This window comes from Salvelinus alpinus, chromosome 28, assembly GCF_045679555.1.
Source record: "Salvelinus alpinus chromosome 28, SLU_Salpinus.1, whole genome shotgun sequence".
Classification (NCBI taxonomy): domain Eukaryota; kingdom Metazoa; phylum Chordata; class Actinopteri; order Salmoniformes; family Salmonidae; genus Salvelinus; species Salvelinus alpinus.
Genome location: NC_092113.1, coordinates 34,074,526 through 34,135,473, shown reverse-complemented (window position 1 = coordinate 34,135,473; position 60,948 = coordinate 34,074,526). Strand labels below are relative to the sequence as shown.

The following is a 60,948-nucleotide window of genomic DNA, read 5'->3' as shown; positions in this document are numbered from 1 at the left end:
TGAGTGCATGTAAACTTCTGACCCACTGGGAATGTGATGAAAGAAATAAAACTTCCGACTTCAATTGTACATCAAACATGAGCATAAATCTGATCAGCTGATGGGAATATTTGCTCGACAATTACACAAAATACAAAGCGTTCGCCTCCCGGGTGGCACAGTGGTCTAAGGCACTGCATCGCAGTGCTAGCTGTGCCACCAGAGACTGGGTTCGAGGCCAGGCTCTGCCGCAGCCGGCCGCGACCGCGACATGGGGCGACGCACAATTCTCCTAGCGTCGTCCGGGTTAGGGAGGGTTTGGCCGGTAGGGATATCCTTGTCTCTTCGCGCACTAGCGACTCCTGTGGCGGGCCGGGCGCAGTGTGCGCTGACCAGGTCGCTAGGTGTACGGTGTTTCTACGGATTCCGGGTTGGATGTGCGCTGTGCTAAGAAGCAGTGCAGCTTGGTTGGGTTGTGTTTCGGAGGACGCATGGCTCTCGACCTTCGTCTCTCACGAGCCCGTACGGGAGTTGTAGCGATGAGACAAGACAGTAACTACTAACAATTGGATACCACGAAATTAGGGAGAAAAAGGGGATACATTTTTTTAAATAATTAAATTTAAAAAAAAATACAAAGCGTTCAGAAATATAAGTATTGATTATACTTCTTTGTAAAGACAACGTGGGTGTAAAGCAAATCTATGATTTCAACTAAGGCACAATATACTGAACATACCAGCCAACTTAAAGCCTGGCCTGCAGGTATAATTCCGTATGACGCTATTATAATGAATTGTAAGACTTGTTGTGAGCATGTTAAAAATGATTTTACCTGCAGGTTTTAGTAAGTAAAGTGTTAACTCAAGGTTCTTTCCAACCTTTTTAAGAAACAAAATGTGCCTCGATATGACCACCAACAACAAATATCACATTCAGGGAGAGTGTCAGCTACTATTGCTTAAACAATTGGAATAAGAAATGAAAGCTTGTGTTTTGTTTAATCAAAAAATGAAGTGGACTTAAAGAGAGAATTGCAGAGAGAGAGTAGAACTTCTCTCAGTATGCCTGACCATGTCTTCGAGCTTGGAGTAGAGGAAGAGGGGGGAACCAAGAGATAACTGGACAAACCAGGAAGGAGAGAGGGAAGAAAGAAGAGGGAGAGACCGAAACAGAGAGAGAGAGAGAGAGCAGTGTGTATCTTTTATTATTAATAGGGAGAATGAGAGTTGCTGTGCAACTCAATCTGTACACTGTCACTCTGGATCAGGCCTCCTAATCAGAGCCTAATGGAACTGCACAGCACCACCATGTTGTATACACACACACACTGTGCACTCAAGTGTATACCTTCACACAAATGGAGATGGGCTGCATTTAAAAATAAACGCCCTCAATTCCCTTTTCCTGTCTTACGAATTTGTTCTTTCTTTCTTTCTTTTGTCACCAACCATTTGTCAAATAGATGCCTCTCGTTCACTGTTTATCTCTCATCCCCGCTCCCACAATCGTTATATTGAGTAATAACTCTCTCCTGTCTGTCGTTTGGTGTACAGTATGTGTGGTGTGTGTGTGCGTCATTCTGGCCTGCCCCTAAACAACTCTGTTGAAGCCTGTGTATCTTCGAAATCCTAATGACCTCTACATTGATTTACATTGATTTATACATGGATATATATCCCCCTGACAGTGGATAGGGATTTGATAGTAGGATCTGTTATAGTGTGGGTCTAGCTGTGGGTAGCTGAGGAGTGGGACCACTGGGAGCAGCAGTGGTGGCCATCAGACATCATCAGACTGTGAACCTGCCTCTAGGGGATTCAGCAACCATCCTACCAATGTTATCCCTCCATCCTTCAGCATCTCTCCAACAATATTCGTACATCCCTCTGGCTGGAGCTCACAGTGATGCCTATCTTACGTCTTTATATATCAATGTTCTCACTAAAATCTACTTCATACTGTATCATCAAAGTCTATGTTTATTTGTCTAATGGAAGAACACGCAGGTATTAAAGACTACTGTATTCTTTGTCCTGATTCTTTGAGGTTCTGAAATCATCTTCAATTAAATCTTAAATGAGCCTTGAATTCTGACAATGGCTGAACACAAAGCGCAATGCAATAGCGTATACAACAAAGCACACACAGACAAATGCAATAAATATTCCATGAGTTACATGACCATAAATATGTACCTGTTCTTTCTCTTTTCACAGAGAGGAGAAAAACGACTGAGTCTGAATTAACGGCAAGAGAAAGAGAGAGACAGAGGAGATTTATCCTTGTTCCACCACGATATATGAGGCACCTTAAACAAACAATTCAAAATAAGTCTCCCGGCCCTAGCTACAGTAAATTGAATGTTCTGCTCACACCTCTGATATCTGAAGGGGCAATGGGAACATGGACGGACGCTGCTCAATAACACAAATAAAAGGAACCCTTTGCCCAATAGGAATAACGAACATCAGCTAACAAGGACAGGAGAGAGAGAGGGAGAGAAAGAGAGAGAGAGAAAAAGAGAGAGACAGACAGCTCAGAGACATGCACATATTTTAATATTAATCAGCTCAGTAATATTTTAACAGCCACTAAAAATCAAATTCGGACTATATTTCCTCTGGCTGCTGGCCCTGATGATCTGTCGTCCGGTCGAGGGTGAGGCTGCTTCTAGAGCTCTGATGAGTGTTCTGTTATGCTCTAATGTTCTAGTGTTCTAATAGTTTTCATGATACTGACAGACTGACCAAGCCACAAAGTGAGACTGACACACCATTTAAGACAAGACATGGACAGGATTTGTAAAGTCCTGAAAGAGAACCCCATGGGGCTCTAGTAGTCTAGTAGCCTACTCCAGCTCAGCCCCAAACCCAACCCTTTCCTTCTCTTCACGTTCCCCATAAACCTAGTCTCACGTTGTCATACTTCATAGACTTTGATATATTCACTAGGCTAAATGTGCAAAAGCTCAACCCTTGTTAGGCATCATCTGAGTTTTTTTCCTCTTTCTCTCTGGTGGACCATCTCCCCCGCTCCCTTGACAGTGGTCATATCTAAAGAGCGAGGGAGAAAGAGAGAGAAAGGGAGAGGTAGGAGAGGCGATTGATGACAAAGTCATCATCAATATGTATTCCCCTAAAGCCTCCCACCAGCTCCCACCTCAGCCATTAAACTTTAAACATGCAGATGTGTGATTAAGCCTGTCATGGAGAGAGATGACTCAACTCTCAGAGGATACGGAGCTAAATCCAGCATTTTAAACACCTTATTAGAATCATTGACGGCCATTATATATACTAAAACCTCAAAGATAATGCATACAAGTTAAAAAAAATATAATAATATGCCCCTACCGTTTTGACCACAACAGTAAATTAATTGGGCAATTAAGATGCATTTACTGTAAATTACTATAATTTCAATTATTTTAAGTTATTTATGTGTGTGTGTGTGTGTGAAAGAGAAAAATAACAGTTCTCTGGGTGGCTCAGTATCTCTTCCTAATGAGGCCCGATAGCGAGGGAAAGCGACTCACACAGACAGACGATAATCTACGCGTGTCTGTGTGTGCGTGTGTGTCATGCAGACAATAGTCTAGGGAACATTTTGTGTCTTCTCTCCATTCCTAACCCATACGTACTACAACAATTGTTCTTAGTCACCCTCGGCTTATTTCTCCATCCTTCCAACTCTTTAGATGGGTTGCCTGGCAACGTCACGAAAATAATGTGTGCACATCGATGTGAACGGTCAGATAGCTAGCAACAACGACAAGAAGCTGCCTTGTGGGGAATCGTAGGTGACTCGTTTCAACTCGTTGTATCTTGTCATTGATACCATGTCTTGTTTTCAGGTGTTTGACTGATGTCATGTCTATGCTAATATGGCTCAAATTCGCAAGCTTGCTAACCAACAACTGTAACAATGTATTTGAGAGACAACAAGTGCTCATTGTGCAAATGTCCCACTGGGCACAGATTCATCGTCTATTCCACGTTGGTTCAACGTCATTTCATTGAACTGATGTGGATTCAACCAGTGTGTGCCCAGTGGGGTATTTACGTTTTCAATAAACATTTTGCAACAAAATATAGTTTGCATGTTGTCAACAGTCTAGGTTAACCCTGTCTGTTTTGACCCATTAGTGTATTTTTTTGGTTTTTATTTAACAACTAATTGACCGAAGTTGGTTCAATTATTAGAATTTAATTTCGTTTTTTCTTCTTCATGTGCGCTCAATGCAGTTTCTCTAAAGATGAGTCAGAACTATTGAAAATAGGTGAAAATATAACCATTGCCATTCATACCATCTCTTTTGTGTACTTTTGAAAATATATTATTATTTTTATTTTCCCCCTGAACCCATTTAGGATCAGACCTATATTTTGTAACAAAATGACTGCTATCAAAAATCTTAGGACAGAGGTGTGAGAGAGTGCCTGCTACCAAAAACCTAAAGACAGAGAGAGAGGGGGGGAGGGGTGGAGAGATCTTACAGGTGTTGTAGCCTACATGCAGAGGGAGTGGGAGATTTTTGAAGAATGAAAAAATCAGTTCCTTAAAGTAATTAGGTTTTTACAAACCCGAGGCTACTCAACAGATACTTGGACTACAACAAGCTAACAAGGGAAAAACAAACAAAACGTTAGGCTACATTTCTAGCAAGTTCGGGTTGGTTATTTCCCTAATTTCTTGAAATCTATGTTGGACTTCATAGTTGCTTAGCTGGACTGACCTCAGTCGAAACAGGTCATCACTAGCTTCTATATCCACAAAGTCATAAACCCCGCCCATTTCTACAATTGATCTTCTTAAAATATGATTTTAAACCTAACTCTAAACTTAACCACACTGCTAAACGTATGCCTAACTCTAACCTTAAATAAAGACCAAGTTTGACTTTGTGGCTGTGGAGTTTGACTTTGTGGCTGTGGAATCTGACTTTGTGGCTATAGAAGCTAGTGGAAACCGTTGAAAGGGGATATTACCGTACAGGTGGTGGTGAGAAAAAGTGATTACTTATTCTGTCTCCTCGCTTCCCGGGCATCTCCTGCTTAAAAAGTGCGCGCGTCTCTTGGCTATTCATTTGGCACGCGAAGTTCCTCGTAGTGTCTGTTGGAGGATTCGTACCTGGATATAGTCGAGTCTAAGACGCCTGATGGAGAAATCTACTTGACTTTAGTTTCACTATAATAGGAAGACAGAGTGAGTAAAATAACTGTGCATGCTTTTCGTTTTTGTGTTTCGATTTCCCAGATTTATTTTGGAGAGAGAAATGTTTTAACAGTGATGGTAAAATGAATATAAATACTGTAGGCTATAAGCTAATAATAATAAGATACATAAGTATTTAATAAATATTATTACTTGACAATTGGAAATTAATTCAATTCCAATAGAAAATTGCACTTAATTAAATATTCAGGGATTCCTTGGGATGAATATAAAACTACATTTGTCAGATTATTGGATTTTGACCCAGTAAGACCTGATAAACATTTTAAATAATTGCCTAATTTGTGAATGTATCTTATCAAATCTGAAAAGAGGACATAAAAAATAAACCATGTCCTCCATGTAGAAATGACCAGTTTAAATTAGAGTTGTCAGTTTCAAGCCTCAATGAGCATTTGATTTGTAACTAGGTAGAGCATGATTAGGCATTGTGGTGCTCATGTGAATTTCCTTTCTTTTTCCGGCTTCAGACCAATCCCTGCTTCTCACTTATTTATTTTTTATTATCCTGTCCCATTAATATAACGGGACAGGATAATAAAAAAAGCGCAATCAAGAGATACAGTATATGAATGTATTTGTTTAATTCTTCATCTTTCCACAGACTTTGTGAGTCCATGAAGAGAGGAATACACCTTAGATCACAAAATAAAGATTTTATTGGTTTCTCGCCCCAGCACCCTCCATCTAGCTCTGGACGCCCTGTAATACTACTACCACCCTATAAACACACAGGACTAAAATGATTCTGACAGGAAGGCAACTCTGAACATATCGACTTTCTTTTCCCTTCTCTTCCTTCTGTTATTTGTTCTCTCAGTCATGCTGTATTCAGCGGAGAGACACCTCTGTTAGCTGAGTTTCTGTCATTCATAAGGCGAGCCCTTAGAAAAGCACAAGTGGTTTGTTGAAGAGACTGACAATTCTTTTTCTGCCGTCTACTGTACATAATTAGCTGAATTGGCAGTTGAAGTCGAATCAGCGATCTCTTGGTAAATTCTGATAACATAAGTTCACTATTGTACGTTCTCTTGGCCTGGGTTTGGTTGATGTTTGATGCGCAGAAAATAGGAGGAATTTGATCAAAGCGAAGACAAGAAGAACTCTGGAAGACAAGAGCAGGACAAAAGGTGAAAGAGGCTAAATGAAATGAACTATGTCAACTACAACATAGAGTTGTCTGAACACTGACTGCAGGTTTTAAACTACAACATAGAGTTGTCTGAACACTGACTCCAGGTTTTAAACTACAACATAGAGTTGTCTGAACACTGACTCCAGGTTTTAAACTACAACATAGAGTTGTCTGAACACTGACTCCAGGTTTTAAACTACAACATAGAGGTCTGAACACTGACTGCCGGTTTCAAACTACAACAAAGTGTTGTCTGAACACTGACTGCAGGTTTTAAACTACAACATAGAGTTGGCTGAACACTGACTGCAGGTTTAAAACTACAACATAGTGTTGTCTGAACACTGACTGCAGGTTTTAAAGAGTGAAATCCTGCTCCATCCCTTTCCCTTCATCATCCCCCTCTCTCCTGTTGTTCCTCTCTTCCCTTCTCTCCGTCTGCCATCTTCCTTTTCTCTCCCACATTCTACTCATGTTGTCTCAACGGACCCTTCTCTCTTGGCTGCTGACACCTGTTGGCCTAGTCTGAGAGCACCACAAACATACAGCAACCAGACCTCTCCATACCTTCCTTCCAGTCTTTCATATTCGGTCTATCTATAGTGCACCCTGGCACCCGGCACTATTCCGTCTAAGGGGGAGGAGGACTTTCTGACCCTGTCCGCTTCTCGGTTCAGCCGTCGGAAGCGTGCCATCGGAGCCGCCATGGGCGTGGCCATGGTTCTACTCCTCCTGATAGCCATCCCCCTATTGGTTCACACCATGAAAGGGGGAGGAGCTAGCCAAGGAAGTGGCGGCGGGGGGACCCATTATGAGATGCTGGGGAGCTGCAGAATGGTCTGTGACACTTATAGTACTGCCCAACCAGGCCAGGAGCTGACAGCCATGTCCCCTCAACCGGAATACCCCGGGAAGAAGAAGACGGGGTACCGCGGTGTCCCTGGGATCCCTGGTCCTCCAGGCGCCCGAGGACCCCCTGGGGAATCAGGCAAGCCAGGGCCACAGGGGCCTCCCGGCCCTGGACCTAATGGTTACCTCCCCTCCTACAGCCCCAAGATCGCCTTTTATGCAGGGCTAAGGAAACAGCACGAGGGCAGCGAGGTGTTGAAGTTTGATGATGTGGTAACCAATGTAGGGAACTACTATGAGCCTAGTACTGGGAAGTTCACCTGTCCTCTACCTGGTATCTACTTCTTCACCTACCATGTTCTGATGAGGGGCGGAGATGGGACCAGCATGTGGGCTGACTTGAAGAAGAACGGACAGGTAGGAGAGAGAGTGTGTGTGTGTGTGTGTGTGTGTGTATGTATATGTGTGTGCGTTTGTTCTTCATTGACCATCACCTCTGAGCAGTGGTGTAGTGGAGGGTACACACAGCCAGAGTTGGGTAAGTTACTTTCTAAATGCAATCCGTTACAGTTACTAGTTACCTGTCCAAAATTGTAATCAGTAATGTAATGTTTGGATTACCCAAACTCAGTAATGTAATCTGATTACTTTCCCCCTTAAGAGGCATTAGAAGAAGACAAAAAGGATCCATCAAATGCATTTGGTGTGTTATCCTAGTTGTCTCTGTCTTGTGACTCGCTCAGGTGGAACAAACTTGAACTTTATTCATTTAGAAAGCAGAAAGGTGTCATAATATATATTTTTTCTAAATTTCTGATTTTCTGATTACAAGATTTTGCTGGTAACGTAACTGATTACAGTTAACATTAAAAAAAAAATCTGATTACATTTAACTGATTACATGTAATCAATTACTCCCCAACCCTGTACGCAGGTATACACCATGTACCCGCTTATTTTTCAGTGGGCATTGCATATACTCCCCACAATGCATATCAAAGTTATGTAGTGGAGGTATACGCCGTATTAACTAATGAGGCTAATCAACTATTATTTCTTCACATTTTCTGTGCAGCAATGTGCACACAAATGTTCCAAAATACAATTTGCGGGAAAACACTGTTCTACTGCACATGCAAGCAGTTTCATGGACAGAGATGGAAATATCCATTAGAAATGTTGGTGATTCTGCTGGTGAGTCTCTGATCCACCTCTACGCAGACAACACCATTCTGTATACTTCTGGCCCTTCTTTGGACACTGTATTAACAAACCTCCAGACGAGCTTCAATGCCATACAACTCTCCTTCCGTGGCCTCCAACTGCTCTTAAATGCAAGTAAAACTAAATGCATGCTCTTCAACTGATCGCTGCCCGCCAGTCCAGCATCACTACTCTGGACGGTTCTGACTTAGAATATGTGGACAACTACAAATACCTAGGTGTATGGTTAGACTGTAAACTCTCCTTCCAGACTCACATTAAGCATCTCCAATCCAAAATTAAATCTAGAATCGGCTTCCTATTTCGCAACAAAGCATCCTTCACTCATGCTGCTAAACATACCCTCGTAAAACTGACTATTCTACCGATCCTTGACTTCGGCGATGTCATTTACAAAATAGCCTCCAACACTCTACTCAACAGATTGGATGCAGTCTATCACAGTGCCATCTGTTTTGTCACCAAAGCCCCATATACTACCCACCACTGCGACCTGTATGCTCTCGTTGGCTGGCCCTCGCTTCATATTCGTCGCCAAACCCACTGGCTCCAGGTATCTATACGTCTTTGCTATGTAAAGCCCCACCTTATCTCAGCTCACTAGTCACCATAGCAGCACCCACCCGTAGCACGCGCTCCAGCAGGTATATTTCACTGGTCACCCCCAAAGCCAATTCCTCCTTTGGCCGCCTTTCCTTCCAGTTTTCTGCTGCCAATGACTGGAACGAACTGCAAAAATCACTGAAGCTGGAGACTTATATCTCCCTCACTAACTTTAAGCACCAGCTGTCAGAGCAGCTCACAGATCACTGCACCTGTACATAGCCCTTCTGTAAATAGCCCATCCAACTACCTCATCCCCATACTGTTATTTATTTATTTATTGCTCCTTTGCACCCCAATATTTCTACTTGCACATTCATCTTCTGCACATCTATCACTCCAGTGTTTAATTGCTAAATTGTAATTATTTTGCCACTATGGCCTATTTATTGCCTTACCTCCCTTATCTTACCTCCTTTGCACACACTGTATATAGACTTTTTCTATTCTGTTATTGACTGTATGTTTGTTTATTCCATGTGTAACTCTGTGTTGTTGTTTGTGTCACACTGCTTTGCTTTATCTTGGCCAGGTTGCAGTTGTAAATGAGAACTTGTTCTCAACTAGCCTACCTGGTTAAATAAAGGTGAAATAAAATTTAAAAAAGAGGGGAGACCTAATGACTATCGTTGCTACAATAATACCTCTGGCTGCTCGACAGTGAAAGAAAAACAATAGAACAGGAGAACGCATGTAAGTCTTTAAAAAATGATTGCCTTCACATTTCTATGGTGGGATTTTGGCTATAGGCTACTTTGAAGCAAGGTAAGACTTGCCTCGTAATATGAAGTAAAGCATCCAGGTTTCAAACAATTAAGGAACAGGAAAAATATAGCAATGCTAATGATAGACCTAACCATATTCTGGTAGATGGAAAGACCTTCCCCAAAACTTTAATTACATGTTAATTAGCTACAAAGTAGTCTATGCTTAACTGGCAGAATTATATAATGATTATTTGCATTCATCCATTAATCTCATGTGCTACAGAAACACTGCTAACCAAACAAGAGTGCTAGGTGCCTGCACAACATTTCTTAGATTTTCCCAGACCTCAAAAGCTATTGGTTAGGATACGGCTCGCTCAACGCCCCGGCCCGTGTTCGATTCCCGGTCATGAAACTACTCTTTGGGGTGGCAGGTAGCTTAGTGGTTAGAGCGTTGGGCCAGTAACCGAAAGGTTGCTGGATTGAATCCCCAAGCTGACAAGGTAAATATCTGCCGTTCTGCCCCTGAACAAGGCAGTTAACCCACTGTTCCCCGGTCGGCTGTCATTGTAAATAAAATGTTGTTCTTAACTGTCTTGCCTAGTTAAATAAAGGTTTAAACATATTGTTGTGGACTTCGAAAATTCAGTTTTGTTGTTTTTCTACAAAAAAAGTGTGACTAATTTATCTGTTTCAATAGTAGGCCTACTGTTAGCCCACTTGCACAGTAGAGCTTGGGTTGGCTTGACTGTGAAAGACCAATACAGGCTTTATCATTCTAGTTCAACAGTGTATATCACTGTTTCTCATAGAATGTTTCACACAGGGAGCCTTTCCTTCGGGCCATTTGGAAAAATGTAAAAACCATTTCGAGTATGCCCACTTCTCCAGGCACCACTACACCACTGCCTCTGACTCTCACTTTCACCTTCGCTATGCAACATTTGTCACTTTTAATTCACATCACATTCCTCTGCATCTGTGGGCAGTAGCAACACGGTAGCAAAATATAGATCTAAGAAAATATTATCCATCATTAAAGAGAAGTGATGCTTCACACTTTAAAATCACAGCTACTAATATTTGCATTTCCACCAGTCATAGCCAAATGATGAGTGGCAGTATGCTGCCGTCGGTTGTCGCCAAAGGAAAGTCTAATTAGTAGATATTATACACCAGGGTTGTATCCCAAATGGCACCTTATTCCCTACATAGTGCACTACTTTTGACCAGAGCTCTATGAGCCCTAAAGTAGTGCACTATAAAGGGAATAGGGTGCCAATTGGGACACAGATTGTCACCTCAGATAGATACTGTAGATAAATAATGAAAGAGAAACTGACAGACCACTCATCCATCGGTCCCTCATTCTCTCTTTCCCCTGGTACTAATTAAAGACAGAGGGGCTGATTGGGGGGGAGAGGAAAAGAAGAGGCTTAGGATAAATCACTTTAATTTGAGGACTCTAACACAACTATGTTTTCATCTGAATTCATCAGTCACCACACTGACACGTTACCATTCAGTCCTCTGTGTGTCTTTTTCGGGCGCTGGGATAAAGTGGATGTCAAACTTCAGTTGGACATTGTGTACAATTGATTAATAAGGTGATCTAAATCTTATTCATCTTTAAATGTGTCCAAAGCCTGTATTTGTGTTTAGCAAACTCAGAAAGAGCTAACACGATATTTAAGATACCTACCTGGCTTCTGCTTTGTGTCATCCTATATTGTCATTCCAGTCATCTCATCATTCCATTAAATCATTCATAACTCTTAGATTAGATCCCCTGAAATAACTCTCCCCCCATATCCCCACTTCCCCCTCTACCTCCCTCTCATTCCTCTACCACCCTCTACTCCCAAATGCCCACATCCCTCTACCCCCCTTCTCTTCCACTCATACTCCCCTCTACCTCCTCTCCTTCTTGTCCATTGATTGTCCATTAATTAGAGTTTCACTCAATTAAATTATTTAACCTCACAGAGAGACCCAGGTCAATCTCACACACATCAGGTGGTCCCATTTAATTTAACAGTTTCTATAAAGACAGATCTTATATTCTGAAATTGGCTGAAAGGGACTCTTCACCACTTTTTGCCCTCATATTCAAAATCTGTCTCCAGCACCATATCATTGTCTATGTTCCACTCAAAATACATTAAAAAGAAAAGGCAAAGCCACACACTCAAGTAGCTCCGATGCTATAATGTATTCACTAACGTTACGACAGCAAACGTTCCACTCAAAATACCACATGAGATGATTTTTCCAGTTGACTGCAGCCTAGTTGATTCTCCAAGACAGTTGTTTTAGATTTATATTTCGCTTACTTAGGTATCAGAAACTAGTGGTGTCTGTATAGAAGTGTGGTGTCTGTTAATGTCAGATGCTCGATTAGATTCGAGCCGGACATTCGCGTATGCTTCTTTCCATCTCTTTTAAAATGTAGGTAAAAGATTAAAAGGAATGGGAGTCATATTCAGAACATTTAGTTATTGCTTGCTTTTCTAATGTCTACCGACTTTGTCAGCAGGCATGCCAGCTATATCATGACACAAGGTGAGACCCAGATGCAGATGGTTGGAGTCTTACAATGTTTATTATTAATCAAAAAGGCGTAGGCAAGAGAATGGTTGTGGACAGGCAAAAGGTCAAAACCAGATCAGAGTCCAGGAGGTACAGAGTGGCAGACAGGCTCGAGGTCAGGGCAGGCAGACTGGTCAGGCAGGCGGGTCCAGAGTCCAGAAACAGGCACGGGTCAAAACCGGGAGGACTAGAAAAAGGAGAATAGCAAAAAGCAGGAGAACGGGAAAAACGTTGGTTGACTTGGATAAACATACAAGATGAACTGGCACAGAGAGATAGGAAACACAAATATAAATCCACTGGGGAAAATCAGTGACACCTGGAGGGGGTGGAGACAATCACAAGGAAAGGTGAAACAGATCAGGGCGTGACAAGCTAAGATAGTTAGACAAGCTAGCTACTCTGACTAAATTGATAGCCTGAAATTGCTTCTTGGTACAGTGGCTAGTTATGAGGTAAATGAGATTCAGGTCACGGAGTCTACAGCCAGCCAGCCAGCCAGCCAGCCAGCCAGCCAGCCAGCCAGCCAGGGAGAGGTTCAGTTAATCCCTGTGTGGCTGTCCAGTGTCCACTCTAAGGTAGATTGATTAAGCGTGTGTGTGTGTGTGTGTGTGTGTGTGTGTGTGTGTGTGTGTGTGTGTGTGTGTGTGTGTGTGTGTGTGTGTGTGTGTGTGTGTGTGTGTGTGTGTGTGTGTGTGTGTGTGTGTGTGTGTGTGTGTGTGTGTGTGTGTGTGTGTGTGTGTGTGTGTGTGTGTGTGTGTGTGTGGAGGGGGGTTCTATGGAGCTATGGCTATGGTGCCCTTACAGTTTTTTGGTGCTATGGTGCCCTCAGAACAGCCTCAATTCATGAGGGCATGGACTCTACCATGTGCTGAAAGCGTTCCATGGGGATGCTGGTCCATGTTGACTTTAATGCTTCCCACAGTTGTGTCAAGTTGGCTGGATCTCCTTTGGGTGGTGGACCATTCTTAATACACAAAGGAAACTGCTGAGCGTGAAAAACCCAGCAGTGTTGCAGTTCTTGACACAAACGGATCTGCCCGGCATCTCCTACCAAACCCCGTTCAAAGGCTCTTCAATCTTCTGTCTTACCCATTCACCCTCTGAATGGCACACATTCACAATTCATGTCTCAATTGTCTCAAGGCTTAAAAATCCTTCTTTAACCTGTCTCCTCCCCTTCATCTACACTGATTGAAGTGGATTTAACAAGTGACATCAATAAGGGATCATAGCTTTCACTTGGATTCACCTGGTCAGTCACAGAAAGAGCAGGTGTTCCTAATGTTTTGTACATTCAGTTTTATGTGGCTGTTATAGTAGTGTTGTATATACTGCATGCTCTATGTGGTGGTTAACAGTTTAAAACATGATCTGATTAACTGATTGAGTTCATCTACTCCCCTGCTCCTTATGTGGTATTGTGTTTGTGTTACTATAGCATATCAGGTTTGACCAAGGTAATAATATAGACAAAAGTAATAAAGGCAATATATATATATATATATATACTCTTTAAAATGTGTTTTCTTATACAGTATATTTATATACTGTATAAGCAACAACAATAACAATAATTGATTGTCATCTCTAAAGGTTAGCTTGTCATTCTGCTAGACATCCTGTAGTGACGAGCCAATATCACATTAGCATCTCGTATTGCTGTGACTTCCCATTGACAGACAGCATATGTCATCCACCTCATTATTTTGGTCAGGGTGCTTTTCCCCTCAGGCATAGTCGGAGGGAGGCTGCAGTTAGAAACGTTGGCACTTGGCCACTTTTGATTTCCCCTAAAACACAAAGGAGTAGCCATCACTACTATATTATTTTATAAGGTATTTAACATTATGTATTATATAAAGTATGATTGTTGGGAGCAGGGGCTTTTATTGTAGCAATATCGCTCCAATATGTTGAAGGATTATTAATGTAAGTCTGCTATTTTTGCTCGTATTTGTCACGATCGTCTTTAGGTGAAAGAGAGGACCAAGGTGCAGCGTGATATAAATACATCTTCTATTTATTTGAAGATGAGACGAACACTAATACAAACTAGACAAAACAACAAACGACCGTGAAGCTAACAAACGAAAGTGCACACACAAGCTACTAACGTCAAACATAGACAATTACCCACAACCTACCTAATGCCTATGGCTGCCTAAATATGGCTCTCAACCAGAGACAACTAATGACAGCTGTCTCTAATTGAGAACCAATCCAGGCAACCATAGACATACATAAACACCTACACTGAACACAACCCCATGAAATCTACAAAAAAAAACTATACAATACAAACACCCTATACGAGACAAAAACACACAAACATCCCCCATGTCACACCCTGACCTAAAATAATAAAGAAAACAAAGATAACTAAGGCCAGGGCGTGACAGTATTGGTGAAACAGAGAGACAGAGATATGTGAGGGAGGCATGGTAGGATTATGAAGGAGATAAATGTGAAGGTGGGGACTGAGATGGAGCAATAGAAAGAGATTAGAACAACCCATGAAAGAGCTGGCCACTCCCCCAGAGAAGCCAGCAGAACAGCCCACACCAGATCCTGACCACAGCCTCAACACCACAGCAGAACAGCCCACACCAGATCCTGACCACAGCCTCAACACCACAGCAGAACAGCCCACACCAGATCCTGACCACAGCCTCAACACCACAGCAGAACAGCCCACACCAGATCCTGACCACAGCCTCAACACCACAGCAGAACAGCCCACACCAGATCCTGACCACAGCCTCAACACCACAGCAGAACAGCCCACACCAGATCCTGACCACAGCCTCAACACCACAGCAGAACAGCCCACACCAGATCCTGACCACAGCCTCAACACCACAGCAGAACAGCCCACACCAGATCCTGACCACAGCCTCAACACCACAGCAGAACAGCCCACACCAGATCCTGACCACAGCCTCAACACCACAGCAGAACAGCCCACACCAGATCCTGACCACAGCCTCAACACCACAGCAGAACAGCCCACACCAGATCCTGACCACAGCCTCAACACCACAGCAGAACAGCCCACACCAGATCCTGACCACAGCCTCAACACCACAGCAGAACAGCCCACACCAGACCCTGACCACAGCCTCAACACCACAGCAGAACAGCCCACACCAGACCCTGACCACAGCCTCAACACCACAGCAGAACAGCCCACACCAGATCCTGACCACAGCCTCAACACCACAGCAGAACAGCCCACACCAGATCCTGACCACAGCCTCAACACCACAGCAGAACAGCCCACACCATACCCTGACCACAGCCTCAACACCACAGCAGAACAGCCCACACCAGATCCTGACCACAGCCTCAACACCACAGCAGAACAGCCCACACCAGATCCTGACCACAGCCTCAACACCACAGCAGAACAGCCCACACCAGATCCTGACCACAGCCTCAACACCACAGCAGAACAGCCCACACCAGACCCTGACCACAGCCTCAACACCACAGCAGAACAGCCCACACCAGATCCTGACCACAGCCTCAACACCACAGCAGAACAGCCCACACCAGATCCTGACCACAGCCTCAACACCACAGCAGGACAGCCCACACCAGATCCTGACCACAGCCTCAACACCACAGCAGAACAGCCCACACCAGACCCTGACCACAGCCTCAACACCACAGCAGAACAGCCCACACCAGATCCTGACCACAGCCTCAACACCACAGCAGAACAGCCCACACCAGATCCTGACCACAGCCTCAACACCACAGCAGAACAGCCCACACCAGATCCTGACCACAGCCTCAACACCACAGCAGAACAGCCCACACCAGATCCTGACCACAGCCTCAACACCACAGCAGAACAGCCCACAGCAGATCCTGACCACAGCCTCAACACCACAGCAGAACAGCCCACACCAGATCCTGACCACAGCCTCAACACCACAGCAGAACAGCCCACACCAGATCCTGACCACAGCCTCAACACCACAGCAGAACAGACAAATGGCTCCCTCCTAGCAGCCCCCATGAAAACCCCTCGACACCCACTGAGGACACACAAAAGCCACAGATTGTACTCCTTATGGACTCGAATGGGAAATACATACAAGAAAATGAACTTTTCCACGAACACACAGCGGTGCCCAAATACTCAGCGTTCCCTCACCTGCTATCTGATGGTCAACTAGGGTCACCCAGCCACGTAATAGTTCACACAGGCACAAACGACCCGAGAGCACAGCAAGAAAGGGTGGCCACAGCACTCAAGGGAGTGGTTGAAAAGCTTTTTCCACTTTCCCCAATGCAAATCAAATGTCTACTGTTTGGTGCTTCTGTCCCCAACCAAGGAGGGCCTACAGTCCTACTGTCAGACTTGGGCCCTGACGGTGAATCTCAGTAAGACAAAAATAATGGTGTTCCAAAAAAGTTCCAATATGCAGTACAACAAATACAAGTTCAATCTAGACACTGTTGCCCAAATAACTATACCTACCTCGGCCTAAACATGAACACCACAGGTAACTTCCACAAGGCTGTGAACGATCTAAGAGACAAGACAAGTAGGGCCTTCTCAGACATCAAAAGGAACATAAAACTCACATCTCAAATAGGATCTGTGTAAAAATACTTCAATAAGTTATAGAACCCTTTGCCCTCTATTGTTATGAGGTCTGGAGTCCACTCACCAATCAAGAATTCACAAAATGGGACAAACACTCAATTGAAACTGCATGCAGAATTAAAAAAGATATACTTAGTGTAAAATCCCAAACAATACATTCAGAGCAGAATTAGGACTATACCAGATAGTTATCAACATCCAGAAAAGAGCTGTTACATTCTACAACCACCTAAAAGGAAGCGATGCCCACACATTCCACCACAAAGTCCTCACCTACAGAGAGACAAACCTAGAGAAAAGTCCCCTCAGCTAGCTGGTTCTGGGGCTCTGTTCACAAAGACAAACACAAACACAAACAGACCCCACAGAGCCCCAGGACAGCAACACAATTAGACCCAACCAAATTATGAGAAAGCAAAAATATAATTATTTGACACACTGGAAAGAATCAAACAAAAAACAGAGCAAACTAGAATGCTATTTGGCCCTAAACAGAGAGTACACAGTGGCAGAACACCTGACCACTGTGACTGACCCAAAACTAAGAAAATTCTTGACTATGTACAGACTCAGTAAGCATTGATTTGCCTTGCCGTAGGCAGACCTAGCTCTCAAGAGAAGACAGGCTATGTGCACACTGCCCACAAAATGAAGTGAAACTGAGCTGTACTTCCTAACCTTCTGCCAAATGTTTGACCACATTAGAGATACATATTTCCCACAGATCGCAGAGACCCACAAAGAATTTGAAAACAAATCAAACATTGCTAAACTCCCATATCTGTTAGGTGAAATACCACAGTGTGCAAACACTGCAGCAAGATTTGTGGCCCGTTGCCATGAGAAAAGGACAACCAGTGGAGCACAAACAACATTTAAATACCACCAATATTTCTCTGTTTATTCGTACTACAACTATTTGCACATCACTAAATTACTGTACATAGCTCATAATATAACACTTGAAATGTCTTTATCTTTTTGAAAACTTTTTGAGTACAATGTTTACTGTTAATTTTGACTAGTTTTCTATTGATGTTGTTTTGTGTCTTCACTTTTGTTCTTTGTTTATTTCACTTGCTTTGGCAACACGTTTCCCATGTCAATAAACCCTCTGAATTGAGAGAGAGAGAGAGAGAGAGAGAGAGAGAGAGAGAGAGACAAGAAAAATTGAGATCAACAGGGAGATGGAGATGGCCAGGGGAGGGGGAATGAGCTCCTCCATGTGTGGCCGCCACACTGAGCTGATCCTGGGGCTGTGAGGAGAAAGGAGGCCCCTGGGGGCCAGCATAGAGCCTGGGGCTGTCTCTCTTGTCTCTGGCTAGCCCTGGCCCTTTCATTACAGGGCTTCTGGTAAACGGGCCTGGGAGGGAGGGAGGGGGTAGCAGCTGCACTGTCATTTTATATACAACCCAAGATGTGTGAACAAATGTGTCGAAAGAGACAGACAAGGATAGATGAAATGAGAATCTGAAAAAAGAAGGGGCAGAGGGAATTTTTTAAATGTAACTTTTATTTAACTAGGCAAGTCAGTTAAGAGCAAATTCTTCTTTACAATGACAGCCTACCCCGGCGATGCTGGGCCAATTGTACACCGCCCTATGGGACTCCCGATCAGAACAGATGTGGTGCAGCCTGGATTTGAACCAGTGACTGCAGTGATGCCTCTTGCTCTGAGATGCAGTACAGTAGACCGCTGCGCCACTCGGGAGCAACTCAGGAGCCATTCGGGAGGTGGGGATAGGGTAATAAACTGATCAAGCACGGCTATTCTGTGAGACCGGCAGGGAGATGTGAGGGTATACAAAGTTACCTTTTTATCTGTGGTGCCTTGGTTCACTGGTAATAAAACTGACAGGATTCATTGGCTGTGATATACTGACCTCTTAGAGGGAAGACAATAGAAAAGTAGCTCTTAAACTCTCTCTCTTTCTGCCGCACATGGCAAGACAAGACAGGTGGGAGTATGGGGGAGGGGGGGAGCGTGGGGGGCGGGCTGAGAGAGAGAGAGAAGGAGAGAGAGAGAGAGAGAGAGAGAGAGAGAGAGAGAGAGAGAGAGAGAGAGAGAGAGAGAGAGAGAGAGAGAGAGAGAGAGAGAGAGATGATAGCGGGGTGAACAGGCAGTGGCTCGGGTGGTTGTTGTCGTTGATGATTTTTTTTTGGCCTTCCTTTGACATCGGGTGCTGTAGGGCAGGTATTTTGCCCCCGCACTACCCTCTGGAGAGCCTTGTGGTTGAGGGCAGTGCAGTTGCCGTACCAGGCGGTGATACAGCCTGACAGGATGCTCTCGATTGTGCATCTGTAGAAGTTTGTGAGGGTTTTAGGTGACACGCAACATTTCTTCAGCCTCCTGAGGTTGAAGAGGCGCTCTTGCGCCTTCTTCACCACGCTGTCTGTGTGGGTGAACCATTTCAGTTTGTACGTGATGTGTACACAGAGGAACTTAAAACTTAAAACTTTCCACCTTCTCCACTATTGTCCCGGCGATGTGGATAGGATGGTGCTCCCTCTGCTGTTTCCTGAAGTCCACAATCATCTCCTTTGTTTTGTTGACGTTGAGTGAGAGGACACCAAATTCCAAGGGCCCACACCTTCTCCCTGTAAGCTGTCTCGTTGTTGTTGGTAATCAAGCCTTCTTGTCTGCAAACTTGAGGATTGAGTTGGAGGCGTACATGGCCACGCAGTCATGGGTGAACAGGGAGTACAGGAGAGGGCTGAGAACACACCCTTGTGGGGTCCCAGTGTTGAGGATCAGCGGGGTGGAGATGTTGTTTCCTACCTTCACCACCTGGGGGCTGCCAGTCAGAAAGTCCAGGACCCAGTTGCACAGGGCAGGGTCGAGACCCAGGGTCACAAGCTTAATGATGTCACTTGATAAATACACTGTTCCTAATGTTTGGTATGTATGTAATTACTATGGCAAGAAATATAAAAAGATGTCTATTTTGAGAGATTTATATTACATAATCATTAACTCTTTTGTTGGTTGTCTCGAAGTATGAAATACAGGTTATATCACAGGTTATATCAATTTCTACAGAAAACCCAGCGATTTGAGCTCACATATTGAAATCCATTATACAGAGAGAAGCACAGTGTACAGCCAGAGTCAGAGCTTCCTTAGCTACAATACCCTGAAGGCTAATTATAATGCATTTCAGCAGCTCTACCATGTCCATGTCTGGACCCCAAATAACACCCTATTCCCTTTATAGCGCATTACTTTAAGCCAGGGCCCATATGGCTGTGGTCAAAATTTGTGCACTATGTAGGGAATAGGGTGCTATTTGGGAAGCACACCATGTCACTTCTACCTGGAGTTAATACAGGTTCTGGTCATTACAGAGTGGCCGTGTGAAACCACTTTCATATGATCTATTAAAAGAGTATAAAATGACTGGTTAAAAAGACCCAGGGAAAGATTACATCTGAGGCAATGAATTTGTCCACTTTGAACATTTTATATAATATGCACATCGTCCATAGCACGTCGTCCATTACTTCCAGATAATGTACAGGGCGTCAGCGGGCTTCCCTTACATACCAGTTGTGTCACGACAGTGATATAACATAGATATCATTGGTATTCCTTGTTTATGACAATACTCAAGGAACCACCCAGCTGGCACATTTGGTTCCTTGGAAGTTGTCGGAGTGTACCTTTTTGGTTTCACATTGGGTCTGGGAACAAAGCCATACGTTTCTTGACCGGTAAAACTGAACGTTTTTTAAACGAAGTTAACATTTCGCCTGTTCTGGGAACGTTCATTTTTAGGTTGCAGGGAGGTTCTGGGAACGTTTTACTTTGGTTGTCTCAAAGTTTTTGCTGGGGGGTTTTATTAAGGTTTTGAGAACAGAAATTATAGGGTATTTGGAGGTAATTAAATAACATTCTGAGAACACGTTTCAATAAGACTTTTAATAACACTGCTAGCTTATTTTGGGTTAACCGTTTTGAACTACAAGCACAAATAGGACACTCATTTGCTTAGGCATTAATCATGTAAACACATTTATTTCAATTTTAATTTTGCACGGCATCAGTGAGATTTGAACATATGACCTTCTGTTCGCTATCCATGGAATTAGTCCACTGCACTACAAGAATGGAGTTAGCATGCTATGTTTGTTTTTTACTCGTACAAAGCTGTGTATTTTTGTCTATTTAAACACCCCATTTCAAAGAAACGAGCACTCATTATGATCAGGTGGGACCACACTTAACAAGATAGAGGATAGAGAGAGTTTTGTTGACACTGAGAACAGAATGTACAAAACATTAGGAACACCTTCCTAATATTGAGTTGCACCCACCTTTGCCTCAATTTGTCACGGCATGGACTTTATTTCCCTTTCTACAAGGTGTTGAAAGTGTTCCACAGGAATGCTGGTCCATGTTGAGTACAATGCTTCCCGCAGTCGTGTCAAGTTCGCTGGATCTCCTTTGGGTGGTGGACCATTCTTGATACAATGAGGAAACTGTTGAGCGTGAAAAATCCAGCAGCGTTGCAGTTCTTCACACAAACCAGTGTGCCTGGCACCTTCTATCATACCCCGTTCAAAGGCACTTAATTAACCCTATTCACCCTCTGAATGGCACACATACACAATCCATCTCTCAATTGTCTCAAGGCTTAAAAATCATTCTTTAACCTCTCCTCTCCTTCATCTACACTGATTGAAGTGGATTTAACAAGTGACATCAAAAAAGGGATCATAGCTTTCACCTGGATTCACCTGATCAGTCTATGCCATGGAAAGAGCAGGTGTTCCTAATGTTTTGTACAGTCAGTGTTTTGTACACTCATGTTTAAAAAAAAATAACATTCTTAGAATGTTCTTTGAATGTTACTAAGGTTTTCTCATGTTTTTTTATGGAAAGTTTTCTTAATGTTCCAAGAACATGACTTTAAATAGAAGCATGAGGAAACCTGCAGAAAACGTTATGCTGAAGTACTGAAATGTCCACAGATGTTTCTTAAGCGCTAGCTGGATATCCTGCACCATTCCCAGAAAGTTGTGGGACGGTTGTATGCAAAATAATCATAGGACAACCACGCTCTCACCAAGATCTAAGATACATGGTTCTCAGATCGTTATGTGCTAGCTGAGCAGGGATGGACTCGGACCAGAAAACAGCCCGGCCATTTGTAACCAACCGGACCATTTTTTCCCCCTTCAAGGCCCCCATACTGGCCCATTCTATTGCCTTAGACAAATAATGACATTTCTGCACTTAAACCACAATTTAGACAGGCCCACTGGGCTTAAGATGGACCAGCCCATCTGGCATTTGCTAGAATTGCCCTATGTCCATTCAGTCTCTGTGAGGGACTGTACATTCATAGATTAATGATAGCACCATCACAAAGTTAATGAGGGGTTAGGGGAGATGTTGCCTTTAAGAAGTATAGCATGACATATTACCGCTCCATGATATATTATAATACATAGCTGCATTAGCATAGATAAGGCAATTGCAAATGTGGTAGAATGTTAAATACCAAATCTTTATTTATTTAAATGGCAATAGGAGAGAAAACACTGCTGTCACCATCATAACCATATCATAACCTGTCGGCACCATGTCACCACCATAACCTCTAACTTCAACCACACGTCATGTCCCCTAACAGCAAGAAGGAAACCTACCACTAAAACAGACACAAATATCCCCTGGAGGAATCACATCCCAGTCTTTGGATTCATTAATTACTATACCGATTTCACCTAATTCAAACAGACATCGATAATTAGTACACAAATGCAACGTCTAGGCAATGTTTAGAGCCATTCTCTTGTTCTCTCTCTAATGCCTTATGCACTTGTCTGGACATCGTGACATGTTCAGTGTGTGGGTGTCTATATATCTGTCTTGTGGTGTTATCTCAGTCTGGCCCTCACAACACTCACCTCCCTATTGCCTCGTCCCTCAGCCCATTGTCTACCAACCTCCATTAACACATCTATCTTCCTCTCCTCTCGTCCCCTGATCTCTCTCTCTCTTTCTCTGTTCCTCTTCCTTCCTGTCTCTCTGTTGACCAACTTATCTTGTTTTGTCATCCTTTTACCGTCATGCTTTTTCAGGTTTTGCATCTCGGTCATGTTTCTTTTTCTCTGGTCCTCCATTCCCCTGCCTCACTGTATGACTGACTATCTTTCCTTTATTATATCCCTCTATCTATCCCTCTGACTGCCCACAGAGCAACACAGTGTTAGAAAGGGTGGACAAAAACCCTTTCAAACTTACACAACAGCCTCTCTCAACAAGCCTGTTAATACGATGACATTTTTTTTTTATTTATTTAACCTTTATTTAACCAGGTAGGCAAATTGAGAACACGTTCTCATTTACAATTGCGACCTGGCCAAGATAAAGCAAAGCAGTTCGACACATACAACAACACATAGTTACACATGGAGTAAAACAAACATATAGTCAATAATACAGTGAAAAAAAATAAGTCTATATACAATGTGAGCAAGTGAGGTGAGATAAGGGAGGTGAAGGCAAACAAATATATGTATAAATAAATAAAATAAATAAATAAAAATATAAAAGGCCATGGAGGTGAAGTGAATACAACACAGCAAGTAAAATAAAACAAAAAAAAACCCTGGAATGGTTGGTTTGCAGCGGACATGGTCTGTTGAGTGTGACTTACACAGAATGTGGGACCAGTGTTCAGGAATCAGTGTTCTTTTGTTAGAGTGCCCACCTTGAGATTGGAAGGTTGGGGGTTCAATCCCGTGTTGAGTCATACCAAAGTGGGACCCGATGCCTCTCTGCTTGGCACTCAGCATTAACAAGATGGATTGTGGGTAAGGCTCAATGGGCCATTCTGGCTTAGACAAGGCTTACTTTCTAATGATTAGTCAGCAATGTACTTAGCATATATATATATATCAGAATGCACCTTGTTGGGGAGAAGGACATAAGGGCTCATACATGCTTATAAAGCATTATTATATTTGTTAGATTTATGTAAAGTGTTACCAATGGCACAGTAAAGTAGCGTGATTGAGTGACATGACGTTAGTTGAGCTGCAGATCATACCGGCCTGTCGTGCCGTGTCTTGGAGATATGCGTCGGTCGTCTGGGGTGCTGACAGAGATCGAGTGGTCTATGCTCAGCACTCACACCGTGGCTGCCTAGACATGAAGCCTGACAGATAGATACAAGGTCAGTTAGGCCACTGATGCCAGACAGACAGTATGTCTATGGAGTTGAGATATAAATCTTACATACTCACTCCTCTTTTTTAAGACTGTAATTGTGTAGCTTTCCGTCAGAGTATGACATCACCTGGTTGGTTAGTGCTGCCCGACTATCTGACAGGTCCTTGTACAGACTGCACTGGATAAACAGACGGGATCTAGCCTCTGACCTCTTCCTCGATCACAACCATATTGTCTGTTATTGGTCCTCAGAGAACGCAGAACTGATCACACACCCTGTTATTGGTCCTCAGAGCTGATCACACACCCTGTTATTGGTCCTCAGAGAACGCAGAACTGATCACACACCCTGTTATTGGTCCTCAGAGGACGCAGAGCTGATCACACACCCTGTTATTGGTCCTCAGAGAACGCAGAGCTGATCACACACCCTGTTATTGGTCCTCAGAGGATGCAGAGCTGATCACACACCCTGTTATTGGTCCTCAGAGAACGCAGAGCTGATCACACACCCTGTTATTGGTCCTCAGAGGATGCAGAGCTGATCACACACCCTGTTATTGGTCCTCAGAGAACGCAGAGCTGATCACACACCCTGTTATTGGTCCTCAGAGAACGCAGAGCTGATCACACACCCTGTTATTGGTCCTCAGAGAACGCAGAGCTGATCACACACCCTGTTATTGGTCCTCAGAGAACGCAGAGCTGATCACACACCCTGTTATTGGTCCTCAGAGAACGCAGAGCTGATCACACACCCTGTTATTGGTCCTCAGAGAACGCAGAGCTGATCACACACCCTGTTATTGGTCCTCAGAGAACCCAGAGCTGATCACACACCCTGTTATTGGTCCTCAGAGAACGCAGAGCTGATCACACACCCTGTTATTGGTCCTCAGAGGACACAGAGCTGATCACACACCCTGTTATTGGTCCTCAGAGAACCCAGAGCTGATCACACACCCTGTTATTGGTCCTCAGAGAGCTGCTGTAGCTGTGGATGGGGCTCTCGGACCTGTGTAATGAAGCAGAAGGCTGATTGGCTAGTGTAGAATAGATGAGGATGAGGTGTTCACATGGGACAATGGGTAGTCTACAGCAGTGGTCACCATCCTTTTCTGAGTGAAGATCACTTTCGCAGTCAAAAAGCTTGCTGAGATCTAGCGCTCAGAATTTAAACATGACTTAAAATGTATCATTAACCTAATAAAAACGGTTCTGTAGGAAGTTTGTTCGGTAGGCCTAATACATTATCACAGCATATTGGCTATATGCATGGCCTGCCAATATTGTTCTTCTCAGACCATATTAGATTTAAAAACTCAAGCTTTGATAACAAAATAGATAAATTGGTGTAGTACTTGTGACGCACAGCTGAGCATTAATTGAAATAATTTGCATTCTTATTTTACTGGACTGATGCTACCTGCATCGGATGGTCATGGTGCTTTCAAGACAACTGGGAACTTGAAGAAAAGAAACGAGGTCAAATCGTGACGTCAGTGATCTTCAGGTCAGAAAGTCGGAGCTCTAGAAAGATGCCAGACTTTCCAACTTGGTATTCCAAGTTGGAAGACCTTTAAAAAGATTTTAACCAGTCGGATCTTGTTTTTTTCAGAGTTCCCAGTTGTCTTGAACGCACTGAAGTCGGAAGTCGGAGATTCTTGAGTTCAAAGTTGTTTTGAACTGGTCATTAGTCTCAGCAGAGGTAGAGAGAGAGCAGCAGAGGGTTCGCCTCTCACGGTCCCTGCTATCTCCTTCCTTTCCTCCGGTGAGAGTGACCAGAGAGGGGGGACACCCTTCCACCTGATGGTGAAACTCGAGTCGCACGGCATCATCCTCATACACAAATTCATGTAGTTCCTATGACCAGAGAAAGTGAAATAATCCTCAATATTAAAATATACAGTTGAAGTCGGAAGTTTACATACACTTAGGTTGGAGTCATTAAAAATCGTTTTTCAACCACTCCACAAATTTCTTGTTAACAAACTATAGTTTTGGCAAGTCGGTTAGGACATCTACTTTGTGCATGACACAAGTAATTTTTCCAACAATTTTTTACAGACAGATTATTTCACTTATATCTGACCCACTGTATCACAATTCCAGTGGGTCAGAAGTTTACATACAGTTGACTGTGCCTTTAAACAGCTTGGAAAATGACAGAAAATTATGTCATGGCTTTAGAAGCTTTTGATAGACTAATTGACATCATTTGAGTCAATTGGAGGTGTACCTGTGGATGTATTTCAAGGCCTACCTTCAAACGCAGTGCCTCTTTGCTTGACATCATGGGAAAATCAAAAGAAATTAGCCTGAACTCTACAAAATATTGTAGACCTCCACAAGTCTGGTTCATCCTTGGGAGCAATTTCCAAACACCTGAAGGTACCATGTTCATCTGTACAAACAATAGTACGCAAGTATAAACACCATGGGACCACTCAGCCGTCATACCTCTCAGGAAGGAGACGCGTTCTGTCTCCTAGAGATGAACCTACTTTGGTGCGAAAAGTGCAAATCAATCCCAGAACAACAGCAAAGGACCTTATGAAGATGCTGGAGGAAACAGATACAAAGTATCTATATCCACAGTAAAACCAGTCTTATATCGACATAACCGTGAAAGGCCGCTTAGCAAGGAAGAAGCCACTGCTCCAAAACCGCCATAAAAAAAGCCAGACTACGGTTTGCAACTGCACATGGGGACAAAGATGGTACTTTTTGGAGAAATGTCCTCTGGTCTGATGAAACAAAAATAGAACTGTTTGGCCATAATGAGCATCATTATGTTTGGAGGAAAAAGGGGGAGGCTTGCAAGCCGAAGAACACCATCCCAACCGTGAAGCACAGGGGTGGCAGCATCATGTTGTGGTGGTACTTTGCTACAGGTGGGACTGGTGCACTTCACAAAATAGATGGCATCATGAGGTAGGAAAATTATGTGGATATATTGAAGCAACATCTCAAGACATCAGTCAGGAAGTTAAAGCTTGGTCGCAAATGGGTCTTCCAAATGGACAATGTCACCAAGCATACTTCCAAAGTTGTGGCAAAATGGCTTAAGGACCATAAAGTCAAGGTATTGGAGTGGCCATCACAAAGGCCTGACCTCAATCCCATAGAACATTTGTGGGCAGAACTGAAAAAGCGTGTGCGAGCAAGGAGGCCTACAAACCTGACTCAGTTACACCAGCTCTGTCAGGAGGAATGGGTCAAAATTCACCCAACTTATTGTGGGAAGCTTGTGGAAGGCTACCTGAAACGTTTGACCCAAGTTAAACAATTTTAAGGCAATACTACCAAATACTAATTGAGTGTATGTAAACTTCTGACCAACTGGGAATGTGATGAAAGAAATAAAGGCTGAAATAATCATTCTCTCTACTATTATTCTGGCATTTCACATTCTTAAAATAAAGTGGTGATCCTAACTGACCTAAGACAGGGAATTTTTACTTGGATTAAATGTCAGAAATGGTGAAAAACTGAGTTCAAATATATTTGGCTAAGGTGCATGTAAACTTCCGACTTCAACTGTAGATGACGAAATGCTAATAATAATAAAAACACAGGGCTATTAATAGCCTACACCTGGCTACTCATTCATTGTAGCTGCAGCGCGAGCGTTTTATATTTTGTAATAGTGTTGAATAAAAACAGTTTTGACAGTGCTGAATAAAAACTTAGACATGAACTCAATCAAAACAGTCTCTCTCAGGTCATGATTTTAAAAGTTATTCAATCTCACGTAGGCTAGTATCAAACTAATGAAATGTTTGGTGATCGATCTGGAATGCCTTGAAGATCAACCAGTCGATCGCGATCGACCGGTTAGCGACCACTGGTCTACAGGGATGGAAGTCAAGAAGTCAGGCAGTCAGGTCTAGAAACAGCAACAGTATCTTCCCCCAGCAGCTGTTGACCTGCTGCTTATGATGTAAACGCACTAGCGCTAATAGCAGAGCTCAATATGCATGGTATTGAGTGTCTATCTACGTCCCAAATGGCACCCTATTTCCTTTATAGTGCACCACTTTTGACCAGGGCCTATAGTGCACTAATAGGGAGATATTTGGGATAGATCCACTGTGTCCAGCCCAGTCTGAGCCTCCTTCCATTTGCATGCTGGTGGGGAGCTCAGTCTGTATTGACCCGCAGGCAGTGGATCTTTACTTGTTTCTTAACACATTTAATTGGGTTTACTCGTGTGGACACGGAGACACAAATGCATTGATTAAGTTACTATTACAAAGCAGGAGGGGGGGGGTTGCCTATTGTAAAGCTATAACCTTGATGGTTTCAACACATGACATTTGCTCTGTCTGTCTGTCTGTCTGTCTGTCTGTCTGTCTGTCTGTCTGTCTGTCTGTCTGTCTGTCTGTCTGTCTGTCTGTCTGTCTGTCTGTCTGTCTGTCTGTGTGTGTGTGTGTGTGTCTGTCTGTCTGTGTGTTTGTGTGTGTGTGTGTGTGTGTGTGTGTGTGTGTGTGTGTGTGTGTGTGTGTGTGTGTGTGTGTGTGTGTGTGTGTGTGAGACAGGTGAGGGCCAGTGCCATCGCCCAGGATGCGGACCAGAACTATGACTATGCGTCTAACAGTGTGATCCTGCATCTAGACGTGGGGGACGAGGTGTGTGTACAGCTGGACGGGGGGAAGGTCCATGGAGGAAACACCAACAAATACAGCACATTCTCTGGGTTCCTCATCTACCCTGACTGACTGACTGACCTGACTGAGTGACTGAATTGACCAACCTGACTGACCTTCACAACTTTAAAAAGACAAGAGAGGCTGTGGGCGGACTGGAGGAGCTGAAGGCAACACAGACAGATGCAGACACACACACACACACACACACACACACACACACACACACACACACACACACACACACACACACACACACACACACACACACACACACACACACACACACACACACACACACACACACACACACACACACACACACACACACAAACAGTACACACAAACATACATAAAAAACGTGCATACATACAGTACCAGTCAAAAGTTTGGACACACCTACTCATTCAAGGGTTTTTCTTTATTTTTTACTATTTTCTACATTGTAGAATAATAGTGAGACATCAAAACTATGACATAACACATATGGAATCATGTAGTAACCGAAAAGGTGTTAAACAAATGATAATATATTTATATTTGTATTTCTTCAAAGTAGCCACCCTTTGCCTTGATGACAGCTTTGCACACTCTTGGAATTCTCTCAACCAGCTTCACCTGGAATGCTTTTCTAACAGTCTTGAAGGAGCTCCCACATATGCTGAGCACTTGTTGGCTGCTTTTCCTTCACTCTGCGGTCCAATTCATCCCAAACCATCTCAATTCGGTTGAGGTCGGGTGATTGTGGAGGCCAGGTCATCTGATGCAGCACTCTATCACTCTCCTTCTTGGTCAAATAGCCTTTACACAGCCTAGAGGTGTGTTGGGTCATTGTCCCGTTGAAAAACAAATGATAGTCCCACTAAATGCAAACCAGATGGGATGGCGTATCGCTGTAGAATGCTGTGGTAGCCATGCTGGTTAAGTGTGCCTTGAATACTAAATAAATCACTGACAGTGTCACCAGCAAAGCACCCCCACACCATCACACCTCCTCCTCCATGCTTCATGGTGGGAACCACACTTGCAGAGATCATCCGTTCACCTACTCTGCGTCTCACAAAGACACGGCGGTTGGAACCAAAAATCTCAAATTTGGACTCATTAGACCAAAGGACAGATTTCCACTGGTCTAATGTCCATTGCTTGTGTTTCTTGGCCCAAGCAAGTCTCTTCTTCTTATTGGCGTCCTTTAGTAGTGGTTTCTTTGCAGTAATTTTACCATGAAGGCCTGATTCCCTGAGTCTCCTCTGAACAGTTGATGTTGAGATGTGTCTGTTACTTGAACTCTGTGAAGCATTTATTTGGACTGCAATTTCTGAGGCTGGTAACTCTAATGAACTTATCCTCTGCAGCAGAGGTAACTCTGGGTCTTCCTTTCCTATGGCGGTCCTCATGAGAGACAGTTTCATCATAGTGCTTGATGGTTTTTGTGACTGCAATTGAAGAAACTTTCAAAGTTTTGGAAATGTTCCGGATTTACTGAACTGCATGTCTTAAAGTAATGATGGACTGTTGTAATGATGGACACCTGTTAATTGAAATGCATTCCAGGTGACTACCTAACGAAGCTGGTTGAGAGAATGCCAAGAGTGTGCAAAGCTGTCATCAAGGCAAAGGGTGGCTACTTTGAAGAATCTCAAATATAAAATAGTCTAATTTGAGTTTTACACTTTTTTGGTTACTACATTATTCCATATGTGTTATTTCATAGTTATGATGTCTTCACTATTATTCTACAATGTAGAAAATAGTAAAAATAAAGAAAAATTTAATGTGTAGGTGTGTCCAAACTTTTGATTGGTACTGTATGTACATACATTCATGCAGTACATGCATACGCATACTTAACACACTCTCCCGTACAACTGCTCTCTCTTTCACACACACACACACACACACACACACACACACACACACACACACACACACACACACACACACACACACACACACACACACACACACACACACACACACACACACACACACACACACACACACACACACACACACACATGGACTGACTGTGGATTTTCAAATTAAGAAGTGTTTCATTTGTGTGTTGTGTTATTGAGCCAATCATGACCAAGTGCATTTACTGACTCCTCATGTGTGTGGAAATATGGACATCAGAACATGTACAGAATAGTCGTGCAAAAGGTTGCATTAAAATATACAGCATATTCAATGTCACGTCTACTTACATTGTTGTACATACAGTTTAACTAAGAGAATCAGTCCTACCCTTTGAGCATTCTGAGTGTGACCAAAGGTTGTGAATGTGTGAATCAAGACTGGGTTAGCCTACTGAGATAAAGCCAAGGCATTAGCTCTGACAGCCAACACAAATTTCCAGAGTTCGATTTCCGCTACACTTCGCCCTCCTCTGACCCAGTCAACAGTTCAGTATTTCACACTGTTAAGTCACTGTGATATGTCCCAATAACATCATCCAACTGTTTCAAAATAAAAGCCCCCTGCTGTTTCAAAATAAAAGTCCCCTGCTTTTTCAAAATAAAATACCCCTTTATAATCCCTGTTGTTCATAATCTAGGCCAGAACAGTCTTACTCTACTACATGGAGACAGTTTTGTTTTTTATGATCAATTGTTGCTTGATTTTCAGCCATTAAAAAAAACAAGGAAGGACATAAATAAAACTGAAAACACAGATAACAAAATAAAATGAAGACAGTATTCAAAGTAAATCACATCTGGTCACAGATGGTTGACCTTCTTTAACCATCACACCATGAGGCTGAGGGAGTACACCATCACACCATGAGGCTGAGGAAGGACACTATCACACCATGAGGCTGAGGGAGGATACCATCACACCATGAGGCTGAGGGAGGACACCATCACACCATGAGGCTGAGGAAGGACACTATCACACCATGAGGCTGAGGGAGGATACCATCACACCATGAGGCTGAGGGAGGACACCATCACACCATGAGGCTGAGGGAGGACACCATCACACCATGAGGCTGAGGGAGGATACCATCACACCATGAGGCTGATGGAGGACACCATCACACCATGAGGCTGAGGGAGAACACCATCACACCATGAGGCTGAGGGAGGACACCATCACACCATGAGGCTGAGGGAGGACACCATCACACCATGAGGCTGAGGAAGGACACCATCACACCATGAGGCTGAGGGAGGATACCATCACACCATGAGGCTGAGGGAGGACACCATCACCCCATGAGGCTGAGGGAGGACACTATCACACCATGAGGCTGAGGAAGGACACTATCACACCATGAGGCTGAGGGTAGATGGAAGGGGCAGAGGGGAATACAACACACACACAGACCACGCACATACAGTACACACGCTGAAAGGGCAACAAAGTGAAAGGACGTGAACTGAGTGTGTGTGTTTCTATAGATGTGTGTGTGGAGAGTTGAGTGTTATTGAGCCAATCATGACCAAGTGCATTTTTTAACCCCTCGTGTGTGTTGACATATCAGAGTGTGTGTTGACATATCAGAGTGTGTGTTGACATATCAGAGTGTGTGTTGACATATCAGAGTGTGTGTTGACATATCAGAGTGTGTGTTGACATATCAGAGTGTGTGTTGACATATCAGAGTGTGTGTTGACATATCAGAGTGTGTGTTGACATGTCAGAGTGTGTGTTGACATGTCAGAGTGTGTGTTGACATATCAGAGTGTGTGTTGACATATCAGAGTGTGTGTTGACATATCAGAGTGTGTGTTGACATGTCAGAGTGTGTGTTGACATGTCAGAGTGTGTGTTGACATGTCAGAGTGTGTGTTGACATATCAGAGTGTGTGTTGACATATCAGAGTGTGTGTTGACATATCAGAGTGTGTGTTGACATATCAGAGTGTGTGTTGACATATCAGAGTGTGTGTTGACATATCAGAGTGTGTGTTGACATGTCAGAGTGTGTGTTGACATGTCAGAGTGTGTGTTGACATGTCAGAGTGTGTGTTGACATGTCAGAGTGTGTGTTGACATGTCAGAGTGTGTGTTGACATGTCAGAGTGTGTGTTGACATGTCAGAGTGTGTGTTGACATGTCAGAGTGTGTGTTGACATGTCAGAGTGTGTGTTGACATATCAGAGTGTGTGTTGACATATCAGAGTGTGTGTTGACATGTCAGAGTGTGTGTTGACATGTCAGAGTGTGTGTTGACATGTCAGAGTGTGTGTTGACATGTCAGAGTGTGTGTTGACATGTCAGAGTGTGTGTTGACATGTCAGAGTGTGTGTTGACATGTCAGAGTGTGTGTTGACATGTCAGAGTGTGTGTTGACATGTCAGAGTGTGTGTTGACATGTCAGAGTGTGTGTTGACATATCAGAGTGTGTGTTGACATATCAGAGTGTGTGTTGACATGTCAGAGTGTGTGTTGACATGTCAGAGTGTGTGTTGACATGTCAGAGTGTGTGTTGACATGTCAGAGTGTGTGTTGACATGTCAGAGTGTGTGTTGACATATCAGAGTGTGTGTTGACATATCAGAGTGTGTGTTGACATATCAGAGTGTGTGTTGACATATCAGAGTGTGTGTTGACATATCAGAGTGTGTGTTGACATATCAGAGTGTGTGTTGACATATCAGAGTGTGTGTTGACATATCAGAGTGTGTGTTGACATATCAGAGTGTGTGTTGACATATCAGAGTGTGTGTTGACATATCAGAGTGTGTGTTGACATATCAGAGTGTGTGTTGACATGTCAGAGTGTGTGTTGACATGTCAGAGTGTGTGTTGACATGTCAGAGTGTGTGTTGACATGTCAGAGTGTGTGTTGACATGTCAGAGTGTGTGTTGACATATCAGAGTGTGTGTTGACATATCAGAGTGTGTGTTGACATATCAGAGTGTGTGTTGACATATCAGAGTGTGTGTTGACATATCAGAGTGTGTGTTGACATATCAGAGTGTGTGTTGACATATCAGAGTGTGTGTTGACATGTCAGAGTGTGTGTTGACATATCAGAGTGTGTGTTGACATGTCAGAGTGTGTGTTGACATGTCAGAGTGTGTGTTGACATGTCAGAGTGTGTGTTGACATGTCAGAGTGTGTGTTGACATGTCAGAGTGTGTGTTGACATATCAGAGTGTGTGTTGACATATCAGAGTGTGTGTTGACATATCAGAGTGTGTGTTGACATATCAGAGTGTGTGTTGACATGTCAGAGTGTGTGTTGACATATCAGAGTGTGTGTTGACATATCAGAGTGTGTGTTGACATATCAGAGTGTGTGTTGACATATCAGAGTGTGTGTTGACATATCAGAGTGTGTGTTGACATATCAGAGTGTGTGTTGACATATCAGAGTGTGTGTTGACATATCAGAGTGTGTGTTGACATATCAGAGTGTGTGTTGACATATCAGAGTGTGTGTTGACATGTCAGAGTGTGTGTTGACATATCAGAGTGTGTGTTGACATATCAGAGTGTGTGTTGACATATCAGAGTGTGTGTTGACATATCAGAGTGTGTGTTGACATATCAGAGTGTGTGTTGACATATCAGAGTGTGTGTTGACATATCAGAGTGTGTGTTGACATATCAGAGTGTGTGTTGACATATCAGAGTGTGTGTTGACATATCAGAGTGTGTGTTGACATATCAGAGTGTGTGTTGACATATCAGAGTGTGTGTTGACATATCAGAGTGTGTGTTGACATATCAGAGTGTGTGTTGACATATCAGAGTGTGTGTTGACATATCAGAGTGTGTGTTGACATATCAGAGTGTGTGTTGACATGTCAGAGTGTGTGTTGACATGTCAGAGTGTGTGTTGACATGTCAGAGTGTGTGTTGACATATCAGAGTGTGTGTTGACATATCAGAGTGTGTGTTGACATATCAGAGTGTGTGTTGACATATCAGAGTGTGTGTTGACATATCAGAGTGTGTGTTGACATATCAGAGTGTGTGTTGACATATCAGAGTGTGTGTTGACATATCAGAGTGTGTGTTGACATATCAGAGTGTGTGTTGACATATCAGAGTGTGTGTTGACATATCAGAGTGTGTGTTGACATATCAGAGTGTGTGTTGACATGTCAGAGTGTGTGTTGACATGTCAGAGTGTGTGTTGACATGTCAGAGTGTGTGTTGACATATCAGAGTGTGTGTTGACATATCAGAGTGTGTGTTGACATATCAGAGTGTGTGTTGACATATCAGAGTGTGTGTTGACATATCAGAGTGTGTGTTGACATATCAGAGTGTGTGTTGACATGTCAGAGTGTGTGTTGACATATCAGAGTGTGTGTTGACATATCAGAGTGTGTGTTGACATGTCAGAGTGTGTGTTGACATGTCAGAGTGTGTGTTGACATGTCAGAGTGTGTGTTGACATGTCAGAGTGTGTGTTGACATGTCAGAGTGTGTGTTGACATATCAGAGTGTGTGTTGACATATCAGAGTGTGTGTTGACATATCAGAGTGTGTGTTGACATATCAGAGTGTGTGTTGACATATCAGAGTGTGTGTTGACATATCAGAGTGTGTGTTGACATATCAGAGTGTGTGTTGACATATCAGAGTGTGTGTTGACATATCAGAGTGTGTGTTGACATATCAGAGTGTGTGTTGACATATCAGAGTGTGTGTTGACTTATCAGAGTGTGTGTTGACTTATCAGAGTGTGTGTTGACATATCAGAGTGTGTTGACATATCAGAGTGTGTGTTGACATATCAGAGTGTGTGTTGACATATCAGAGTGTGTGTTGACATATCAGAGTGTGTGTTGACATATCAGAGTGTGTGTTGACATATCAGAGTGTGTGTTGACATATCAGAGTGTGTGTTGACATATCAGAGTGTGTGTTGACATATCAGAGTGTGTGTTGACATGTCAGAGTGTGTGTTGACATGTCAGAGTGTGTGTTGACATGTCAGAGTGTGTGTTGACATGTCAGAGTGTGTGTTGACATGTCAGAGTGTGTGTTGACATGTCAGAGTGTGTGTTGACATGTCAGAGTGTGTGTTGACATATCAGAGTGTGTGTTGACATATCAGAGTGTGTGTTGACATATCAGAGTGTGTGTTGACATATCAGAGTGTGTGTTGACATATCAGAGTGTGTGTTGACATATCAGAGTGTGTGTTGACATATCAGAGTGTGTGTTGACATATCAGAGTGTGTGTTGACATATCAGAGTGTGTGTTGACATATCAGTGTGTGTTGACATGTCAGAGTGTGTGTTGACATATCAGAGTGTGTGTTGACATGTCAGAGTGTGTGTTGACATGTCAGAGTGTGTGTTGACATGTCAGAGTGTGTGTTGACATATCAGAGTGTGTGTTGACATGTCAGTGTGTGTTGACATGTCAGAGTGTGTGTTGACATATCAGAGTGTGTGTTGACATATCAGAGTGTGTGTTGACATATCAGAGTGTGTGCAAGAAAGGATATCAGAACATGTACATTATAGGTGCAGTTACACTTTAACTCTGGTACACTGAAACATATCACAAGTCTCTTCTACTTACATTGTGAACTGTACCTACAGTACAACCACAATCCTCATTCCTACCCATTCAACATTCTGAGGGTGACAAACGTGTTATTGTGTGATGCAATATCATGTTAGCCCACTGAGCTAAAGCCTGTGGAATTAGCTTTTGGAGCTAAGACAAGTTTTTTTCACTTTACTTTTTTGTACATCATTGGGGTGACATTATCTAGCTAAAGGATCGAATGCTCTGCCTTCTACTGTTTTAACAGGATAAATAACATACATTGAGTGTACAAAACATTAGAAACACCTTCCTAATAAAAAAACTAAGAGAGCAGGTGTTCCTAATGTTTTTTAAACTCAGTGTATATACCGTATGTGTGCACACACACCACCGAGAGAACCTTCCTTGTTCAATTCATTTGACATTAATTTGGAGTGACTAGCCATTTGGCTCTTAGTCTTGGCTATTTGTGTCAAATTGAGAATATGATTTGTGCCCAAAATGGCCCTATATAGTGCACTAGTTTTGGCTCTGCTCAAAAGTAGTGCACTATATAGGGAATAGGGTGTCATTTGCGATTCAGACATGGCCTGTGAGTGTGGACCTAGAGGCTGAGGGTTCAAACCTAACCCACACCGGTTGGCCACTACTTCAGACCGACTGTTCCTCCATGGATTTCCAATATGTCTAGTTAACCCCTAGCCACTACCCCTAGACTCTAACCCCCTAGCCACTACCCCTAGACCCTAACCCTATCCACTACCCCTAGACCCTAACCACTACCCCTAGACTCTAACCCCCTAGCCACTACCCCTAGACTCTAACCCCTAGCCACTACCCCTAGACCCTAACCCCTAGCCACTACCCCTAGACCCTAGCCACTACCCCTAGACCCTAACCCCTAGCCACTACCCCTAGACCCTAACCCCTAGCCACTACCCCTAGACCCTAACCACTACCCCTAGACCCTAAGCCCCTAGCCACTACCCCTAGACTCTAACCCTAGCCACTACCCCTAGACTCTAACCCTAGCCACTACCCCTAGACTCTAACCCCTAGCCACTACCCCTAGACTCTAACCCCTAGCCACTACCCCTAGACCCTAACCCCTAACCACTACCCCAAGACCCTAACCCCTAGCCACTACCCCTAGACCCTAACCCCTAGCCACTACCCCTAGACCCTAACCCTAGCCACTACCCCTAGACTCTAACCCCCTATCCACTACCCCTAGACTCTAACCCCCTATCCACTACCCCTAGACTCTAACCCCCTATCCACTACCCCTAGACTCTAACCCCCTATCCACTACCCCTAGACTCTAACCCCTAGTCACTACCCCTAGACTCTAACCCTAGCCACTACCCCTAGACTCTAACCCCCTATCCACTACCCCTAGACTCTAAAGTCCCTAGCCACTACCCCTAGACTCTAAAGCCCCTAGCCACTACCCCTAGACTTTAGAGTCTAGGGGTAGTGTTTAGGAGATAGAGTCTAGGGGTAGTGTTTAGGGGTTAGAGTCTAGGGGTAGTGTTTAGGGGATAGAGTCTAGGGGTAGTGTTTAGGGGATAGAGTCTAGGGGTAGTGTTTAGGGGATAGAGTCTAGGGGTAGTGGATAGGGGGTTAGAGTAGGGGTAGTGACTAGAGGCTTAGAGTCTAGGGGTAGTGGCTAGGGGTTAGGGTCTAGGGGTAGTGGCTAGGGGTTAAGACACTGCCTTACCAGGTAAGAATATATTGATCTGAGTCATAGATCATACACCTAACTAAAAAAAAAAAAAAGATATGTATATTTCAAAATGTGGCAATATCTTTCCCGACTGTACTAAATAGCCATAAAGTGTACCCTAATGGTGATTACTAGTCACTTGTTGACATTGTTGGATCCTTTGGAAACATGGGTCATCAAAACATGCCAATACATTATCTCAGAGGTGATCAGGTGATCTATATTTCGGTTTGAATAACAAGTGAATGTCAAAAACGTGATTAGTTAGAGTACACCATTATAAGCAGTTTATTGAACTGGAATTCTATCAATAGTCAGCCCCATGCATAATTTTGTCACTTTAAATCAATACCTAAGCCTCATAATGAAGGGGAATTACCATTTACATTAATTATATGTATGGAGAATTTACAAACTTTAATTGTTAGTGTATAAATGTTGTAATTTAATTGAAATCTTGAATTTGTAGCTTCACAATGTCAAAAAAATCTGAATGTGTGCGTATCCAAGATCACGTGTGTGTGTGTGTGACTGTGCCCAGCCCCCTTGCTTGGTCTCTTCAGTAGTCCTGGCAGATAGATTCCAGTGTAAATTTAATTGGTGGAGGAGGGTATGAGGCAGGTTGCACTGAGGCCATTAGAGATTCCCCTGTCGAATGCAGAGGATCACACACACACTCACAAATAGCAGGATTCAAATAATCAATACACTTCACTTCCATCCAACACACACACACACACACTCAGTAATTAGAGGACAACCTATTCACCACTTGGGTATGATAACTTACATTTCACACACACACACTCCGATAGCTCTGGTGGTACCTAATGAGAGTAAGAAGTGACTGGTTGTGAGGGGAATTAGGAAAAGGTCAGGAAGCGTGGAGTGGAATGTGTCTCGGCACACTGAGCAACATAACATACAGGATTCTACTTGGCAGTTCCATGTTCCAGTCTAGAACACTGTCATACAGTTCCATGTTCCAGTCTAGAACACTGTCATACAGTTCCATGTTCTAATCTAGATCACTTTCATACAGTTCCATGTTCCAGTCTAGAACACTGTCATACAGGATCACACACACAGACTGACAATTAAGGACTGTACTTCAATATAAGAATCAGTGCCAAGAAAGGTTGAAGAGGTTCTAAAATACATGATGAAATCTCTTAAAGAGTGTTATATAATTATTCTAACACTGGTCATAAGACAACTGTGTAACTATAGAAAAAAGTGTTCCATGAAGTGAACACTAGTCCCACTGAGTTAGAGCATGCCTTCATCTACAATGAACAGTCATTAAGCCACTATTCAATCAAAAGCAGACTTAGAATTGGTCAATAAAATGAGTTGTTTTGGTATGGTTACTGCCCATCATTAATTAAACACACAGTACAGGTTGCCAGGGTGTGCCAAGTATGAAGTGTCTTTGACAAAATAGACATCACTGCCCTCTTGTGTCCATCTAATAAAATGCAACACATTTCTGAACACAATACACTAGTTTAGTGACAAATTTCTTTTAAAACAGATATTTGTGGAAGTAAAATGATTTGACCACAAATATCCATAGCTGATTAAGTTCACCCAGTCAAATCATGTTCTCTTAGAAGTTTAAAGTTTGTTAGAAAAAAACAACTTTCAGTTTTCAAAAAATATTTTATTTGAATGCTGCAACATATAAAGGGAGAATAAAACAAAAATCCACTGAACATTGCATTTGTACATCAGCATGATTGTATGGCTTCATATACATATTGAATAACAAACTGCACAGCAATAGGAAGGGAGACCTTCCCAGCCAAAGCAAGTCTTCGCTAGCCTGGTCTCAGATCACTTTGTGCTGTCTTGCCAACTACATTGCTGTCAATGTCATGCCAATGACAGAGTTGGCAAGACAGCACATACAGGTCTGCGACCCAGGCTAACAATAATAGGTAATTGGTCACCCACCACCACAACACGGTCCCTTCCCACTGACTCAACCAAGCCATGTATTGCATCACAATAATCATTGTCCAAGGATAGGTATTAAGTAGCCTGGTCCCAAGACATCAAACAGATCTGGAACCAGATTGAATTGTTTGTATCTGGGAATGTTATTGCAGGCCACGCCAGCAGCACACAAGCGTCTAGTTACATGCAAGTTGGTCTTATTCTTAATTGAAAGAGCCAGGCCATTAAAATAGCTTGGGTCATCATGGTCTGAACATGGGACTGTAAAGGACATGTGAAGACATAATACGATAACAAAGGGAGCAGGCAGGAGGAGAGGGATGGAAGCTAGTTGAATATGTAACAGAAATAAACAGGGTGAAATAAACTAACAAAGAAAAGGAAGGAATGTTTCTTCTTGATCTTCAACCGCTCATGACCATACGGACGAGTTCTGTGACAGAGAGGGAAAGAGATGAGAGGGAGAGACCGAGAGAGGGAAAGAGAGAGAGGGAGAGATATGACAGCCCTCATTTTGACATCAGCACAGACAACTTCTAGGATGACAGTTTCAGACAATGTGTGGAGCGATCGATAGAGCAGCAGAATTAAATTCTGGATGAGTCGTCAGGCAAGACACAGATCAGGGGTAGACAGATTGGGGGAGCTAAAGTACAGGGAGATCTTAGCTACAGCTTCACTGTAAATCTGTGGTTAACAGGAGTGACTGGTCTACTATGGGAAACATGGTCCAAATGAGCAAAATTATAAAATTATGTAACTACATAATGTGTAAAGTATGAAATGGGGCTTTCACATAAAAACTCGGTAAACCAAGGCCTATTTTGGTCCCGCAAAGGTGGTCAAATCACATTACCATTATCTAGCAAGCTCTGAACACCGAGTAAAACAAACACTCCTGCTCAGCATGTACAGTTGAAGTCGGAAGTTTACATACACTTAGGTTGGAGTCATTAAAACTCGTTTTTCAACCACTCCAAAAATGTCTTGTTAACAAACTAACAAAACAACAAAGTCAAGGTATTGGAGTGGCCATCACAAAGCCCTGACCTCAATCCCAAAGAAAATTTGTGGGCAGAACTGAAAAAGCGTGTGCAGAGTCTCAGTCCACCATGAGTCAAAACCTCCAGTTCAGACCACACAACATCGCTCTCACCAGGCTTTCCCACTGCAAGAGCTTTTATATTTGAAAAAAAAACTTGAACAGCTTGATACTACCAAAAGGGACCCTAGATCAGGAGAGAAATTCTTACTTTGATTAATAGACAATGTGTGGTACAGTAAATCAAGGACGATCTGTGACACTAACAATTTACACCCAGAGTTGATGTTGGGTTACTTCTAAGAGCTTGTGCGTTTTATGTTCTAACGGGTAGTTTAGCAGCGTGTTCTATGTTCTAGCGGGTAGTTTAGCAGCGTGTTCTATGTTCTAACGGGTAGTTTAGCAGCGTGTTCTATGTTCTAACGGGTAGTTTAGCAGCGTGTTCTATGTTCTAACGGGTAGTTTAGCAGTGTGTTCTATGTTCTAACGGGTAGTTTAGCAGCGTGTTCTATGTTCTAGCGGGTAGTTTAGCAGCGTGTTCTATGTTCTAACGGGTAGTTTAGCAGCGTGTTCTATGTTCTAGCGGGTAGTTTAGCAGCGTGTTCTATGTTCTAGCGGGTAGTTTAGCAGTGTGTTCTATGTTCTAGCGGGTAGTTTAGCAGCGTGTTCTATGTTCTAACGGGTAGTTTAGCAGTGTGTTCTAACGGGTAGTTTAGCAGTGTGTTCTAACGGGTAGTTTAGCAGCGTGTTCTATGTTCTAGCGGGTAGTTTAGCAGCGTGTTCTATGTTCTAACGGGTAGTTTAGCAGTGTGTTCTATGTTCTAACGGGTAGTTTAGCAGTGTGTTCTATGTTCTAACGGGTAGTTTAGCAGTGTGTTCTATGTTCTAACGGGTAGTTTAGCAGTGTGTTCTATGTTCTAACGGGTAGTTTAGCAGTGTGTTCTATGTTCTAACGGGTAGTTTAGCAGTGTGTTCTATGTTCTAACGGGTAGTTTAGCAGTGTGTTCTATGTTCTAACGGGTAGTTTAGCAGTGTGTTCTAACGGGTAGTTTAGCAGTGTGTTCTAACGGGTAGTTTAGCAGTGTGTTCTAACGGGTAGTTTAGCAGCGTGTTCTATGTTCTAACGGGTAGTTTAGCAGTGTGTTCTATGTTCTAACGGGTAGTTTAGCAGTGTGTTCTATGTTCTAACGGGTAGTTTAGCAGTGTGTTCTAACGGGTAGTTTAGCAGTGTGTTCTAACGGGTAGTTTAGCAGCGTGTTCTATGTTCTAGCGGGTAGTTTAGCAGCGTGTTCTATGTTCTAGCGGGTAGTTTAGCAGTGTGTTCTATGTTCTAGCGGGTAGTTTAGCAGTGTGTTCTATGTTCTAACGGGTAGTTTAGCAGTGTGTTCTAACGGGTAGTTTAGCAGTGTGTTCTATGTTCTAGCGGGTAGTTTAGCAGTGTGTTCTATGTTGTAACGGGTAGTTTAGCAGTGTGTTCTATGTTCTAGCGGGTAGTTTAGCAGTGTGTTCTATGTTCTAACGGGTAGTTTAGCAGCGTGTTCTATGTTCTAGTGGGTAGTTTAGCAGCGTGTTCTATGTTCTAGCGGGTAGTTTAGCAGTGTGTTCTATGTTCTAACGGGTAGTTTAGCAGTGTGTTCTAACGGGTAGTTTAGCAGTGTGTTCTAACGGGTAGTTTAGCAGTGTGTTCTATGTTCTAACGGGTAGTTTAGCAGTGTGTTCTATGTTCTAACGGGTAGTTTAGCAGTGTGTTCTATGTTCTAGCGGGTAGTTTAGCAGTGTGTTCTATGTTCTAGCGGGTAGTTTAGCAGTGTGTTCTATGTTCTAACGGGTAGTTTAGCAGTGTGTTCTATGTTCTAGCGGGTAGTTTAGCAGTGTGTTCTATGTTCTAACGGGTAGTTTAGCAGTGTGTTCTATGTTCTAGCGGGTAGTTTAGCAGTGTGTTCTATGTTCTAGCGGGTAGTTTAGCAGTGTGTTCTATGTTCTAACGGGTAGTTTAGAAGACTAAGCAGGACAGCCTAGGTAGAGCACTGTTATACCCTCTGCAGCCTGACCCGTACCGGCTCTCAGCCTGACATGATGTGACGAACAAAGGCTGTGGAGAAAGTTACACAGCATGTTACAAACTCTTTGTATTCACATTCTGGTCCGATCACCCAACAAGACATTGTGTTGTATTATAGAACTATCACCACCTCAGTCCAGGTCTTCAGCCGACTGTTTCATCAGTACACAATACCAGTATTTGACTACTCAACCGTTAATGCAGACATTTCAATAGTTGTGCATTTAAGCAGGCTCTAAAACAGCTGTTTGCATCTTCATTCTGATACACACTGTAGCCCAGCAAGCTCCCCCTGACAGCTTCTATAGTACTCTACCTATCCACACACAGCAAGGAAACATGCACTGTCATGCAAGGGCAGCGCTGCATAACCAGATGTGCTAGCTCCCTGGGTTGCACTTAGGTGTTACTTACTCTAGAGGTGTGGTGGTGGTGTAAGGGTTTAGGGTGGGGGGGATCATTACATCACATGAACCTAGTCCAGTTATAGCTCGTCCTGTTGTCTCCTATCTCCATCCATCATTCTGTTTTTACTCTTTCCCTCTCACCTTCATAGTTGATACAGCCATTAGCGTCCTCGTGTCCAGTAAGAAGTGTCTCTACCTCCTCTTCCGTCATCTTCTCCCCTGAAAGACAGTTATAAAAAGCAGGGAAAATATACACCACATTACCAAAAGTATGTGGACACCTGCTCGACAAACATCTCATTCCAAAATCACGTGCATTAATATGGAGTTGGTCGCCCCTTTTGCTGCCTTCACTCTTCTGGGAAGGCTTTCCACTAGATGTTGGAACATTGCTGAGAGGACTTGCTTCCATTCATCCACAAGAGCATTAGTCAGGTCGGACACTGATGTTGGGCAATTAGGCCTGGCTCGTAGTCAGCGTTTTAATTCATCCCAAAGGTGTTCGATGGGGTTGAGGTCTGGGCTCCGTGCTGGCCAGTCAACAAAACTAAACTGTTCCCACAAAGTTGGAAGCACAGAATTGTCTAGAATGTCATTGTATGCTGTAGCGTTAAGATTCCCCTTCACTGGAACTAAGGGGCCTAGACCGAAACATGAAAAACAGTCACAGACCATTATATTCCTCCTCCACCAAACTTCACAGTTGGCAACATGCATTGGGGCAGGTAGCGTTTTCCTGGCATCCGCCAAACAAGAATTCGTCAGTCGGACTGCCAGATGGTGAAGAGTGATTCATCACTCCAGAGAACCCGTTTCCACTGATCCAGAGTCCAATGGCAGCGAGTTTTACACCACTCCAGCCGACGCTTGGCATTGCGCATGGTGATCTTAAGCTTGTGTGCGGCTGCTTGGCCATGGAAACCCATTTCATGAAGCTCCCGACGAACAGTTATTGTGTTGACGTTGCTTTCAGAGGCAGTTTGGAACTGGGTAGTGAGTGTTGCAACCGAGGACAGAGGATTTTTACGCGCTTAGCGCTTCAGCAATCAGCGGTCCCGTTCTGTGAGCTTGTGTGGCCTACCACTTCGCGGCTGAGCCATTGTTGCTCCTAGACGTTTCCGCTTCACAATAACAGCACTTACAGTTGACCGTGGCAGCTCTAGCAGGGCAGAAATTTGAGTTGTTGGAAAGGTGGCATCCTATGACGGTGCCACGTTGAATGTCAACTGAGCTCTACAGTAAGGCCATTCTACTGCCAATGTTTGTCTATGGAGATTGCATGGCTGTGTGCTCGATTTTATACACCTGTCAGCAACAGGTATGGCTGAAATAGCCAAATCTACTAATTTGAAGGGGTGTCCACATACTTTTGTATATATAGTGTATATGACATTTAGCAGCCGATTTTATCCAAAGGGACTTGCAGTCATCAGCGCTTACATTTTTTACATATGGGTGGTGCAGGGAATCAAACGCACTATCCTGGCATTGTAAGAGCCATGCTCTGACAACTGAGCTACAGAAGACAATGTTTAGTGGTTTTCAGTTTGAAAATAACATTTTACCAGAAAATGTCTGTTTCATGTTACATATTTGTGTTGTGATAAGCTGAATCAACTCATCACTGAGGAGTCAACCTTGCAGTATTTTTTGGCAATCATTTTTAGAGTCAACTTCCAAATTAGATTATTTTGATCAGTGATTTAAATCTTGTGGACAAAAACACACATTCTAAAAAGATCTTTCCCTCAGATCTGAAAGAGTAAAAGAATGTAACTCACCGAGTGTGGTGAGGACGTGCCGTAACTCTGCCCCCATTACAGTTCCGTTGCCCTCCTTATCGAAGACACGTAGTCCCTCAACAAAATCCTCAAAGGAGCCCTGGTCCTTATTCTTAGCGATGGCCTGCAGCATGGGCAGGAACTGCTCAAAGTCAAGCATCTTGTGGTTCATCTCTGAAAAAGTTTAAATGGAGGAAATAGTTGAATTGATGATATGAATGAACACGGGTATACACCTCACAACCCTTTTAACCCATGAGTTGTTGCTGGACAAAGGTGGTCAGTGCACCTGAGAAGGCCCTTGCTTGTGAAAATTGGAAGAACCCAAATCCAAACAAGTTCTGGTAGAGACATATAGGGGCCGGTAAAGGATGGCTGTACAAACTAACTCATGTAGACATCTTAGAAAGCACAACCTAAAAATACTTCCTGTTACTCATTCTTGTAAAAGCAAATTATATGATTTGAGATTCTCAGGGATGCATCGGTGGAATCAGTAGGACACAGAATAAAATATACTAAACAAAAATATAAAAACGCAACATGTAAAGTGGTGGTCCCATGTTTCATGAGCTGAAATAAAAATGACAGAAATGTTCCATATGCACAAAAAGCTTATTGTGCTCAAATTGGTTTACATCCCTTTTAGTGAGCATTTCTCCTTTGCCAAGATGATATGCCACACTTGTCAGGTGAATGGATTAAGAAGCAGATTAAACAGCATGGTCATTACACAGGTGCACCTTGTGCTGGGGACAATAAAAGACTACAGATGTCTCAAATTTTGAGGGAGCGTGCAATTGGCATGTTGACTGCAAGAGTAACCGATGTGAAATGGCTAGCTAGTTTGCGGGGTGGGCGCTAATAGCGTTTCAATCGGTGACGTCACTCGCTCTGAGACCTTGAAGTAGTTGTTCCCCTTGCTCTGCAAGGGCCGCGGCTTTTGTGGCGTAACGATGTGTGCAGAGGGTCCCTGGTTCGAGCCCAGGTAGGGGCGAGGAGAGGGACGGAAGCAAAACTGTTAACATGAGCATTTCTACTTCTGCTAAGCTTCCCAGTAAAGCAATGAAAACAATCAAGCATTCCAGAAATATAGCCCACGTTAACACATGGAACACTTAAGAAACCAGGTTCATGAAATGAATAACTTGCTAGTAACAGATGACATTCATATTCTGACTCTCTCTGAAACTCACTTAGATAATACCTTTGATGATACAGTGGCAGCAATACATGGTTATAACATCTACACACAAGACAGAAACACCAATGCTAGCAATTAGCACAAGTAATAGCGAATTTCCATGGAGGCTGCTAGCTAAATATGCTAATGTAACAGTATAACTTTACGTCCATCCCCTCGCCCCGACCCGGGCGCGAACCAGGGACACTCTACACATATCAACAACAGTCACCCACGAAGCATCGTTACCCATCGCTCCACAAAAGCCGCGGCCCTTGCAGAGCAAGGGGAACCACTACTTCAAGGTCTCAGAGCAAGTGACGTCACCGATTGAAAGGCTATTAGCGCGCACCACCGCTAACTAGCTAGCCATTTCACATCCGTTACACTAACGAGTGCAAATGAAAATGAACAAATTGCAGGCAATAAAAGGGTCAATCTAGCTCATAAAGTTATAGATATATAGGTAGTAGCAACCGAATGTCATGTTTGGTGATTCTGGACATTTACAAGCGAATGTGAACGAGAGACATTGTGCAAATGAACAAAGTTTTGACACATGCTTGTCTGAAGGAAGAACAGTACTGGCTCTGGAGCAGCATGTGTACATGCTGTGTCTGGGTGAAGTCTGGAGTCGCTAGGGCAACGGGCTTGTCTGCTCTGAGAAGACAGGGGAGGAGCAGACAGGCCAGAACAGAGGAGAAAAAATAACTCATCCAAAGGGCTATGACTTCTCAAACACGACAGAAAGCTAACACAATATGATGCCCCGTTACCTTATTAATTCAGCCACTTACTTAGATAACAAGCACCTTAACACGACCCTTAGGTTTAACGCATAATTCTTAGTTTTTCAAGCAGAAATATCTTGCTGTGTTTTGCAAACGCAGATATAAAAATGCTTATTGCAATTTCTGTTCGGCATCAAACTAATGTTGTGCTTCAGTTGCACTTCACTCGATGAGAATTTACCAAAGGGCATTCTACTTTTCTCTGTGTAGCCAGTCTACTTTTCTCTGTGTAGCCAGTCTACTTTTCTCCAGTAAAATGCAAGATGAACTTTAAGCAAAAACAGTAAGAAATGTAGTTGTTAGAAACATTAGAAATATGATGACAATGGATAGTTTTTGCAACAAAAAAAAACCTTGCTTTTTCATTGTAAGCTCATTTACGTGTGTGGCTGCTAGCCGAGTAGCGCTACACTTTGTTGTCATCTGATGACAATGAAGCTATTTTCTGCCAAATGTGTTGCAGTAATGTATCTTCTGTGAAGGAAAACTATAGTTACACGTCCCTGATCACTCTATTGAAAAAAAAAAAAAAAACACTTGACTTTCAATATAAAAGCGAACCATGTCAATACACAACTGGACTCACCTGCTACCCGCTTTCTCCCGTTGTGCTATTTACTAACGAACACGTGACTGGCTCAACTGTTCTGGGGAACTACGGTAAGCTTCATAATGTCAAATAATGTGACGGGGGAAATGGAGAACGCAATCTGCTTTATCTCCTAACTGCAGGTATTTACTTAAAAAGTAGCTACAAATAGTTAAATGTTTTGAAAAACTTCAAATAAATTGTTTCAACAGTACACAGTATACCTCCCAAGCCTAATTGTATCTCACCTTCAGCCTTGGGGTTGCCCAGGACCTTGAGGACCTCAGAGTTGACAGGATTCTGTCCCAACGCCCTCATGACATCACCACACTGACTGTAGCTGATCTTTCCATCACCGGTTCTGTCGAAGAGGAGGAAGGCCTCTTTAAACTCTGGACGAGGGAGAGAAAGGGACAGGTGAGTGTCTGTCTGTATGACCATCCCTTTTCCTCAATGCCTCGCCTCCCTCTCAAAGCTCATTGGAGGAAGGCCAATGGAGGGTCATTGGATCATCTTCTCTAATGAGCGAGAGGTGAGGATTGGAGGGGAAAAGAAATGAGTGTATAAAAGATGTTAAAATGGCTAAGAGGGGGAAAAAAAGGGGGGAAAACAGCAAGCACATTGGAAACTGCTAAAGTATGAGATCGATTGAATGGTACAAAAGAAAATCTGTCCTATAGCCCAACAACTGATCATGTGTATCACTTCACATAGTTTTAGCTAAAATAACTAAAATAACTGGTTAGCTAGCACACACCTTTGTTCACCAGGCATGTCACTTTACATTCATGTAAATGTGTCTACCCAGGATAATTGGGTCTATTGTTAAGGTTAAATGAGTTCAGGGACATAGATGGGTTGGGGGGGGGGGGCAACTTCTCAAATGGCATTCTATAAGGTAGGTCTATGGAATATCCCTTCAAGGTAGGTCTATGGAATATCCCTTCATGGTAGGTCTATGGAATATCCCTTCATGGTAGGTCTATGGAATATCTCTTCATGGTAGGTCTATGGAATATCCCTTCAAGGTAGGTCTATGGAATATCCCTTCAAGGTAGGTCTATGGAATATCCCTTCAAGGTAGGTCTATGGAATATCCCTTCAAGGTAGGTCTATGGAATATCCCTTCAAGGTAGGTCTATGGAATATCCCTTCATGGTAGGTCTATGGAATATCCCTTCATGTTAGGTCTATGGAATATCCCTTCATGGTAGGTCTATGGAATATCCCTTCATGGTAGATCTATGGAATATCCCTTCATGGTAGGTCTATGGAATATCCCTTCATGGTAGGTCTATGGAATATCCCTTCATGGTAGGTCTATGGAATATCCCTTCAAGGTAGGTCTATGGAATATCCCTTCAAGGTAGGTCTATGGAATATCCCTTCATGGTAGGTCTATGGAATATCCCTTCATGGTAGGTCTATGGAATATCCCTTCAGAACCCTAGGAGGCAGACAACACTGGTATGTTGTGGAACTTTTTCCTGTTCTCAGGAATGTGCCAGCCTCTTCACTCCTGGCCCGCTGAGTCCCATTTCCCAACACCATATAAAGGTAGTGGAGGAGAGTGGGAGGGAGAGCTGTATTATGCCAACAATGATTAAACAAGCCAGGCAGGAGAGAAGACCAATCTACCAGTCTGTTTCTAACTCCACAAAAGGAAAGGTAACACTCCAGGGGAGATGACAAGCAAGTTTAGATGGTATGGAAATGTTTGTGGTACATGGGAATGGTACAATTGGGAATGCATGCAGTTTGATGCAAACACACTACTAACTAGTACATGGTATGCAAAAGGTGGATTCTGTCTATAGATATGCACCTACACAAGGAGCCGATTACTACCTCACATACTAGACCTGTGCTTACTAACATAAATAGAAAGTCTGTTTATAGCTATTTTATTACCAATTATTGACAGTGGGGTGGGGGGGGGGGGACAGGAAATAGACATGACAAGACAGGCTAAGCTCACTGAGTGTCTTGAAATATAGCAGTGACACTGTACTTGTAGGCTAACATCCATGGTGTGCCTACCGCAACCTTCAGCAACTGTATCAGACCAACAACATGCCTTTCAACACTGTTAGATTAAGGTCCCAGACTTAAGGGCCAAATGTTAGGGTCCTTCACCAATGACTCACCGTGTATTTGATCCAGGTTAAACTCAATCTGGAAAGAACAATCAGTTGCATATGGAGTTTGAGAAAACACCGAGGACAGAAAGGAAATAGTGGTAACTTTTCTACAATAGAGGAATGACAGACAAGGCATAAAGCATATGAAAAAGTCAGACGAGCAAGGAAGAAAATTAAAGTGGCATCTGTCTGAGTAGAGGATGGCAGCATGCAAGAGTTGGTATAGTTAAAGTTTTGGGAAATTAACTAGCTACAGTAGTTAGCTAGCTAATCTAGTGAACTAGTTTGTAACTCACCCATGATTTGATCTTCTGAGAAGTCAGACTGTTCAAAGAAAGATTAAGTTAGCTATGATGTTGCTCAACCCTGTGGGCAAGGACCAGTGGTTGGCTAGTTAGCCCAGCTAACTAAAGTTAGCTAACTTGACAGACAACTTTCTATCACACCCGTACCTAGTTAGGAACTAGCTACTAGTCAGTAAGAGAAATACTAACATCTGTGGGACATTTGGAGACAGGGGCAATTACAGTTACTGGTATGACAATGTATACCAACGAGCTAGGGTTACTACTATTCAGTAATGGCAAGTAGCTAACCTTGGCTAGCTACGATAACGCTAACTTGCTGGTTCTGCTCAATCGACCTGGCTAGATAGCAAGTAAAGTTAGCAACTTGTTATCTAGTTCGACACACAATTCCGAAATAAGAATACAATTTCGAGTAGCTAGCTAGATAGCTAACTATTTAATCAAGGTTATTGAAGAACCCACCATATCTGTAGATGTTCGAGTGTGTCGAAGATGTCGGGAGGTGGAGGAATGTGACAGGTCGGAGGGGAGGGAAAGATCAACTAATGCCGCGTTCAAAACCATTGGGAACTCAGGAACTCGAAGATCTCTGACTTCCGACATCAGTGTATTCAAGACAACTGGGAACTCGGAAACAAACGATCTTCGACTTGGAAAATAGTTTGGACCGGTAATTCAACTCGGAATTCCTCTTTCTATTAATCACGCTTTCCGTCCTGAAAGGCACTGACGTATTGAGTTGACCTCTTATTTATCCGAGTTCCCAGTCTTGAAAGCACCATAGCACTAGCACAGCCCCAGCAGTGTTAATTCTCGCGTCATAGCTCTGTGCTGCATCTGCGCTGTGCGCATAACCATGGACAGCGCAGCGTTGGAGTGGCCTGTCCATGGTAACGCAGTTAGAAACTGTTATAGGCCTAGCTATACTACTGTTATGTTAAATTTTGGACTGTGACAAAAATGGTGTTGGATTCCTTAGGTCCATCGATTAGCTCATTGAGCTGCATACCTAGTCAGCCAGGTATGTGGGCCACAACCTGCCTAATTCTCCGATCAATGAGGACGAAGTGAATTGGGGTGTATACAGTCTAGGGGTTTGTTGACCCTTTTATAAACTCTATCAACACAGACACATGCTGCAGAGCACTAATTCCAGTGATTGACTTGGGCAGAATCTCACCGGAGCTGAGTACCAAAACCTCACATGTTCTGCTGCTTGAACTCCTGTTCCTATAATTGAATATTGGCTCAAAAGTAGTGGAGCTCCTGCACCTTAATATAAACAGCACCGGCACCCAAAATGAGTACTGGCACCTGTTTCAGTCCAAGTCAAGCACGGACTAATTCTATAGCAAAGTAAGTAGCATTGATGAGAGCGAAGCTATGCACGTTTCACAACAGTGACAGTGCTAATGTGGGTGACTGAATATAGCCCTACCAACTGTGATTGTCTCTGTGATTTTACATTTCTAACCAACCCTTTTTATAATCTTCCTCTCAGGATGTACAGTACCAGTCAAAAGTTTGGACACAACTACTAATTCCAGAGTTTTTCTTTATTTAAAAAATGTTCTACAGTGTGGAATAATAGTGAAGACATCAAACTATGAAATAACACATATGGAATCATGTAGTAACCAAAAAAGTGTTAAACAAATCAAAATATATTTTATATTTGAGATTCTTCAAAGTAGACACCCTTTGCCTTGATGACAGCTTTGCACACTCTTGGCATTCTCTCAACCAGCTTCATGAGGTAGTCACCTGTAATGCATTTCAATTAACAGATGTGCCTTGTTAAAAGTTAATTTGTGGAATTTCTATCCTTCTTTATGCATTTGAGCTAATCAGTTGTGTTGTGACAAGGTAGGGATAGTATACAGAAGACAGCACTATTTGGTAAAAGACCAAGTCCAAATTATGTCAAGAACAGCTCAAATAAGCAAAGGGAAACAACAGTCAATCATTACTTTTAGACATGAAGGTCAGTAAATCCGGAACAATTAAAGAACTTTGAAAGTTTCTTCAAGTGCAGTTGCAACAACCATCAAGCACTATGATGAAACGGACTCTCAGGAGGATTGCCATAGGAAAGGAAGACCCAGAGTTACCTCTGCTGCAGAGGATAAGTTCATTTGAGTTAACTGCACCTCAGATTGCAGTCCAAATAAATGCTTCACAGAGTTCAAGTAACAGACACATCTCAACATCAACTGTTCAGAGGAGACTTCATGAATCAGGCCTTCATGGTCAAATCTTGCTGCAAAGAAACCACTACTAAAGGACACCAATAAGAAGAAGAGACTTGCTTGGGCCAAGAAACACAAGCAATGGACATTAGACTGGTGGAAATCTGTCCTTTGGTCTGATGAGTCCAAATTTGCTATTTTTGTTTCCAACCGCCGTGTCTTTGTGAGACGCAGAGTAGGTGAACGAATCATCTCCGCATGTATGGTTCCCGCCGTGAAGCATGGAGGAGGAGGTGTGATGTGTGGGGGTGCTTTGCTGGTGACACTGACTGTGATTTATTTAGTATTCAAGGCACACTTAATCAGCATGGCTACGACAGCATTCTGCATGAATACTCCATCCCATCTGCTTTGCGCTCAGTGGGACTATCATTTGTTTTTCATCAGGACAATGACCCAAAAAACACCTCCAGGGTGTGTAAGGGCAATTTGACCAAGAAGGTGAGTGATGGAGTGCTGCATCAGATGACCTGGCCTCCAGAACCACCTGACCTCAACCCAATTGAGATGGTTTTGGATGAGTTGGACTGCAGAATGAAAGAAAAGCAGCCAACAAGTGCTCAGCATATGTGGTAACTCCTTCAAGACTGTTGGAATAGCATTCCTCATGAAGCTGATTGACAGAATGCCAAGAATGTGCAAAGCTGTCATCAATGCAAAGGGTGGCTACTTAGAAGAACCTCAAATCTAAAATACATTTTGATTTGTTGAACACTTTTTTGCATACTACATGATTCCATATGTGTTATATCATAGTTTTCATGTCTTCGCAAATATTATAAAGAAATATAAAGAAAAACCCTTGAATGAGTAGGTGTGCCCAAACTCTTGACTGGTACTGTACATATGAAAATGCAGAAGGTTCAAGGTTATATCTCTCCTGGAGAGAAATGAGCGCATTCCCTCCCAGAGGAGGTCAATCAGTTCTATAGCACTGCTCTAGTTTTCAACTCATCTTTATCCCACAAAGATACTGGTAGTTTGGTTCCTATTAGTCTCCGATTAAACAATTGGAAGAGGATTTGAAAGAGGATTTGTGTCATCTGTTTTGTAAGCACATCATGAAATTGAGAAACATAATTTGTGATGCTTTGTAGCTTTAACATTTCCTATGACAAAACAATAGTAATAAATTCAAGTTTTTCAAAATGGATTGATTGTTTGCATCTCAAGATATAGACTATCAGTCTGCCTACATTTCAGTCTATTATAAGATGGAACATTGGGCTATTATTATAGCCATATTAGTCATCATTGTATTTTTAAGCCTGCGTCCCACATTAGCCCTGACATTGCTGTGCGCGCACACACACACACACACACGCACGCACGCACGCACGCACGCACGCACGCACGCACGCACGCACGCACGCACGCACGCACGCACGCACGCACGCACGCACGCACACACACACACACACACACACACACACACACACACACACACACACACACACACACACACACACACACACACACACACACACACAGAGAGCTGGGTGCTGTGGCACTCACCTCCATGGTGCTGGGGTCAAATGGAGAGTCAGAGGGTCGCAGCATCCTGGGTCTTTGCTCTGGAGCTGACCTTGGCTGGGCAGGGTTAGCTGAGGGCAGGCAGGGGAAAGGAGGCCCTAGTCTGGGCTGCTGGGCCACAGGCGATGGAGACTTCTTAATGGACGGTTCTCTTTTAGGGGCCATTGCTGGAGTCCGGAACAGTGCTCATCTATCTTCCTCTCTCTACTTTTTTACTCTGGTGGTTACTAATGTGGATGCTGAGAAGAGTGGATGCACAGAGAGAGAGAGAGAGAGAAAGCGAGAGAGAGAAAGAGAGAGAGAGGGAGAGAGAGGGAAGGGAGGGAGATCAATAGAGATAGGGAGACAGTCGAGAGAGATGGAGACAGAGAGAGAAAGAGAGCTATAGAGAGAGAGAGAGCAAGAGTGTGAGAGAGAGCGATGGAAAGAGAGAAATATGGAGTGATCCTGGTTGTATAGAAGAGAAGAACATGTGAGTGAGGCTGAAGCTGAGGCGTAGGAGTGGAGATGAGAGGTAGAAGTAGAATGAGGAGGGGGAGCAGCTAGAGAGAGAAAGCCAAGCTGTATGACTCCAAGCACATGCTTTAATATGGGTTAGAAAGCCAGGCGCATGTGTGGGTGAGTCAGTGAGTATGCTTGTTTGTATAAGTGAGCTCAATATTCAAGTATTATTATACACATTATTATACACATAAGTGGCAGGTGTTTTATCACCAATACACCTGCCACTAATTATATTTTTAAGGGATTTGTGTGTGTTGTGTGTGTCTATTTGTGTATAAAATAAGACTCGATACAGCCAGAAAGCTAATAACAGAATGTTCTATTTTGTAATCTTGAACAATATATGTTCTATTTAGTAGCCAGGTTTTTCCCCCCTTGTGCTTCCTTCCTGTCGTTCCTGTAGTGATTCTAAAATTTGACACCGATGCCATGCGAATAAACTGAGGTCTTTCTCTCTCTGTCTCCCTGTGTGTTTCTCTTTCTCTGTTTCTGTGTGTGTGTGTGTCTCTCTCTCTCTCTCTCTCTCTCTCTCTCTCTCTCTCTCTCTCTCTCTCTCTCTCTCTCTCTCTCTCTCTCTCTCTCTCTCTCTCTCTCTCTCTCTCTCTCTCTCTCTCTCTCTCTCTCTCTCTCTCTCTCTCTCTCTCTCTCTCTCTCTCTCAATTCAATTTCAATTCAATTCAAGGGGCTTTATTGGCATGGGAAACATGTGTTAACATTGCCAAAGCAAGTGAGGTAGGTAATATACAAAAGTCAAATAAACAATAAAAATGAACAGTAAACATTACACATACAGAAGTTTCAAAACAATAAAGACATTACAAATGTCATATTATATATATGCAGTGTTGTAACAATGTACAAATGGTTAAAGCACACAAGTTAAAATAAATAAACATAAATATGGGTTGTATTTACAGTGGTGTTTGTTCTTCACTGGTTGCCCTTTTCTTGTGGCAACAGGTCACAAATCTTGCTGCTGTGATGGCACACTGTGGAATTTCACCCAGTAGATATGGGAGTTTATCAAAATTGGATTTGTTTTCGAATTCTTTGTGGATCTGTGTAATCTGAGGGAAATATGTCTCTCTAATATGGTCATACATTGGGCAGGAGGTTAGGAAGTGCAGCTCAGTTTCCACCTCATTTTGTGGGCAGTGTGCACATAGCCTGTCTTCTCTTGAGAGCCATGTCTGCCTACGGCGGCCTTTCTCAATAGCAAGGCTATGCTCACTGAGTCTGTACATAGTCAAAGCTTTCCTTAAGTTTGGGTCAGTCACAGTGGTCAGGTATTCTGCCACTGTGTACTCTCTGTTTAGGGCCAAATAGCATTCTAGTTTGCTCTGTTTTTTTTGTTAATTCTTTCCAATGTGTCAAGTAATTATCTTTTTGTTTTCTCATGATTTGGTTGGGTCTAATTGTGCTGTTGTCCTGGGGCTCTGTGGGGTGTGTTTGTGTTTGTGAACAGAGCCCTAGGACCAGCTTGCTTAGGGGACTCTTCTCCAGGTTCATCTCTCTGTAGGTGATGGCTTTGTTATGGAAGGTTTGGGAATCGCTTCCTTTTAGGTGGTTGTAGAATTTAACGGCTCTTTTCTGGATTTTGATAATTAGTGGGTATCGGCCTAATTCTGCTCTGCATGCATTATTTGGTGTTCTACGTTGTACACGGAGGATATTTTTGCAGAATTCTGCATGCAGAGTCTCAATTTGGTGTTTGTCCCATTTTGTGAAATCTTGGTTGGTGAGCGGACCCCAGACCTCACAACCATAAAGGGCAATGGGCTCTATGACTGATTCAAGTATTTTTAGCCAGATCCTAATTGGTATGTTGAAATTTATGTTCCTTTTGATGGCATAGAAGGCCCTTCTTGCCTTGTCTCTCAGATCGTTCACAGCTTTGTGGAAGTTACCTGTGGTGCTGATGTTTAGGCCGAGGTATGTATAGTTTTTTGTGTGCTCTAGGGCAACGGTGTCTAGATGGAATTTCTCTCTCTCTCTCTCTCTCTCTCTCTCTCTCTCTCTCTCTCTCTCTCTCTCTCTCTCTCTCTCTCTCTCTCTCTCTCTCTCCCTCTCTCTCTCTCTCTCTCTCTCTCGCTCGCTCTTTCTCTCTCTCTCTCTCTCTCTCTCTCTCTCTCTCTCTCTCTCTCTCTCTCTCTCTCTCTCTCTCTCTCTCTCTCTCTCTCTCTCTCTCTCTCCAGCTACATTGTGTGGGCATTGTGTGAAATCGACCATAGATTTGTGCGCGATTGAGATACTCTCAAAAACACTGTGCTCAGTGGAAGTGCAAGTTCACCTCTGTGTCGATGATTCATCCTGAAACTGGCTGTGTATTATTCCATAGGATAAGCAGATCATTTATCAAACATGAATATGGTACTAATCAATCATTTTGGGTTCAGCAAGGTGTTCAGGCCACCAAATAATGTAATATAAATTGAACATTTAACTTTTGATGTGACTCTTATTTAAAGTAACAAAAAGTATTTATAGGATTCTGATATAAGTTCATTTACAAAAAAATTATTTTATATGACATGTGGAAGTAGCTTCTATGACAGATGAAGTTGACTGCAATCCTGCCGATTGTGAGGATATGTAATGGCTCTTTATCTGCTTCTTCATTTGACCCATTGCACACAATGCAGTTACCTGCACATACTACTAGATGTCAGTATTGCTCAAGCAGCACTCATGGACCCTGTTAAATATTAGAGAAGAGTTAGGTATTTAGATGAATGCATAGATCATAGAGATCATATATCATTAGTTTACAGTTATGGCTAATGTAACCTTAATCGGGGCTTAAAGCTTCCAGTTATTAAACCAATCCAGTAATTAATTAAAGTGTGATGATGACCATTGTGATCTGTTGCACAGATGTGAGCTTATCTCTGAGAGCTCACTTCAATTTCACTGTAAATCAAATCAAATCAAATTATATTTGTCACATGTGCCGAATACAACACCTTACAGTGAAATGCTTTCTTACAGGACCTTAACCAACAATGCTTTAAGAAGTTTTAAGAAGAAAACATACAAAGAAGTGTTAAGTAAAACATAGATAAGTAAAACATTTAAAATAGAAAATAAAAGTAACAAATAATTAAACAGCAGCAGTAAAATAACAAGCGAGGCTACATACAGGGGGTACCGGTACAGAGTCAATGTAACAGGGGAGAGGATCAAGGAAACTAATTATCATTAAGCTACATTCAGAAATAAAATGTAGAAGCATAAATCCTCACAAAATGTGACATTGCAGTGAATGACATTTTCAAATAATATGAACAGCAAAGCACCTTCCACAACAGTTGAATCAGTTATTATATGATCTCTAGTCTATATAACAGTGTTAAAAATGTCCACTATTGGCTTCTTCTGTAGTTCTAAATTTACCACTATTGGGGTTTCCCCTCTAATTGACGAGGCTCTGCTAAACTAACTAGTGTTCTCCTGTATATAAACAGTGTTGTGAAAGCGGCAGATGGACAGACGGACAGATGTTATCAACAGAAAGTTTACAACCTGAGCTGAACTCCCAAAATAGACCCCATCTGTTGCTCCTGTGCCCCATCCCTCCCTCTGCCCTCCCCTCCCTTTCCTATTCTCCTCCTCCGTCACTCTCTCAATCACTCCCACCAATTTCAATTTCAGTTTAAGGGCTTTATTGGCATGGGAAACATATATCAACATTGTCAAAGCAGGTGAAGTAGATAATAAAAAGTGAAATTAACAATAAAAATTAACAGTAAACATTACACTCACAAAAGTTCCAAAGGAATAAATACATTTCAAATGTCATATTATTTGCAAATAGTTAAAGTACAAAAGGGAAAATAAATAAACATAAATATGGGTTGTATTTAAAATGGTGTTTGTTCTTCACTGGTTGCCCTTTTTTTGTGGCAACAGGTCTTCAAATCTTGCTGTTGTGATGGCACACTGTGGTATTTCACCAAATAGTTTAGCGAAATTGGGTTTGTTTTCAAATTCTTTGTGGATCTGTGTAATCTGAGGGAAATATGTGTCTCTAATATGGTCATACATTTGGCAGGAAGTTGGGAAGTACAGCTCAATTCCCACCTCATTTTGTGGGCAGTGTGCACATAACCTGTCTTCTCTTGAGAGCCAGGTCTGCCTACAGCGGCCTTTATCAATAGCAAGGCTATGCTCACTGAGTCTGTACATAGTCAAAGCTTTCATTAAGTTTGGGTCAGTAACAGTGGTCAGGTATTCTGCCACTGTGTACTCTCTGTTTAGGGCCAAATAGCATTCTAGTTTGCTTGGTAAATTCTTTCCAATGTGTCAAGTATTTATCTTTTAGTTTTTTCATGATTTGGTTGGGTCTAATTGTGTTGCTGTACTGGGGCTTTGTGGGGTCTGTTTGTGTTTGTGAACAGAGCCCCAGGACCAGCTTGCTTAGGGGACTCTAGGTTCATCTCTCTGTAGGTGATGGCTTTTTTATTTATTTATTTTATTTATTTTACCGTTATTTTACCAGGTAAGTTGACTGAGAACACGTTCTCATTTGCAGCAACGACCTGGGGAATAGTTACAGGGGAGAGGAGGGGGATGAATGAGCCAATTGTAAACTGGGGATTATTAGGTGACCGTGATGGTTGAGGGCCAGATTGGGAATTTAGCCAGGACACCGGGGTTAACACCCCTACTCTTACGATAAGTGCCATGGGATCTTTAATGACCTCAGAGAGTCAGGACACCCGTTTAACGTCCCATCCGCTTTGTTATGGAAGGTTTAGGAATCGCTTCCTTTTAGGTGCTTGTTGAATTTGACAGCTCTTTTCTGGATTTTGATCATTAGCGGGTATCGGCCCATTTCTGCTCTGCATTCATTAATTGGTGTTTTACGTTGTACAGTCGTGGCCAAAAGTTTTGAGAATGACACAAATATTCATTTTCACAAGGTCTGCTGCCTCAGTTTGTATGATGGCAATTTGCATATACTCCAGAATGTTATGAAGAGTGATCAGATGAATTGCAATTAATTGAAAAGTCCCGCTTTGCCATGCAAATTAACTAAATCCCCCAAAAACATTTCTACTGTATTTCAGCCCTGCCACAAATGTACCAGCTGACATCATGTCAGTGATTATCTCGTTAACACGGGTGTGAGTGTTGACGAGGACAAGGCTGGAGATCACTCTGTCATGCTGATTGAGTTCGAATAACAGACTGGAAGCTTCAAAAGGAGGGTGGTGCTTGGAATCATTGTTCTTCCTCTGTCAACCATGGTTATCTTCAAGGAAACACGTGCCGTCATCACTGCTTTGCACAAAAAGGGCTTCACAGGCAAGGATATTGCTGCCAGTAAGATTGCACCTAAATTAACCATTTATTGGATCATCAAGAACTTCAAGGAGAGCGGTTCAGGGCGCCCAAGAATGACCAGCAAGCGCCAGGACCGTCTCCAAAAGTTGATTCAGCTGCGGGATCGGGGCACCACCAGTACAGAGCTTGCTCAGGAATGGCAGCAGGCAGGTGTGAGTGCATCTGCACGCACAGTGAGGCGAAGACTTTTGGAAGATGGCCTGGTGTCAAGAAGGGCAGCAAAGAAGCCACTTCTCTCCAGGAAAAACATCAGGGACAGACTGATATTCTGCAAAAGGTACAGGGATTGGACTGCTGAGGACTGGGGTAAAGTCATTTTCTCTGATGAATCCCCTTTTCGATTGTTTGGGGCATCCGGAAAAAAATCTTGTCCGGAGAAGACAAGGTGAGCGCTACCATCAGTCCTATGTCATGCCAACAGTAAAGCATCCTGAGACCATTCATGTGTGGGGTTGCTTCTCAGCCAAGGGAGTGGGCTCACTCACAATGTTGCCTAAGAATACAGCCATGAATAAAGAATGGTACCAACACATTCTCCGAGAGCAACTTCTCCCAACCATCCAGGAACAGTTTGGTGACGAACAATGCCTTTTCCAGCATGATGGAGCACCTTGCCATAAGGCAAAAGTGGCTCGGGGAACAAAACATCAATATTTTGGGTCCATGGCCAGGAAACTCCCCAGACGTTAATCCCATTGAGAACTTGTGGTCAATCCTCAAGAGGCGAGTGGACAAACAAAAACCCACAAATTCTGACAAACTCCTAGCATTGATTATGCAAGAATGTGCTGCCATCAGTCAGGATGTGGCCCAGAAGTTAATTGACAGCATGCCAGGGCGGATTGCAGAGGTCTTGAAAAAGAAGAGTCAACACTGCAAATATTGACTCTTTGCATCAACTTCATGTAATTGTCAATAAAAGCCTTTGACACTTATGAAATGCTTGTAATTATACTTCAGTAATCCATAGTAACATCTGACAAAAATATCTAAAGACACTGAAGCAGCAAACTTTGTGGAAATTAATATTTGTGTCATTCTCAAAACTTTTGGCCACGACTGTACACAGAGGATATTTTTGCAG

The 60,948-nt window shown here is 42.9% G+C and overlaps 2 protein-coding genes across 4 annotated transcripts; one reads left to right on the top strand and one right to left on the bottom strand.

Annotated features, from left to right (window-relative positions):
* Positions 1–5,827: 5,827 nt before the first annotated feature.
* Positions 5,828–29,171, top strand: LOC139557738 (complement C1q-like protein 4). Its single transcript, XM_071372884.1, has 2 exons — positions 5,828–7,618; positions 28,667–29,171. Exons 1-2 carry the CDS (start codon positions 7,058–7,060, stop codon positions 28,844–28,846), a joined length of 741 nt encoding a protein of 246 aa, XP_071228985.1. The 5' UTR covers positions 5,828–7,057; the 3' UTR covers positions 28,847–29,171.
* A 10,440-nt stretch (positions 29,172–39,611) lies between these two features.
* On the bottom strand, positions 39,612–54,384 carry LOC139557737 (myosin light polypeptide 6-like). 3 transcript variants are annotated; one of them, XM_071372881.1, is made up of 6 exons: positions 53,997–54,384; positions 49,931–49,958; positions 48,032–48,175; positions 45,221–45,394; positions 43,581–43,658; positions 39,612–40,361 (listed from the first exon to the last, which is right to left on the bottom strand). In XM_071372881.1, exons 1-6 carry the CDS (start codon positions 54,177–54,179, stop codon positions 40,333–40,335), a joined length of 636 nt encoding a protein of 211 aa, XP_071228982.1. In that variant the 5' UTR covers positions 54,180–54,384; the 3' UTR covers positions 39,612–40,332. The 3 variants fall into 3 exon arrangements, with proteins under 3 accessions (XP_071228982.1, XP_071228984.1, XP_071228983.1); XM_071372883.1 differs by lacking the exon at positions 49,931–49,958 and adding an exon at positions 50,221–50,248 and having other exon boundaries at positions 53,997–54,234; XM_071372882.1 differs by lacking the exons at positions 49,931–49,958; positions 53,997–54,384 and adding exons at positions 50,221–50,248; positions 50,695–51,054.
* Positions 54,385–60,948: the final 6,564 nt, after the last annotated feature.

Bases quoted from the DNA above. Each gene is read 5' to 3' on its own strand.
- LOC139557738 (XM_071372884.1), top strand. From the start codon at position 7,058: ATGGGCGTGGCCATGGTTCTACTCCTCCTGATAGCCATCCCCCTATTG. The intron at 7,619-28,666 runs GTAGGAGAGAGA...TGTGTGAGACAG, and splicing joins ACTTGAAGAAGAACGGACAG to GTGAGGGCCAGTGCCATCGC.
- LOC139557737 (XM_071372881.1), bottom strand. From the start codon at position 54,179: ATGGCCCCTAAAAGAGAACCGTCCATTAAGAAGTCTCCATCGCCTGTG. The intron at 48,176-49,930 runs GTGAGTCATTGG...TCCCTCGTCCAG, and splicing joins TAACCTGGATCAAATACACG to AGTTTAAAGAGGCCTTCCTC. The intron at 43,659-45,220 runs GTGAGTTACATT...ACTGTCTTTCAG, and splicing joins GCACGTCCTCACCACACTCG to GGGAGAAGATGACGGAAGAG.